Below are 69,711 nucleotides of genomic sequence, written 5' to 3'. Positions count from 1 at the left end.
CCCACTCGGGACTCCCTGGGAGGCCTTCCTTGCACCACAGACCCCTCCGCAGACCACAGACCTTGAGCTGCCCCCAGGGGATGGCTGTGTGGTATCGCCGGGGCACAGGAGCCCTGGGCTGGTGTGGCAGGGCTGGTATAGTGCTCTGTATGGTGCTGTGCTTTGGACTTGGTATGAATATAATGCTGATAACACACCGATGTTTTGGTTGTTGCTGGGTAGTGCTTGTACTAGTCAAGGGCTTGTCTAGCTTCCCATGCTCTGCCGGGTGCACAAGCGGCCGGGAGGGGAGGGGGCACAGCCAAGGGAGCGGATTCAAAGTGGTGACCAAAGGGACATTCCGTATCATGTGACATCATGCCCAGTATATTAACTGGGAGGGGCTGGCCAGGGGAGGGAAGCAGGAATCACGGCTCGGGGACGGGCAGTGTCCGTTGGCGGGTGGTGAGCGGTTGTATCGTTTGTGTTTCTGTTTTTTTCCCTTTTTCCCTTTTCCTCTCTGTTATATTATCATTATTATTGTTATTATCATAATCATTCTTCTTATTGTAATTATTTTATTGTAATTGTTAAACTGTTCTTAACTCAACCCACAAGCTTTGTTATTTGCTCTTGCTCTTCCAATTCTCTCCCGCGTCCCACAGGGTGGGGGCAGTGAGCGAGCGGCTGCGTGTTTAGTTGCCGACTGAGGCTGAACCATGACAGCAGGACAGGCTGCAGGCTCAGGGCTCTTGCAAGGCTAAAAGGCCCACCGAAACCAAGGTCTTCGCCCCTTGGCTATCAACCAAAGTCTTTGTCCCCTTGGCTATGGCAGTTGCCTCTGCCACCAAGGCTCAGGAGGAGAATCTGCACTGTGAGGTTTTCAGGCTCTACTTTCCCAAGGGCTCTGGTCAGGGCTTGGCCTTTCTGCTTCATGAAACTAGCTAAGGGTTTTCTCCCCATCAGGGACGCCTGCATTTTGCATTTTTCAAACCATGACCACAGCCTCCAATTACTTTCTCTAACGAGTCCATGGGGAGGCTTTGTCGGTAACAGCCCTTAGTGGGGCCCATTAATCTTCAAGGTACTTTGGGTTTTGCTTCTGACTTTGACTTCCTGAGAGGTTTGTTCAGTGTCCCGACAGTATCTGAGGTTCATGGACTCAGCCCCAATACACCGGGGGGCTCCTTAAAATACTGATGAGCCATGTCTCATCCTCTAATTTTTTTCAAATCCTCGAGACTTAGGCAGCTAATGGAGAGGTTTTGTAGGGGAAGATTACAAAGAGCATCTAATACAAATTATTTTAAAAGGTATATTTACGACTTTCCAGTTTAGAAATGTATATTCCGTTGATATTGATCCAGAGTGTTTCTTCAAGGGGCTTGGACAGTTAGGAAAAGCAGGCCCTTAAGGTCCAACACTGTACGGACAACCTTGCTCCTCACCTCCCCAGCGCCAGCATTTCTCTCATCAGCTACCTGTGACTTGCGTCGCTTTTCCGTACATCACGCTTCTCCTCTGAAGTTTGCAGCTGTATGCCACAGCTCCTTTGCACCAACTCCCAACCCGTCTTCCTTAGAGAACTGGCTGTATGCAGGCACAGCATCCAGTAAAACATCGTAAAGTTTCATAAACAAGAAAAAACACTCTGCGACCATACGCTAAGTAGAAGCTGCGTCCAATGAGGTTACGTTTCTACGAGGGATAGTCTTATGAGGAACGTTTTAGAGTGATAGGTACAAAAAGGTAGATATAAATATAATTAAAGAGTCATCTAAGGAGACAACTAGACTGTTGGAAGACATGTAATATTTGCTCCCTGAGCCTCACAGCAGCAGCGTAGGTGAGGCGACTCTGAATGAACAAAGAGCAAGGGAAGGAGAAAACTGGAGAATAATGGAAAGAGCCTTTGTGCGGACAGCCTGCTGAAACTCCTTAACACCCACCTAGATTGAGGGGTAATCCCTGCCTTAGTCAATGTGATCTTTTTAGGTGAGTCTTTATCTAGTTTCTAGCAGTTTCATTTTTTCTGCTCCTGATTTACATAAAAACCCTATAAAGCATAAACACTGTTGTTCAGTAATGCACATACTCTGTCCTGTGCTGGTAAAAGTTGGTTTAGGTCTAATCGGTTCCATATTTACCATTTGTGATAACAATTTGATTTCTTCGTGTAGGGCTGTGATCCTCTCTGCGCTTTCATTAGTGGCTTTTTCTAATTCTCTTGACATAATTGCAATAGCTCTTTCTAGTTTTGCAACCCCGTAACCGTGGTATAAAAGCTGTTACAGAGAGGTGGAACTTAGTGCCACGTTCTGCCCGAGGGCTGTAAGACATTTTCCTGCAGGTATCAGTAGTTAGGAGCTACAGAGGCAGAAGAGATACTGGTTCTAACCTGAGCGGAGGGTATTAGTGCACTTAGAATGCACTTTTCAGCTCAGGCTGAGGCCGCGTTTGGTGCCTTAATTTTGTCTTGTTTTACGCCACTGCATTGGAAAACGGGTTGTGTGGCTGTTGCAGAAACTGCTCACTAGCAACGTTTTGGCTCAAGGGTGTATCTGTGAGTGAGAAGCTGTGCAGGCACTTGGAAGCCACCTTGCACAGGAGTGTTCTCTCTGTCTAAATTATACTTTGGAATGTCTTGTGACTATAATTTCTTTTCTACACCAAAGGCTGAGCATCATTTCATCGTTCGTTTCTAACCGTGCTGTTTTTCCTGGTCCTACGTGTTGACCCTGTCAGGGCAGTACTGAAGTTTGATGGCAGAACATTTATGGTGCCTATACGTAAGAACTGTTCTTGGAGAAGTCTCTTTTAAATCTGCTAAATGGTGCTTGATTCTCAGAGATGATAATGGCTTCTTATTCCTTAGTATGATATTTCAGTTTGATAATCTGCCGTCTTGATAGGTTTCAATACGATTCAAGAGTTTGGGATATGACTTTTCTGGAAGAAGACTTGTGAAGTGTTCTCATTCCTTAAACACCAAATTTGAGTGAAGCTTGAGTGAAGATGGCCTACTTGTTCAGAATATGCGAGCTGTCTAATCTTTGACAGTTGATTAACTGTTGCTTTTCGTAATGGGAATCTAGTCATAGAAGCAATAGTAATCTATGCTAAAAGTAAACAGGGTTTTACATATCAGTGGGAAAAAAAGGTGCGATGAACTCTCTTTTTCAGATGCTGGGAAGGCTGTCCTTCTTGGGCAGTGATGCATGAAAAGCGCTCTCGTGCCTGCCCAGTGCTTGCCTGGCATGCAGGGAGAGCTCAAAAGTGGCAGCTCCTGGTGGTGCAGCAAGGCTGGAGCCCCTCCAAGCACAGGCTGTTCTGCACCAGCAAGAAGCCCTGGGGAAACGGAGCCAAGGGAAGAGCAGAGCTGGCTTCTGCTCCAAACTTGCCGTGGGCAAGAGAGGCAGGGAGAGCCAGGGCACGAGGGGCACCTGGGAGGTGCAAGAGCAGCAGGCAAGAAGCAGGGGAAAGGCCCAGAGGAGCCCTGACAAGGGGCTGTGCTCAGTGCTCGAGCGGACAAGAAGCAAGGCCCGGGGGCCACCCTGGAGGCCTGTCCTGGGAGTCGAGAAAGCTTCCTCCCCCGGGCGCGGGGCATGAGGGCCACTTTGGTGGAGCAGGAGCAGCAGGCATGCGGCCCAAAGGAGCCCTGGCAAGGGCCCGTGCTCAGCGCTGCAGAGGAAGGCAAAAACCCGCGGTGACACTCTCTAGCCCACACCGTGAGGGGAAAAAAGCCTCCCTCCCCCCTGCAGCTGCAGGGCCCGAGAGGCCATCTCGGTGGCGCATGCGCAGCAGGCAGTAACCCATCTCAAAGGGACCAGAGGAGCCCTGACAAGTGGACCTGCTCCAGGCTGCAGAGGAAGGCAAAAAACCCCAGGGAGCAGTGCCAGTCTGCCCGGGGGGAAAATTCCTCCCGGAGCCCGGTGCTGGTGATGCATGGGCTCTTCCCAGAGCACGTGGGCAAGACCTGCCTCCTCGTCCCACAGGCTGGTCGTGCCTGCCGGGAGATGCCCAGGCCTATTCTCCCTCCATGGAGTCGTCTCAGGGGCTTGCAAGAAAAGCAGGCCATGGGACGCTGCTGCCTTTTATCCTGTCCCGGGGCGTGGGGACTGCTGCGTTGCCGGGTGGTGGCCCTGCGACATGGGGATGACACGGGGGCCCTCCATGCGCAGCCCCAGCCGCCAGCCCTCTGCCCAGCCTCCTTCGGAGGAAGGCTTTTGGGGTGCTGGCCCTGAGGCAGTACCCGTGTACCCAGGAGGCCCAGGGGTCTGGCCCTGCCCTTTGTGGCCATGCACTGGGCACAGCTGCCTGCTGGGCATCCCTGACGTGTCCTCTACCACTCGGCCCCAAGGACAAACCTCACGCTGTTACTCATAGAATCAGAGAATGTCCTGAGTGGGAAGGGACCCACAAGGATCATCAAATTCAACTCCTGTCCCTGCACAGGACACCCCAAATTCACACCGTGTCTCTGAGGGCCTTGTTCAAGTGCTTCTGGAACATCGCCAGGCTTGGTGCTGTGATGCCTCCCTGGGGAGCCTGTTCCAGGGCTCCACCATCCACTGGGGCAAGACCCGTCTCCTAATATCCAGCCTAACCCTCCCCTATCGTTGGTCACCAGAGAGAAGAGATCAGCGCTTGCCCCTTCTCCTCCCCTTGTGAGGAAGCAGCAGACCGCCATGAGGGCTGCCCTCAGCCTCCTCTTCTCCAGGCTGAACAAACCCAGGGACTTCAGCCACTCCTTGTACGGGTTCCCCTCTAAACCCTTCACCAACTTCGTGGCCCTCTTCTGGACGCTCTCCAGTCGCTTTATATCCTTGATGTCCTGTGGCGCCCAACACTGCCCACAGCACTCGAGGTGAGGCCGCCTTCATACGGTTGGTGACTGCCCAGCTCTCCAGTCTGACCAGATCCCTCTGCAGGGCCTCTCTGCCCTCAAGAGTGTCAACAGCTCCTCCCAATTTTGTGTCCTCAGCAGACTGAGTTAGTAAGTTAGTATTCCTTCCAGTCCTGCATCCAAGTCATTTCCAAAGAGATTAAGAAGTGCCGGGCCCCAAGATGGAGCCCTGCGGAACCCCGCTAGTGACTGGCCGCCAGCCCAATGTAACCCCATTTACTATAACCCTTTGAGCGCAACCCCCCAGCCAATTGCTCACCCACTGCATTACGCGTTTATCCAGCTCTATGCTGGACATTTTGTCCAGGAGGAGACTGTGAGAGACAGTATCGAAAGCTTTACTGAAATCCAAAAAGATGCCATCGACAGGCTTCCCTTGGTCAGCTAGGCGGGTAACCTTGTCATAGAAGGCAATAATATTCTTTGTTGAACGCCAACAGTCGCTCCCATTTGTCGTCAGTCTCCAAGTCTATACTCTCGTGGGACTGCTCCAGGCCTTTGCAGGAGGGCTTTAGCAACGGGCTTGTGGGGCGCGGGGCTGGTTTCCATTTCTCCGGGGCCTGGAGGGTGCTGGGCCGTTTCTGCAACACCTTCTTGGCCGAGTTGGACAGCCATGTGGGCCGGGGCGGAGGCGGGCGGGCCGGACGTCTGTCCGGGCTGGTGGGGGCTGGTGGGGGCGAGGCTCCCGAAGCTGCGGCGAGGCACCTGCGGAGAGAGGAGGCTGCTGAGGCCCCGCCATGGCTGCGGAGCTGGGGGGGTGTGGGGCAGAGCTGCACACCCCATGGGGTGTGGGCACCCGGCTGCACGTGGGAGCTGTGGGCACAGAGAGCTCTGTGCAGAAAATGAGGCTCCCCACACCCCTCAGCTGGGGCTCTGCTCCCATGAGCCCACGGCTCGTCCCCTCTCGGCCCTGACCGTCCTGACCTGCCTGCTCTGCACGTGCCGGGAAGGAGACCTGACCCCGGCAGACCGCGGGGACCAAAGCTGGGCAGGGCACTGCAGGGCCGGGAGAGCCTCCTGTCCTCCTTTCTCAGCGTGCCTGGCAGAGGCCAGCACTCGGCTTCCCTGGCCAGACAAGGCGGCAGTCTCGGCTCTCTGTTCCGTGAGGTGCTCTCCATCCTCTCTTCAGAATATATATCCAAAGAGCTACGTACCCCTGCACCTGCCTGTGCTGAGAACACGCACGCTGGCAGTGCTGGGGTGCAGGCGGGACAGGGTTACTCTCTTTCTCCAAAGCAAGGCTGAGAGCTGGGAAGGTTCCTCACTTGCTGGGACACCTTGGCCAAGGTGAACATCTGGAATTTACAGCATCACCTCACAGGCTGATTTCTGCTGCTAGGTTCTAGGGAGATGACACTATGGCGCTTCTCGCTTTCCATGGCAATGTCATCCCTCGTTGGTTTTCTTCCTGACCTTGCTCTGCCTACGTCTGTTGCTGGGTCTGCGCTTGTCGAGGCAGGGCCACTTTTAACCCACACTTGCAACAGTAAGGACAGGTTTCAGAAAAGAGTGCCCATGAGTTGAGAGGACAGTTAAAACATCTTACAGCAGAAATCTCAGGAGACTTTGGCCAGTAACTAACTCGGCACTCCAGAATACCCTACCTCGAAATGCTGCGTGGCTAATAGCAACCATCTCACACGGAAGTTTGGCAACGCCTCCCCCCTGCCACCAACTCACCGTCTTCTCTTCCTCCACAGACGGATCGCGCAACAGGAAACCATCCCAAGCAGCATGGAGCCCAAGGCCGCCATGCCGCCTTCTGTGTAGTACTTCCAGAAATCTTCTGGATACATAGCATTTGTGTTCCTCTTGCCACCCATGCCTGGAGGAATGACTCTGTGTGTTAGTGTGTCCTGCACACTACTGCTCATCTCACAGGAGGCCTGGCGTTGCCAGGAAATGTTCCTTCTCTCTTTGTTAGCTTCCCTGAAGCACTGAACATCCTGGGGCTGGTCCATAGAGGCATCAAAACCTCAGCTTCCCAAGTCTTCTGGCTAGGAGTGATAGATACCCACCAGGTGCTACCTTGTCCCATTCCGTCAGGATTTCTGTTAGGATTTCTGATGACGGCTGGGAAGATTTGCTTGTCTCAGCTTTATACACTGCTCTTTGAGGACCTTAACGGAAAGTATAAAGTTAAATTTCTCACAAATAAAATCTTGAAAAGGAGTGCTTAGTCTGGGAAGCCGGTCAAGAGTGACTACTCACCCCTGCCATGCCAGGTGAGCTCCAGCACAGGATCCTGGCCAGAAGCTGGAAGAGCCCTCCCTGTACCCACACCTGCAACCAAACACCCACGAGAAGTTGCCATCATACATTGGTACATTCGCTGTCGGAACTGAATAGCAGAACGTTTAAGGGGATCGCATAACGACATGGCACACACGGCCTGTATTGTCACGCCTGCAAGAGATGCCTCGCTCACATCTGGGCTTTGAGCTGGCAGCTCTCAAAGGAAGTAAAAAGCCATGACGTACCCATGCGATCTCCCAGCGCGTCAGCCCGGGAACCCAGCCAGGAAGCTGGATCTCCATCGCCTCCAGCCACGTCTGTAAACACAGAACAGAGACGCTCCCATGAAATATTTCAATGTCCTTCTTCAGAGCTGACCGGCAGTGAATGCAGTTCAAACGTGGGATTGCTCCACGGCACTCGTCTCTCCCTTCCACTCAAGAGCATCATGCCCCGGGCTGTGGGCTGGGTCTGTGTGTCCCACAGGGCTTCACCCAAGGAGAGCACTGCAGAGCTGGAGCAGGAATGCTCCTGTCTTCCTCAGCAGGCATCTCCCAAGGACGAACGTCCCCGAGGCTGAAAGCCAGAACGCGGTTGGGGAGCGGCAGAGCCACGGCCCTGGGCACGACTGTGGCCAGCCTGGAGAAGCGCTCCCTTGGGCTATTGCCTGGCCCCTGAGTTGCCGCTGCCGCTCGATGCCCACCTACCTAATCCCCGCACTTTCCATGGAGCAGTCCCGACGTGCCAGGCTTGCAGGGTCACCAGGAGCAGGATAAGGAGGAGGTGGGCGGGGGCCGCAGCCCCCCGCGCCTGCACCATGCCGCTGCTGCTGCTGCTGCTGCTGCCACGGCTGGCACTGCTGGAGCAGTGCCTGCGGCACAGATTTTCACACCATGGCGTGACACGGCGGGTCTGTGACCTCACAGCACGGCCACACCCCCATGGCCACACCCTGGGACACCTCCCCCCCAAGCACCGCCCCCAGCATGCCCCACCCCCACATGTCACCTCGGGGGGCGGGGCTCCCAGAGCCTGCCCCATCCTGCCCCCCTGGCAGGGCCGTGTGCCACGGCGGCCCCTCACCCCATGGCCCTGGCTGGGCATCGCGGCCGGCTCTCTGCAGCGCTGGGGCGGCGGCACAGCCGGGAGCTGCCCTCTCCAGTGCCAGACCCGCGTTTCCTGGTGCAGGTGGGGGCCGAGGGGCAACGCCGAGGCCAGGCGGTGCCAGCGTGGGGAACGCTGGTCCTGTGCCGTGGGGCTTCTCTTGGGAGCTGCCCTGGTGTGGGAGCGTTGCTGCGGCACGCTGCCCCAGGGACCCACGCGTGGGCTGTGAGGAGCAGCTGTGACGCCCGCTGAGTCCGAGTGCAGCAAAATTCACCAACCCAGGCTCATCCTGATGTGGCTAAGTGGAAAACACTGCTTTTTGGCTTGGAAAGGTTCCTGGCCTAATCACTCCCACAACAGACAGACTTGGCTACGCCTCTTTGTGAGTTGTGGATCTGCTTTGTCAAATGGGTCACAAGACAGAAAAAAAAACCTTTTTCACAAAAAGCCAGCCCAGCTTCACTCAGCAGGGCAGCCTTTTGCCTGCGTACACCGGGGCAGTTCCCTCTCGCGCAGGACAAAACACTTGCGAACGCAGCATCCCTGCCACACAGAGCCGTTGCCAGTAATTACTGAGTCTGCAAACTGTTGCTGTTCCTGCTTCTACAGACGTGTGGAGGGAGCAGAAGTGGAGAAGGGTGGCCCTAACTTTGGAGGCAGTGGTTCCTGTGGGAGTGCACAGGCGCTGGGGTCAGCCGCTGGGCAGACTGGGTGATACGGGGTGCTCAGCACAGGAGGAGGAACTCTGGGAGGAGGTGCTCGTAAAGCCCAGCAAGGCAGCCTGTGAATACAGGGGAAGCCTTTGCTGCCTGGCTCCCGCACCCTTCAGTGGCAGCTGCAGAGCAGAGGTGTGATAAGCCCGGCTTTGTGCTCTGTCCTTGGTGTCCTCCGACATGCTCTGAGAAGATCCTCATGAGTCAGACTCCACATCGGCCTTAATGATCGGATCCATGGCCTTTAGCCAGAACAAGTTTAGCTGTTTTCCAAAGGTGTTCGTCCCCTTTGTTGCAGGCTGCAAAGCTTAACCACTTTCCCTTTACATGACCACACTGTTAACCTTGACCTTGGTTGTACTTCTTCCTAATTTATGGAGCCACCCAGTCCTGTGAAAATATCATTTTCCAAGAAAGCAATGAAGTCAGTACTTTGGTATTTTAAAAAAAACAAGCAGCACGTTTTGTCCTGGTACCTGACAGCAGCTTCAAAAGAAGCTACGGCCGCCTCTAATTGGAGCAACATAGCTAAGTTTGCAATACTTGGAATCCTTGACGAATAAGGTAGTCTGCCTGCTTTCTAAAACTACAAATGGCGTTTTAGAGGGTTCTTATATTTGCTGACTTACCGTGTCAGTTTTGGCAGCCCAGATGGGACGCTGCTTCGGAGTCTCGACGGATCCGTGGGATCGCAGGACCTCCAGCCGGAACCGAGGGATTCTCGGGGAGAACCTCCGAGCCCTGGACTGAAGAGCTCGAAGCAAGACCCTGGGCCAGTTTTAAGGCACTCTTCCAACTTGGTTTGGTTTGGTTGCCTGCCCATAAGACGCAGCAAAAGCTACGCAGGTTTGGCTGTAAAGGTACCTACGGCGTTAGAGTCCCCAGTTTGGTAATCCCAAACAAAAGTTTGGATAACCCCCAGGTTTGGAACGTGGTGCGAGTCCCCAGAGTTTAAGGTGTGGGTCAGGGTCCCACTGAAAGGGGTTGGTCTTGACCGGTCTCTGAATTTTGGTTTGGTTATCAGAAGTACAGATTTGGTGTTGCATGTTTGGATCAGAGAGTTGTTTTGCATAATAATATTCTATTAATACACTATATCCTCTATTATTCTGGTGGGCTGCACCTTGAATATTGTGTTCAGTTTTGGGCCCCTCAGGGCAAGAGGGACATCGAGGTGCTGGAGCGTGTCCAGAGAAGGCAACAAAGCTGGTGAAGGGTCTAGAGAGCAAGTCTTATGAGGAGAGGCCGAGGGAACCGAGGTTGTTTAGCCTGGAGGAGAGGAGGCTGAGGGCAGACCTTATCGCTCTCTGCAACTACCTGAAAGGAGGTTGTAGCGAGGTGGGGGTTGGTCTCTTCTCCCAGGTCACTAGCAACAGAACGAGAGGAAACGGCTTCAAGCTGCATCAGGGGAGGTTTGGGTTGGATATTAGGAAAAATTTCTCTACCGAAGGAGCGCTCAGGCATTGGCACAGGCTGCCCAGAGAGGTGGGGGAGTCACCATCCCTGGAGGTATTTAAAAGACGTGTAGGCGTGGCACTTCAGGGCACGGTTTAGGAGACTTGGTAGTGTTGGGTTGGCGGTTGGACTTGATGATCCTAGAGGTCTTTTCCAACCTGAATGATTCTATGATTCTATATCAATAATACTTTAATTGATTTTTAATTAATCCTTTTTAACAGTGAGTCAGAGGGAAGTGTTTCAAGAATAGCTCCGCTGGTGGAGAAAACTTGCAGCCGGCAGGGAGCTGCATGGCAAGCCCTGCTGAGGCAAGCGGTCAGGAATGAGGGTCAGGTTGTGGTGAAAATGCCTTTTTCAATCGCAGACAAATATAACTGGAAAACAGCCACCGGTAGCTGTAGGGATGATCCTGATCGTGTGGCTAACACTTCTGAAGGTGATGATTAAACCTTAGGACCAGACTGGAAGGATGCTGAAGCCATCCTGCAAGTATTATTTGGTAATACAGAAAGGGAAATGATTCATAAAGTGGCAAGAATGCAGGTTGAGGGTCAGGTGGCATCAGGGTATTGCAAGGACGGGGAGAACAACACTTTCCCTTAGTAGATCCTGACTGGGACCCTAATGATAATGGAGATAAATTGTTATTAAAGCTATATCAGAGGCTGGTTTTGTTTGGTATCAGAAATACTACACCAAAAGCTATAAATTGGTTAAAAGTGATCTGAAATCAAGCAAGGTAGAAAAGAGTCTCTGACTGATTTCCTAAATAAATTGCAAGAAGCTGCGCGAAGTACACGACCCTTGACCCCGAGTCAGAAGAAGGGAGAGGCCAGTTAGCGACTTTGTTTACTGGGCTGTCTGCTGATGATATTCAGAGAGGGTTGTGAAAGACACAGGGAGCAGATGCTAGAAAAATTAGAAGCCAAGATAAAATTTAAAAATGGGGAGGTGGAAGTAATAATACCTGAGTCTAAATTTGTCCAAGCATCACTATTTTTATTGCAGGAAATTGAACAGGTGGAAAAGAAAATCCCAGCTGAAGTCAAAAATGCAGTGATATCCCTTGCCTGGGCAGGAGAGGTACCGGGGAAATCAAAGAGAGCTGAACCTGTAAGGATAGACCTTGAGCCAGGGTTGTCACCAGGAAGAATTAAAGAATATCCTTTAAAACTAGAAGAGAGAATTGGCCTAGTACCAACAATTCAGAAATTTTGGAAATACAAGTTACTGGTAGGATGTGAGTCAATGAATCAGACAGCACAAGACATACACCCAGTGGTTGCAAACCTGCACACATCACTAACTACCCTCGCTAGGGAATAAGGCAGGTTTACAGCTTTAGATTTAAAAGATGCCTTTTTCTGCATACCCCTTGGCTCTGAAAGCCAGGAACTTTGTGCTTCTGAGTGGGGAAATCCTGAAACAGGGCAAAGGACACAATAGGCTTGGACTGTTCTACCGCAAGGTTTGGAGGACAGCCCGACCATTTTTGGAAATCAGCTAGCAAAAGAACGGGAAATCTGGAGGAAAGAAATCGGACAGGGAACTGTACCACAATATGTAGAAGACACCTTAAATTGCAGCAGAGACTCAAGAACAATGTTTTCCTCTGCCAATAAGCCTTTTTAATTTCTTGGGAATTAGTGGATACCGTGTATCAAAAGGAAAGGCACCGATTGTCCAAGAAACAGTCATCTGCCTGGGCTTTGAAATTCTAACAGGGAAGAGGCGACTAGGAAAGGGATGAGAAGAAGCTATTTGCCGCCTCCCCGAGCCACATACACCAAGAGAATTGCGAGCATTTCTTGGCATGGTGGGACGGTGACACCCGTGGATTGTGAGTTATGGACTGGTGGTAAAACCTCCATAGGAATTACTAAAGCACTCCCAAAGAGGGAGCCCTGAATGGAGAAGTGACAGCAGAGCTGTGTTCAGACCATTGAAATGGGCTCTGATGAGAGCACCCGCCCGGGCACCGCCAGACCTGACTTGTCACTTGTGAGCGGCAAGGAGTGGCACGAGCTGAGTGAAGGAGAAAGGTTACTTTCTGGACAGGTTCTAAGTACGCTTTTGGAGTTGTGTATGTGCATAGAGCCGTTTGGAAAGAAAGAGGGCTCTTATCAGCACAAGGAACTGAAATCGAGCATGCAGCGCAAATACAAGGATTACTAGAGAGCATCCAAAACCCGCCGGCAGTTGCAATAATGCATTGCAAAGCCCACCGAACAGGAAAGACCCCACCAGAAACAGGTAATCAACTGGCAGATAAAGCTGCCAAGGAGGCTGCAGAAACAGGCATCGTGGCATTATTACCAGAAAAAGAAATAACTCTACCTGAGACACCACCTAAATATGAGAATAAAGATGCCAATAATAAAGACCTGACAGGCACCGGAACAAACGGACGGGTGGGCTATAACACACACACAGGGCAAGTAGTAATCCTGCCCTTATTAATGAAAGAAATTGCTAGGCATGAACATAATAACGTACATTGGGGAACTGAAATTTGAGTAGAGCATTTCTGGAAAATAGTTATAAGCCAGGCAATGACAGAAATTATGGAAAGATGAGAAATTTGTTGTAAAAATAAGCCAAACACTAATAATAGATTGATTTTCAGAGTGTCATGGTTACGCACTGGAAACTGGAGCAGCAGTTTTCCTGGAGAAACCCCGCTCAGTGATTGTTTTTCCTTGCAGCTCACATACCCGTGCCTCTAGGGTCGAGGTAGGTTTTCCATCCCACTTCTTCATGTCCTCTCTGTGGTCACGCAGGTAAAACCACAGGGTGGCCCGTGGCGTGTATCCTTTCTCCTGAGCAAAGGGACACTTACTCCTAGTGGCTGAGATACCGGTCGCTACTGGTGGGGAGCAGGTCATATCTTCTTTGAGTTGCTGGACCTCTTGGGACAGTCTCTCAACAGCAGCGATGAGCGAGGAAGAGAGATTTGCTTCATACTCCCGGAGTTTACCCATCACCTCCGCCACCGTTGGTGTCTCATCACCTTTCCAGGAGACCACTGCCAATGAGTTCCCATGCGTCGCTGGTGCGCTCCGTACCTTTTATTTGCATGTGCAAAAGGAGATGTGCATCCTTCTATTTGCGTGCCTCTGCATTACCGTCTCAGTTCACTGAGGCCCAATTAGCTATTCTCAGTAACATCCTCTGCTAATACCCGTTACGCATGTTGTGCACACAAGTTTGCCATCAGGAATGCACGAAGGGGACAGAACAAGCAGAACTCGGCAACGTTTGCATGGAAGCAGTGAAGCCAAGGTCAAGCAGCTTTCTAGACAATGAAGACATGAAGAAGGTCTGACACCCAAAACGTGAAGGTGTCGTTTTCTAAAATGACAGAAAAGAAGTGAAACAGTCAAGTTCTAATAGGTTTCCATTCTAGGCACTTCTAACACTGTGTTTTAATGTAGTGGCAATCCTTCAGAAGGGCAATGATTTCAGGCAACTGATTTCAGAAACTGATTTCAGAAAAGGAAACTCACCGAGCACGACCTACGACGGCAAACCAAACTCCAAATGAAGCTTCTTGTCCCTAAATCTCAAGTTTGTCTTACTAACATTCAAAAGAAAACCCTGCTCAAATGCCTAACAAGCCTCTGAACGGTAGAGTCAAAATTCAGCTACTGAACTGTAACAGCTGCCAGAAAACTGAAGCTGACATCAGGTCATCCAATTTGAATGTAAGAGTCTACATCAGGCTTGCAAAATAAACAGGCTGTGGGCTAGGTCACCTTGCTAAGAAATTCAGTTTAGCTGCCACACTGTGCACAAGTGCTCTTTGCTCTAACACACAACCACAAATCTGGTGAAGAATCCGGCAGACGGGAAGACGAGGGCACGGAGAGACTGCTCTCCCCTTCCCACTTAGGAAAGGTACATCTCTCGACATCAAGGTGCTGTGCTGTGAGCTTCGGTTCGGAGCCATTTCATTTGATAACCATCACCACTTCACGGGCTGCATTACAGAAGCACCAAGCCCCCAGACTCAGCACACTGTCGGATGTGTGTCACAGTAGTACGTACCTTGTCACAAGTAGATGGTTTTCTTGACCATGTGTATTCACTTGCCAACTGAAGACTGATACACTGATGTCAGGAGATATTACTGTAAAGGACAAGACGTTGTTTCTTATTGGTAGAAAATACAAGATCTCTGGTGTTTTTAAAACACCACTTCCTAGTTTGGCTTCCTTCTGTTACATCACTCATGAAACACAACACACACTAAGAATAATAAAAAAATTTACACCATAGCTAACATCTCTGTGATAGGTTTCAGTCATAGTGCCCCCTTTTCTAGTTCAAATTGTATCCGTCCTAAGCCAAATCAAATACAAAATTATCAGCTACTCAGGTTTTCCACACAGTAAGAGTGGATCAAGACCTTTAGCTAGATAAATAGTTTAGCAAAAAAATATGCTAGCAACACATACATTGCTACTTTTAGAAAGCATACAAATACTTGTCGAATATACTTGTATCACTCAGCTGGCATTCTTCATTGCCAGATTTGATGCAATTACGAGTTTTACGAATAGCTCCTTTCCACCATAGTCAGAATGAAAGACCACAATTATCACACAAAATGAATAAAAAATCCCCAAACCCAACCCACGGGGAATTGGAATCAAGATGTTAACATAAACCATTGGCAGTGTTATACGCGAGTTCTCTCAAGAAGTGGGGATGGTCTGTCTCTCTGAGGAGGATGCCTTCTCCAGATGTAAGCAAAGTACGTGGCACATCATTCACCCTGACAGAGGAAGGAACAAGAAGACAGTTCATTTGGCAAAATGTTTCTCTGTTCTCTGTTGAATTCTTCATTACTGCTTAGGGACCCTCCCACGCTTTAGGATGTTTCATTGTGAACGTCTGTGCCCTTTTGGTTGTGTCAGCCACTGAAGCTGCCTTTGAGGGTATCAATTCTTGTCATAATTCTGAAGCCGGCTTCATCGCTAACCTCAATCCACATCCAACAGAAGCTCACGTGTGCCTTGCACTTGAATAGTTTCTGAATAAAGGCTAATTAGAAACCATCAGAAAAATGACAGGTATTTCTCCATGCCTCGCACTTCATGAAAAGGAGACAGAAAGGGGCTTTTTTGCTGTTGTTTTTGGAATTTGGTTTTGGGTGGTTATTTTTTGGGGGGGTGGGGAGGGTATCGTTTGTTTGTTTTTAACAAGTTTTTAGAAGGCACGCTCTTCAGAAACATGACACAAGTGGAGAAAATCCAAAGGTGCTCTTATTAGATTTTGACACGCTGTTGATAGAGGATGGCACCACAAAAGAGGGGGAAGTTGCCTCTTCAGGACTAAGTCAAGCTAATAAACAGAAAGAGCCTAGAAAGGTGACGCAAGTGTCTTCTTTGTAACACCAGACCTAAGTTAAGGCCAGTAAGAAGAGAGGGAAGGTGAATCACGCACCCAAACAAAAGGCTATGAAAATTATCACTGCCGCAGGCTCAAAGATATGGTCAGAGCATAACCGAATCTGTAAAGCCAGAGATGCATATCTAATTCTTGCAAGATCATGAAAGACACCGTAGGAGTTTGAACTGTGTATACGGACAAGGAAAGATAAAGTTATTGCCTTGAGACCTTGCAGGTGTAGGAACCTAGTAGCTACAGAGAGGACAGAATGGACAGGCAGATCATAGGCTCATAGAATCATTTAGGTTGGAAAAGACCCTTAAGATCATCGAGCCCAACTGTGAACCTAATACTGCCAAGTCCACCATTAAACCACGTCCCAAAGTACCACGTCTCATGTCATTTAAATACCTCCAGGGAAACCACGTAAGCTCCTACCAGCTCCTGCTCTCATCTTGTCAGAGACTCAGGGGTGAAATATCCCTCCGCTCCTTCACCAAGCGCAGCCAACAGCAAAACGGCACGGCGGACGTGGAATGCAGATGCGCAATGCGTTTAGGATCACAAATTACTACAGCATCAGCCAACTACTTTGAGACCTGCAGAGACTCCAGCAGGATTGTGTTGAGCCTCCGAGACCACCATTTTCTAAGTACACATTTACTGAAATACTGTCTTTCCAAATACAGCAGCCAGTCAAATCGTCTCCCCTACAATGCAGAAATTGATAACACCTCTTTCTCCCCAACTTTCCTAAACTTTCAGAGCTCTAAAATGAACTGGCATGAGACAATACATTCTCATACGACCTGATATGTTCCATTTAACTCACTGGTGCGTTAATGGTAAGAGTCTGAGGAGTGCCTAGGGGGAGACCCTACCGCTGAGTCACGAGGTTCAGACAGGACCCCCTTGCTTTCTGAACTCCTGCTCAGAGAGGAGTCTAGGTGCGGCTAAGTCCAGTCTTAGTCTCAGACTTGGTCAACGGTTTATTTTCTAAGGGTTGTAGAAGTGACCGCTCATCAGAGTATTTGTTGTTAGTAACCTGTTTGCCAGATGCCCCAGCCGGTGGCGTTCAATGAGAACGATCATGGCTAGATTAATGAGCAGTACAATTTATTAAAGCAACAGATACACAGGTTCTTTGGGTTACCGGTGATAGGATTGCTGGTTACAAGACACACACAAATACTAAGAAGATGAGTAACGCTGCTAGGCTACAAACGGCTTAAGCAGGTATGAAGCATTGGAGATTTAAAGTGAAGCTATAGAGAGGTTTCTAAGTTTTCCCGGGGAAACAGATGGCATACCCAGATGTTTTGGTCTTACCCAAAGGCGACCCAGTGCGGGGGTGGGGGAGGAGGCTCAGCCCGTCAACTGGTCCCAGAAGTCAGAGTGGTACGCGATGGTATCTTCCCCAACACCCTCTTCCTCTTCACACATTTTATACTATTTTTTACCTTTCAGGTGGAGCTGAGTGACTCTAGTCATGCATACCTTTATCATGACTGGTGTAGAATTTCCTCACTTTACTTTTAAAAGGATAGACTAGAAGAAATTCAAAGTGCATGCCCAGCGAGGGGTGGTTGCACCTTAGAGGCGAGTAACTTTGGGGATGGAGGTGTGTTTTGGTATTATACCGAATGACCAAAGTTCACCAAAAGGACAGCATTTTGTCAAAAGTCTGATGGACTGTTGGCCCAGGGTGGCAAATATGCAGCGTGCCAGCTCCAGGGTACCTCCAGTTCCCATTTATCACTGAGCCTGGCCACGATGGCCCCGCACCGCTCCACCCTCCGGACAACTCCTCTTACAGTCAGTACGCCAAGTTCTCCTGGCATTGCCGACATCTATGGTTACAAGGGAACTGCCATGGAATGGATTCCTCACATAGCAGCTGCACTTCACCCTGGCAGCTTCTTCAGTGCTGCACCATTTCTAAAAACATTGGTTTAATTTCTAAGTCACCTCCAGCAATTATTCCACATGGATCTATGGAACATTCCAGGCATAAGGCTCCCCTTTTTGTCTGTATGGTCCTAAGGGCTGAATGGTCCACGTCCACCCATCCTATTAATTTGAAGGCTCTATTGGCATTTCCAGTTCCCAGCCCCTACAGAGTGAGTAAGCTTGTCAACAGCTTTGCTCTCCAAGCACAGGCAGGGCTCTCCCTTCAGACTAGCGACAAACCCTTCTTGGTGCAAGGGCGGTACCCTTCCTTTCTTCAGTGAAAACTCATCACGTAGATGCCTGTCCTTGTACCACTGAGAATTCAACACGACAGACACCCGGGACAGCTGGTTTCAGGTAGCGGGTGGGCTTTGAGTGCATAGCCAACAGTGGGGCTTGTTTGCCCCTGCTGCTGTAGTTTGCCCTGTGGCAATGGCCAGATTATGGGCTGAATATGTATAATCCCTATTCCACCACAGGCTTATAAGCAAGGCTACCGTATTAAAACCTATGCTTCCCACGCACCATTAACAGGAGAAGCAAAGAGACACCGAGAGCAACAATAACCATCCCTTGGATATAGAGGACAGCCCTGAACTCAGAAGGGTTTCCTGGCTCTGGAAACCCAGAAGGCACTGAAAGATCTAGAGCAAGAAGTCGTGGAAGCTCCCGCGTTAGCCCTGCCAGGCTACAACAATCAGTTTCTATCAGATTTCCCTGAACAGGAGGGACAGCCGGTTGGCCCCAAAAGGTCAGCAAGGCGCAGCATGTTCCTCAGGAGAACTAGACCTCGTAACTCAGGGCCTGATTTCATGGACTGAGGCTGTTGCAGCAGCAGCTGTGGTGGTGGAGAAAGCAAGAAATAGTGTCCTGGGGCACCTCCTAAGGCTAAGGGTTCATTCCTTACTTCCTTGTCCTCCCCTCCAGAGTTCAAGCAAGTGCGGGTGTGCCACTGTGGGGAATTACGTTGGGTTATGGCAATAACCGTACATGGTCATTGCCTTCTTTGGCGGAACCTTCCATAAATGCAACAAGATACACTCAAACCGCTACCTCTCCCCCAGGCTGTCTTGCCCTGTCTCTCTGCCGACAGGAGGGAGCAGTGGGTGGTGTCAGCCTGGGGGGGTGACAGGAGGGAGAGCGGGCGGTGAGAGGCGTGGGGGTGAGAGGACATGGGGCGGTGATGGGCCCAGGGCTGTTGGGAGAGCCAGCGCGGGCCCAGGGGCTGATGGGAGGTGACGCTGGGTGGCGAAGGCCCAGGGGGTGGCGGGAGGGACAGCGCAGACCTCGGGGTGTGACAGGACACCGGGCAGCGACAGACCTGGGGGGTGACAGGACAGCAGGCTGCTGGAACCCCCTCCCCTAAGGGCCACTCGGCATTAGGGCAACGAGGGCGGGGCTGCCACACCCACATGATGCAGGTCTTTCTTCATAATGTGCTGAGCATATAAGAGGACCATGACACCGCGTGCTGCAGTAGGCGCCATCCCAGAGCAGGCACCGCCTGGCCCCGACCATGTCCTGTGTCCACTACAAGTTCTTCTCCAGGCTGAACTATGATACGGTCACCTTCAGCGGCCTCCACATCACCCTGCGCGACCTCAAGCGCCAGATCATGGGCCGCGAGAAGCTGAAGGCGACCAGGAGCGACCTGCAGATCTCCAACGCCCAGACCAAAGAAGGTGCGTGGGGGCGGCGGGCGCGGGGCCTCGGGGACCAGTGCGGAGCTGCACCCCGGCGGGGAGCTGCATTGCAGGGGGGAGCAGCACCCCAGTAGGGAGTTGCACCCCAGCGGGGACCTGCACCACTGTGGAAAGCGACAACCCGCAGGGGCCCTGCACCACCTGCCCCGGCGCCCCCAGGGGCCCTGGCACCACCTGCCAGACGGTGGGCTGGCCCCGCTGGTAGGTGACGGTGTGGAGCCGGGCAGGCTCACCGGACACCGGCAGCCCTGGGGCAGAGGGCAGCACACAGGCACTGACCGGTGGCGGCATGGCCGTGGTGGTGAAGCGCATGTCGGACACCTCCGATGCCGTCGGCAGCTGCAGAGGGAACCTCTCTGTTGGGGGAAGCAAAGAGGGGTGGTGGGGTGAGCTACTGGTGGGCAGAGCCCCTTGGGGGGTTACCCGGAGGGCAGGAGCACCACGAGGAGCAGGAGCTGCTGCTGTACCTGCCATGGCAGCGGGTCAGTGTGGGGTTTGTCTGGGGCAAAGAGTGTTCTGGGGTTCTGTCCCCATGGCGATCATTCCACCAGCACCTGCCTCAGCCAGCCCTGCCAGGGTTTCATTTCTCATGCCACAGCAACTGCCCGTCTCAATGACTTCCCATCCTGCTGATGGTTTCCTGTCCTCAATGCTCATTTCTCATCCCGGTGAGGGTTTCCCATCCCCACGATGGATTCCCATCCCCACGGTGATTTCTCAGACCTGTTATGGTTTCCTATCCCAACGGTTTCCCATGCCCACAATTTCCCTTCCCAAGCATTGTTTTTGCAGGGAGCTGAATCTCCTGCCCAAGGGGAAGGGATGCAGCCAGTATGGGTGGCCCTGCGATGCCAGCGTGTGAGCTGCCCCATCCTGCCCCAGTGGGGGGGGATGGGGCACTTTTGGGGGGTGTTTTTGTGCTTCCCGTCTCTGGAATCCTTACACGTGCACACAGAGTACTGTTCTTTTATAACCTTGCCCGTGCAGGAGCCCTGACTAAATGTTGACCTGATCTTGGAAAGAACAAAGTGGAGCTTGAGTGAAGATGGCCGACTTGCTCAGATTTTTCTGAGCACTCTAACCTTTTACAGTTCCGGGACTGTAACTTTCCATAATGGAGATCTAGTAACAGAAGCAATGCTAACCTAAGCGAAAAGAAAACAGGATTTTAAATATCAGTGGAATATCTGCCCATGGAGTCATGTTCTGCAAAGGCAGAAGTCCCTTCAAAAAGCCTGTGCCTCCTTTTAATTTGATCTGCATTTGTTGAGTGTGTTGAGACGATAAAAGTCGGTGTTACCTATAAAAGGTTGCTTTTCTCTCTGTAAAGGGATTCTCTGAAGTGCTGTGTAATGACATACTGATATACGTTCTTACAAACTGACTACTGCTTTTTTCTGTACTGATGTTGTTTTCAGAATACACAGATGATGACGCCCTGATTCCGAGGAACTCCTCGGTAATTGTCAGAAGGATCCCTGCTGGAGGAGTTAAAGCTACCAGCAGAACCTCTGTTACGTGAGTATCCGTAAAGCGGTGTAGTCTTTGCTAGGGGGTTCAGTGAGGTCACTGGTTTAATGGATATTAGTTTACCAGTGGCGTTCCAACTGCATCTCCCTTGTTAAAGCGGCTGTTAGTTTTTGTTGTCCTGGGGTAGGTTTCAATGGACCTGTCCCAAAGCAGACTGACCTTTTTAGGCCTGCTGGGACATGGGCTTCAGGCTCCAACAACGGTAACTTCTAAGATGATTCTGTTGGGTTTGTTCTTGGGCTTGATTGTTCTGAGACCCGAGCTGTAGATGCTGTTTCCTCCAGGTGGAGAGATGCCTTATGCTATGGGCTTGCTTGTATTGCTTTCAGAGTAAAGACAGATACGCACCGTAGTGTACGCTTAGAATTTGTTCCCATCCCAGAGGAGCCCGATTGTCAGTGTTTGGCTATTTCCTGCATTTGCGGGAGGAGGCAGGATATGGCAGGTACTCTGAGGCCCCAGATCTGGGGTGTATTGGTTGAGATTACAGCTACTCAAACGTGATCCTGCCTACAGGATTGTTGTGGTCATTTTGGGATTTGGGTTTTTTTTTAGTTGCACTGAATGTGAGAATTTGAGAATGAGAACAGTTTATGTGTATGAATAGATGGCCACATTCACTAGATTATCCGAACAATGTCCTGATGGGCAGGTTTTATAACCTGTTTCACTGCTTGATGTGGGGCACAAGTGCTCTATTTTAAGCTCTGATCACCTTCCTTTCTTTCTCCTTCCAGAAGTCGAACGGAGCCAGTGAGCGGAACACCAAAAGCAGTATGTAAAAGCACAGGGTCACACCTTTTTCTGCACACTGCACTGAATTCTGAACAACGTAGCCTTGTATGAAATTTTCCAAACACTAGCTTCATATAATTTCTTCCAGTAAAACATAGCCTATGCTGCAAAGACAATGGATTTGATTCAGCATAGTAAGAACTGCGTAATGCCATCATTTGCACAGTTCTCATGGGACTATTGGTATTTGTGCCCAGTCACGCATTGTATTTCATCCTGAATATGCGAGGCTATTTCCTGAATGGCTTTGTGTTGTACAGATAAGGTACGATTGGTTATAGGCGATGTAGGTTCAAGGTTTGCACAACTGGACATGGTGCCGTGCTCTCCATCTGTCTGTCTACAGCTAGTAACGTGTCTGTTGGCGTAGCTGCTTGTGCGCTTTGTGTTTCTTGCAATGAAAATGCTCCGGAGTGTATTTTTGCCATTTTCACCTTGTATCACTTAGCTTCGGTTTTTGCTTGCTTTGCCCAACGGTTTTTGAAAACGTTCATAAAAAACACCGAGAAACCATTGTTGTTAAACTTGGTACTGTTTCTGGCTTTGACGTGGGGGTTCAAACAAAAACTAAAACTGACATACGCCCTACGTTCTGAGGACAGTTCTGGGCAGCTAAACGAGTCCTTTCCGTGCCTTTGAATACCTGGGTATTTGTTCCTGGAACTGTTTAATTGCAGTGATATTGTTTGGGCTCCTCCAAGTACATGAATGTCTTTAACAGATTGCCCTGAATGTAAATATCGTTGCTACACAAAGTGGTATTCTAAAGTTCTGCATTTGCTCTTCCCGCTTTCTCTGATGCAGCAGCTTCATCTAATAGCTTGTCTGCAAATGAAAATACCTGAAACCCAGTGTACAAATTTTGGCGCAAGGTTAGAGCCTGGGGCCTTTGTGGGGCATTTTTCATCAGGTTGGAAAACACTGTCCTTCTGCTGCTGAAATATAAATAAGTAACAGAAGGAAATGCTTGACTGGTAATAGCCTGGATTTTGATTTAGTCTTCTGTTCAGTTGCTTTAGTTCTCTTTAGTTTCTGATTAGTCTTCCGTTTGAAATGGCAGTTCATACATTGACTGTCGATTTTGGATTTTGGATTATTTGGGGGTTGGGGGTTGTCGAGTCATGTCCCCGCCCCTCCCCAGTTCTTCTGCAGTATTGCCTTAGGGTGGCAAACAAGTTTCATGGAGATGTTGGTTCTAACTGACTGGTTGGAGGGACTGGCAGGAAATACTTCAGTAGAAATATAAAGGAAACAAAAAAAGACCCAGGGCTGGAGGGCCGTGGAAGGTGGCCGTTGGGCAAACGTGCTGAACAGTACATCAGTTACCCTTCCTGACCCATTTGACAAGGTTCCCTCTCTGAGATACTCTGGAGCAACAAGCTGATCTCAAGCGGGTCTGGTTAGTCTAGTTTCTTCTCATTAACCGCACGGGCACTCTTAAGCTGGCGTAGCTTTGGACTTTGCCTTGAGCAAATGCAAATGACACGAGGTCGGAAATGCCTCTTGCAGTCACACTCGGAGCGCATCGTGCAGACTTTCAGACTACGGTAGAGGTTAACTATTGCTATGTTTGGACTGTACAACTTGAATATGTGTTTAATTTTTTGTGAACAGATGGATGACTCCTCTGCATCTGCTTCTCTGTCCCAGCTTATTCAGGTATATCTATATTCTTACCAAATACTTCAAAAAAAAAAAAAAAAAGTGTTTGCTTCATATTTTTAAATCTTGCACTGTGATCCAGAGCTGTATAACTGTTGTAATGCGAACAATGCTTTACTTTAATTCTTAATAATGTCAAGTATTTATGTTAACCTTAAAATGTGTGTATGCTTTGATCCTCTCCTGTAAAGAGCAGTTGCCACTTTGGGGAGATAGAAGGGAGGGGAGAACCTTACCAGCACCAACGTCACGTTGCACTAGTGCTCATCTTCAAGACACAAAGGAGAAGCACTTCAGAGGCTGTTTGCCCTTTTTCATACATTCCGTTAGTTCTGCTTTGGGGAGGAGCGCTATTTTTACAGAAGCATGTCACTGGCTGTAAGGGACGGACATTCCAGGGGGTGTGGAGCAGCCAAATTAGAGGCGTGCCTGGAACACGGACAATTGCAGGGCTATTTCTGAATTTCTAGTCCTCAGAGCTGCAGATCCATTCTTTGACCGCTGCACAATTTCATCAGCTGTCGCATAGATACAGTGGGCAACACAATCTGATTTCCTTGAACGCAGACTGTGTACGCTGTGATTATGTCCCTAACCATGTCTAGGAACACACCCATGCCTGTGTGTGGCATGCTGGCGGAGGTGACCTTCTGGAACTCCTGCCACGCCGCGTTTTGCTGTGGAGCTGCTGGCGGTTTTTGCCCGGGAATGTGTAACTTTGGCTGGGAAAGCACTAGTCATTGCGCCTTGTGAGAAGGCGTAGTGCTAGCCAATTCAGTGCCTGGGCTTTAAAGTTACAAAGCTCAGAGAAGGCAGGGCCTAAGGCAGAGGAGCTCGTTCTTTCTTCTGTAAAGAAAGGCTGGAGTTCATTCCCAAGACAGAGAAACCTCTCCCCACTAGCCACTTCTTCCCTCTCTCACCACAGACATGAAATTGTGGACACGTGGCAAAAATATTGGAAAAAATAATTCATTTGGAAGGTAGCCACCAGAAGAAACTGGTCTGCATTAGTGCTGTCCCTAAACGTGTCCTTGGTTCTGTAAACTTAGGTGAAGTTTTACTCTAAAATGTGAGAAGCCGTCCAAGAGGTGCACACATTGAAGCTTTTGAGAACATTGAAGTATTTCAGAACAATACAGGAACAACACCTCAGAGCAGCTCAAAACTGTGACTTACTCTACCCTCTTTAGCGCAGACTGGCTCAGCAGGGAGTCAATGTGTTGTAAAAAGTCCTCTGGTTTATTACTGCTATGTACGAAATGCCATATTTGAACTTTCGCCTATCCCTAGAAATGTTTTGTGGGTTTTGGATGTGTCTTGTACATCTCTTGGGTTCAAGCAAATCAGTCAAGTGTCTGTGAAGTTTTCTGTCACGGTTAATGGAAATGATTTCATAGGTGTCGATCTGCATTATGTTACAGTTGAGGAAAAACTGTGTATAGGAAACAACCATTTAATAAAATGCTGAAAGTAGTTGGTTGCTCTTGCGAAGGAATGCACCTAAAAGCAAAGACAGGAGTGGCTGATCTGAAGGCTTGGTGCTGGACGGTCCAAAGAATGTACAGTCCCTCCCTTAGACCCTGCTGGTATCTGCACTAGTGTGTAATTAAAACGTTTGAACAAATAGTACTTCAAAAACCAAGAAATCAGCTGGTTTCCTTCATATGAAGATCTAGTTCTGCGTAAGGCTTGTATTACAATTTGCATGGTAAAAGGACACGGCCAGCTGGAGAAACCTGCAGGTTTTGCTTACCGTAGTTAGCTCACTTAACACGAAGAAGTTAGCAGGGGCTCTAAAGTGTTTCTAACGTGTGTGTCGACTAACGGCCTGTTACACAGACTGCCAGTCTGGCTGAAGCCAGCGCTTCCGAAGAAGACAAAATAAAAGCGATGATGATACAGTCTTGCCGTGCATATGATCCAATCAAGTAAGTGTTGATAACGCCAGATCTGTTCCCCAACGATTACGGAGGAATGCTAGAGATGGTTGCTTTAACAAGAGAGACACATGCACCCCTTTTTCTTTTTCTCCCAAAAACCTTCTAGTTACATGAAGAACAGCCTGGGTCTACCTCCGCCATCATATACTTGCTTTCGTTGTGGAAAACCTGGCCACTATATAAAGAACTGCCCAACAAACGGGGTAAGGCTGGGGGGGACTTCTGGTGTTACTTTGGTTTTGTTTTTTACCTTGGCAGTGAGGTAACAGACACATGAACACGCATATTAAGACGTGTTTCTCTTGGGGTGAAATAGAGAGGTTACATGGCAAAGTTGCAAAGCCCTTCAAAATTCAAGGGACACCTGCAATTATCAAGGCAAAATTTTCTTTTTTCCAGGCCACCACAACAAACATAGCCAGAGATCTTTCTCTGTCAACTTTCATGCATATTTTTCTGTATTTCAATATGACTGGAAATTTATTTTGGGTTTTAACCCTTCCTAAAGACACTTCACAGCTTTTAGTATTTCGTACAAAACCAGGATGTTTCTGCTGGCCCCATCTATTGGATATCTGCCTGGTGTAATGACACAAGCCTCTGGCTGAGCGTCCCTGCCATTTAACAACAGTCACGGAGATGTCGTTTTAAGTGTGGGTCTTGAGATACGCCTGCATTTCTTTTCCTACCAGGACAAGACTTTTGAGCCTGTTCCCAGAATTAGGAGGAGCACGGGCATTCCAAGGAGTTTCATGGTGGAGGTGAAAGATCCCAACACAAAGGGTGCTATGCTGACCAGCACGGGAAAATATGCCATACCAATTATTAATGCGTAAGTATGGGACTAACGGGACTGACCCAGGAGCGAAGGAGAGGAACCGTGCGTCAATGCCTGGGCGGCAATGCAGCCGAGTGGGCCAGCACCTCTAGTTACGGGGGAGGAAGCACTGGCATTGCATCTTAACCTTAACACCCGTGATACTTTCTAATCCCAAGGCCCTAAAATAGGACGCTCCTCCTGTTCATGCCCCTGGAAGCTGCTTAAACTTGTGGCGTGCTAAGAATCAGTATTTCTGCAAAAGGTTTCCGAGGTGTTTGCAGTGGAGTCGTTCTCTTTGAAAGCACATTTTGCTTCTGTCCGATGCTGCAAAGGCTCCTTGCAAAAGTTAACAAGTTGCTGTGGGAGTGAGGTTTCCTCCCCCTCTGACTTTTATCACCTCCCCTGTGTGAAAGAGGCTGCAGTTCTCCTGTTGCTACAAACTAAGAAAATACTACTGTGTGCTGCCAAGAGCGGCTGCTCTAAAATGCACTCGGTGGCACTTCTGGTGTTCTGCCATGGACCTCCTTTTGTAGAAGCTCTAACATAGACTTCTTCCATTTCCAAAACTTAATTACTCGGAGACTGACTTGATCCTCAGCCTGCCATTTACTTTTACCCTCTGGCAACAGAGGAGAGGTGGGATTCATTTCACACGATTTCTAGCTGTCAAAAAATTATTTGCCTAGTCTGAGCTGATTTCTCCATTGACCCAATGAATGGGAGAGGTCTGCAGCAGGAAAATTGTTCCCCCTCCCTCTTCTCATCCTGTGGCTGTAGAAAAGGACTTTCAACTAGCGGCCTACGTTTTAGAAGGCTAATGTGGAGTGAGAAGAATTCCACCTGTTCTCTTCCCCTGAGAAAAGCCAAAGCTTGGAAAAGTTCTCCTTGACCCACCTTTAACTTTTTGCTCTCTCCTTCCCCACCCCGCTCCAGGGAAGCTTATGCCAGAGGAAAGAAGGAAAAGCCTCCCTTTCTACCAGAAGAGCCGGCCTCCTCCTCCCCCTCCGATGAGCCTATTCCAGATGAGCTCCTGTGTCCCCTTTGTAAAGATATAATGACCGACGCAGCTGTTATTCCCTGCTGTGGAAACAGTTATTGTGACGAATGTAAGTGTGACCCCATGGCTGTTAATTCAAAACATCACCTCTGATCCTCTGAAAGCAGAAACAGGAGATCAGGAAATTACTGTCTCACCGGTTCTATGTAGTACTTAAGCCCAGCCTGAATAGGAAAGGACTCTTCTCCTATAAAGGGCAAAAGAAAGGCCGAAAGCTTTTTCCTCCTTTTTATGTATCTCGTTAAATCCCCTTCGCACGTGGAAGGACGAGTATGAGAAGAGGGCGTAACTGCGCCGGTGATGACACTATTAGATAGCGAATGCATTTCGTTTGTCCACAGCCCTTTCCCTCCTACAAAATTACAGAGCCAACGCTGGTGACTTCCTGTGGTCTGCAGCAATCGGGTACTTGGGCATTTAATGCACATTCTCCTCCACGGGAGAGTTGGCTGAAACCTTCAGAACTCACACCTGCTAACGGGTTTTTGAGGTCTCTTTTGTTCACTAGCCCTGAGGTTGGTGACTTCTCACTGTACTAGAGAGTGGAAAAAAGGTGAGTCAAGACATCAAGACACCGCCTACTCCACACCTCCAGATGTTACAGGAGTGAAACATCAGAGCTGTACCGTTATTGGCTGCACACTAGAAAATTATTAGGCTACTGAACTTGAGCTTCATGTTCCCAATTCAAGATCATCTTCACCCATTAATCATATACATGGTTTTCTAACTGATGAGAACCCCAAAAATGTCCTTAGTTTGGCTAAAATCTATTTTGATGCCTCTAATTGCACACAGGTATTAGAACAGCGTTACTGGATTCTGAGGATCATACCTGCCCAACGTGTCATCAGAGCGATGTTTCTCCTGATGCTTTAGCTGCCAACAAGATCCTACGCCAGGTAACGTGATGGCTTTTCCGTGAACTGCTTGTAAGAGAAGTCTATTCCCGAAAAGCTGAAAGGGAAGAAAACATGAATCGACAGCTCCTGAAGCAGGGCTAAATTGGACAAGGCTACAGTTATTTACTCCTCCAGTGCATGATCCCTTGTTACAGAAGCTTACAACTCCTTAGAGACAGTCTGGCAAATTCAGGTCACAGTTTTAACATGATTGCCTCCCTTTCAAATTCGGTGTTGACACTGAAGTGCTTTAAATACAGACACCCTGAGTTACCAGTCATTAATGCCGGTGCTTAATGCGCTGTGTTCCTACCCCTGCCTGCTGATTTATTTTAGGATTGATAGCATTTACAGGAACAGGCGAGTGATGTTCCTCTGTGGAGCCTTTTGTTTGTGTGCCTCCTGAAGTTTCCTATCCCCTTTTTGTCCGTGTTTTTCTGCCTCTAGGCTGTGAACAACTTCGAAAATGGAACTGGCTACCCTCGGCAGCAGCAGCCGCAGCAGCCGCCACCGCCACCACCTCCACCACCACTCCTGACTGTCGGGCCTCCCGCCGCGCTGGTGACGGCCGCTAACCTTTCTAAACCTTCCTCTCAGCCAATCGGCGGGTTGTTGGAGGAGAAGGTTAGTTTGATTTCAGCATAGGCACTGATCCTTGTCTTTTAGCAGAGCTTCGTTTCCAACTCTTTCCAACCGTTTTTTGCCAAGGGCCGTCAGGTTCTGCTACTAAGACAAGCAGCACTGCCGAGTCGTCTGGGCCCCCAAGGACAATCAATACCCACAACGGGTAAGTAACGCTAACTTTAGAATTCCTTTAAAAGTCTTATCTTCAGATAAACTGAATGGGATTTTTTTCTTTTTCCCTCCCCACTGCAACAGGTCATCCAGTGAGAGCCACTACAATTCGCTCAGCAGGTGGCGGATCAGGCTGCGAACTGTAAGTGTCCCACAGAAATTCAATGCATTACTACCGGTAACTGTACTACTACTACTGGTTAAAGGAGGCCGTAACACGTAACTCCTGCAATAGCTGATTTGCAATGAATAAGTACGCACAGGTAGTTGTGGAGAACACTAGCGGTAATTAATTTTGAAATGGCTTACTTTGAATTGCCTTTAACAAAGGGATCTGTGCTTGCACTAAGATTATTTAAAATAAAACATCAGCACAGGACTGACAAGGGGACTGCCAAAAACCAACACTTTCTGGGGAAACCGTAATGACATACGAAAATTAAATATAATTATAGGATCAAGTGGAAAGCCAGGCTAGAAACTTGGAAGCAGAAACTTTACATGCTAACAAGTTCTTCAATTTGCAGTAGCATCATTACATAAACACATGGAGAGAGGATAAAAAAAACCCAAACCAAACCAAACAAAGCAAACCAAATTTGAGAGGAAAAAAGTTGGGGAGTGTGACCCGTTTTTCTTTCTTTTTCTGTGTGGTTTTTTTTCAGGTCCAAGTCTCCCTGCAGTGCTTCATCTTACTGTAGAAGTTCGTATACCTACACCAAGTCAAGATCCGGTTCTTCCCCCACTCACTCCTACTCTCGATCATTCAATCGTTCCCAGTCTCGTTCCTCCCCGCGATCGCCGCCGTATCCAAGAAGAGGCAAAGGGAAGAGTCGTAACTATCGCTCCAGGTCAAGGTCACGCGGCTCTCACCATTCAAGGCTAAGGTCACCCCCGCACAGAAGATACCATTCACGGTCAAGGTCTCCGGTGTTTAGGGGCCAGTCTCCAACTAAACGGACTCTACCTCAAGGGGAAGGAGAAAGGGAGTGTTTTAACAGGTCCAGAGAGGTTCCACCATATGATAGGAAAGCTTACGAGGGCAGATCCCGTGACTGGAGGGATCCATTTGAAAAGGAAAGATACAGAGAACGGCGAGGGAACTCTAGCCACCGGAGTGAGAAGTTTTACAAGGGCTATGCTGTTGCCTGTCAACCTCCACCTCCACAAAACAGAGAGGACTTTTCTCCAGGTAGGTTCGGTCCACCTGGCACCAGACGAGAGAATTTGCCATGTGCTCAGGGACGTAGGCAGGATTATCCTGCTGGGCAGAGGCACAGAAACCATCATACAGCTGGAAATTACCCTGAAAAACCATGTGGAAGGGAGAGCCGTGGCATCAAAGATCCTGAAACATCAAAAAAGAAAGAGGTGGAAAAACCACTGGGAGACAAGAAAGGCAATAAAGATAAAAAGCACCGGAATGAAGGATTTCCAAATGCTGAGTTGTTGGAAGGTGCGAGAAAACCAAGAGAGGCAGCTGCAGCAGAAGGTGTTACAGCGGAGTCTGTCTTCAGGCTCCCAAGCAGAGACGATGCCACCCCTGTGAGAAATGAGCCTATGGAAACAGAGTCTAGTGCTTTCAGACTGGGGTCTGAAAAGGAGGAAGAAGAGAAGGATAAGCCAAAAGCAAAGACTGACAAGGCCAAGCGGAAAGTAGAAGTGGCTCTTCCTCCTAAGACGGACAATACAGTAAAACCAGCTGAAGGTTCCAACGAGAAGGTGGACACGGGTCGTGACAAATCTCCTCGACTGGAACCTCCTGCGAAAAAGGCAAAGGAGGACTAGCCAAAGTCAGGCAGTGTTAAAACACCTTCCTCTTGAAAGGATGAGGGTGTTTTGATGCTGTCCTGCAGCGAGTAGTTGCTAGTTGGGGAGGATAGAAGGGGAGTGCCTTATCAGCCAAGTTAGAGCCATTTCTGGAATACGGGCAATTGCATGGCTATTGTTCTCTTTGTTTACTCGCACCTGTATAAACACAAATCGCATGTTCATCAATAAAGTTAACATTCTTTTAGCCTCGTGTGTTCCCTGGCATGTCTGTGTTACATTTCTAACTAGCGTCTCACCATGAGCTAACAGAGATGTCTCAAAAATGATTAGGAAAAATGTGGGGATTGATAAGTCAGATTTCCTTTAAAAGGCAAGCCTAAACTTTGCCCCAAGAGAATTGACGGAAGCAGGAGATCATTCCCAAGAAATAGGGCACATTGATCACATCTCCCTTTCAGGCTGCTGCACTGACCCAGAGGGTAAAATTCCTACACCTCCCCAGCAAGAATCACAGTGACAGAGGGATCCTGGTGGGATGGGGGTATTTGTGACATTAGAAGGAGTATTAAACCACTCCCATTTTTAATCTCTTCAGGACTATACGATGTCAAACCACCATCTGTAATCACTAGTCATAAATCTCTGCACACTAGTATCTTCAAAGTGGGATGCATATTGTGTGTTTAAAAGACACAAGTTTTTTTACTTTTCAATTCAAGTTTAAAACCTGCAAGCTTACCCCATGCTTCATCTTCCCTCTGGTTGCAAGGTAGGTCATCCAAACAAAGGCCCACCAGAAGTAGATGACCAACATCTGTAGCCACTGCCTTTATTGTATTTCCTACAGTTATTGACCTGAGTTCACTTCAACTGCAATGGTGCATTCTAATATTCCAGCGTACCAATTGCCATTTCCTATGTAGAAGCCATTAACTCAAAGAAAACATAGAAAATCAGTTATATGCAAGAAACTTCCTGGACTTACGTACAAAAGACAAAACTCAGTCTTGTCCTCCCACTGCTCACAGCCCATCAGCAGTGGGACAGGCTTTTAGAAAGTGTTGAAGGGAGATAGTAGCTTAGTAAAAGTAAAAGTAAAAGTCACCAGTCCTCATTTAGAATCAAAATAGCAACCAGGGAGAGCAAAAAAGTTTTAAATGCACACCAGCACTTCCGTGAATGCGAACACAAATTTTAAAAGCCACCCAAAACAACAGCAGCCTGTTTGACAAAAAACTAACTCCTGCTGAGGAGAAGCGCACGCTGCTCTGGAACACGCAAAGCCGTCTGCGTGCAGCTTTATTACAAGGTCTTTAGCAAGACAGACCTTTCAGCACCTGCAACCCCTCCCAGGACAACCCCGACTGCGAGGGCAGAGGTACAGGCACATGGGGACGCCTGTACTAAAGCTCTACAACAAAAGAACACAGGCTGTCCTTCAGCCTCCGTGCAAAATGCAACACAGGGACAACAGGGAGCTTTACAGCAACAACAAAGTTTTACACAACAATAAAACAGAGAAAGGAGCATCACAAGGTATCCCTTTTTTCCTACATTGTTTTTTTCCCCCCAGAGGTGGGGAAAATACCCAAACCCCTAAGCCCCAAAGTTTTCTCCTCTCCCATATCAAGCACTTGCTGTGACTGCGCTGCCTGGCAGTCTACTACAGAATTTACCTTTCCTCTTGGCTACAAGAGCTCTCATCTTAGAAGTGCCCACAGTAACCTAGACAACTTTATATTGTTTCCGACTGCCTGGAAATCAAATTAAATTTCCAACCTTCTCTGCTACTCAAAGTGCTACCAAAAGTGTTTTGATTATTCAAATTCTTGCTGCTCCAAGTCTGGATGACCCTTACGAGGAAAGCAGAAATACTGCCCATACCGTGCTGCAGAATTAGCCACAGTTCAAGTGTTGCTCAAACTTCCTTTTAAGATTTACTTTTTGTTGTACAACTGGCTCCAAATCAACCTTTTCCATTTTTGCATACCATCTTCCAAAAAGGTTTCCTGGTTTTCATGCTTCAGTTTTCCCTGTAGAAGCTCCTGAAACCGCCTATTTTCCCACGACGCTCGGCACTGGCTTTGCATATTCTCCTAGACCACTGCCCACTCATTCTGGGAATGAACACAGGAAACCTGTCTCAGCTCACTGAATCGGAATGCTACCCTTCTGCCTCATACAAACCAGGAAGGTCCGTGAAAATACCGTTCCAGAGTTCTGAAACATGCAACCATCCATTATAAACCAATTTAATACCATTAATGTTTTCAATTCAGATTTGCTTTTACAAGAATCCATTACAAATGATACTCCATTAACAGTTTCAGTTTCCTGCTGCGTGTCACATGCATATCCAGAGGGCAATCAGAGATGCTTCCACCAAAAATACCCCCACAAACCAAGAAGAACAACACAATCCCGGCCCCCCAATTCTTTCTAAGCCTGAATTTGGCATTTTTAATCTCATTCCTTTACTCTCTGAATGACTACGCATCTACTTGTACACTAAAAGGCAGTCAGACAGCCATGATAAATACCCTGTATTAATCCACCAACGGCTTGACACCTTGCACCAGAGTTCCTCTAAGTCAGTCCTAACCTGTTGTGCTGGTTTTGGCTGAGAAGGGGTTAATTCTCCTCACTGTGGGGGTCGCCTACCTTTCCAGCTTCCCGCGCTCTGCCACGTGTGTGGGGGGGGGGGCTGGGAGGGTCGGGGCCGTGGTGGGGGCGGCTGACCCCGACTGGCCAATGGCAGGTTCATTCCATACCACGTGACACCATGACCAGTATATTGAGGGGGGGCCGTGGCAGCGCGGGAGCAGCGCGGTGTCGGGTCGGCGGGCGGCTGCAGCACGTGCGGTTCATTTCGGCGGTTCGTTCCCCCTCTCCCCTCCCTTCCCCCCTCCCCCGGGGCTTTGTGCCTCTCGTTGTTCTCCTTTACATTGCATTTCTGTTGTTGTTTCTTTGAATTTTAGTTATTAAACTGTTCTTATCCCGCCCCACGAGCGTTACCCCTCTGATTCTCTCCCCCATCTACCGGTGGGGGAGGGAGCGAGCGACTGTGTGGGGTTGAGCTGCCGGCTAAACCACGACACCTGTACAACTTAGTTGCCCACAGACAACAGACCCACATGGAAAATAGTCCAGAAATTAAGGTGCTCATTAAAGCCTTAAAACAGGAGTGACAAAAACTGCAGAGTGGAGTTAAGATTCGATCTGCATTTTACTTTTAAAAAGAATCAGTGTGAAAATCAGAGAAACACTCAGGCAGATTAAAAACCTATATTAGGTAATGTATAAATGTGGAAGGAGGAGTTACAGAATAAATTCAAAACATATGGGCAGTGGCCAAGTGCCAGATTTATCTACCTGAGTTTGCTTACCCTTACTCCCACTCACCACTTGGAAGTTAACAGCCCAACGAGCAATACCTGTGCCCTGTCTGTGCTGCTCTAACTCATCTCAGAACAGCAAAATGATAGGAAGCAACATGAAAGCAACAGACCAAGCATGCTTGTACTCAAGAGCACTCATCAGGGCAGAGTTAATTACCTTGTTCAAATAGCACTGCTTTCTTCACGGAGTCTCAGAAGGAAGATATTAAATGTAGTATCTGATGCACACCATAGATTTCATTACCCTTTACATGAAAAACAGACAAGACCAACACGCATCAGCATTTGACACTAGAGCCGCTTTACCCAGCTACCTCCTAGGGTTATTCTCCAACACGACTATTCTTGCATTCAGGAGTTGCAGTCCCTGTCTAACGTGGCTAAGCTAGCAAAAGTTCCTCAAGTCCGTTCTGTCTGAAATTACGCTCTTTTTTACACTTGCTTGGCGTACCTGGACAGAGGGGCGCAGGCGCTGAGTGTCTCAGTGCAGAGCACACACGCAGCCTTCCTGACAGAGGCAGACCCTAGTTAAGACAACGTTCCCGGCGCACCCACAGCAGCATACGGCAGCAGCGTATGGCCTTTCAGGGAAGGTGTGCCTTGAATGATTTGTTAACCAAATCACCATCAGACCCCTTCTTTCCCAGAGCAGCCCCCCATGCACTGTGGATGACCACATGCTGTAGCCAGTGGATGTCAAAGAAAGCGTACCCCCCTTGATCAACAAGGCTGGCAACGGGCAACAACAGGCGAGGAGAAGGCTGAGGTACTCAACCACTTTGTTGCCTCAGTCTTCACTGGCAACCTCTCTTCCCACACCTCTAGAGTGCATGCACCGCAAGACAGGGACTGGGCAAGCAAAGTCCCTCCCACTGGAAGAGAAGCTCGAGTTCGCGACCACCTGAAGAACCTGAACACCCATAAGTCTGAGGGACCTGGCCAGATGCATCCCAGAGGCCTGAGGAACTGGCTGCTGTAGCTGCCAAGCTACTCTCCATGATAGCTGAAAAGTCAAGGCAGTCAGGTGAAGCCCCTGGCGGCTGGAAGAAGGGAACGGATCTGAGGGGCGTTCTATGTGCGCCTGCATCACTGGGTGTACGCTGTGAGTGTGCGTGTGGGCAGACGGGTGGGTGCACACTCCGTGCGTGCATGCGGTGTGTGGGGGTGGGTGCACTCCGCAGGCAGGCGTGCTGTAGGGCATGCATGCACTGCCTCTGTGTGTGCGTTTTGTGTGTGTGTGCCCGCTCTGTGCGTGTGCGCGCGCGTATGCCCGCTGGCCAGATGTGCGTATTGTAGAATCATAGAATAGTTTGGGTTGGAAGGGACCTTTAATGGTCATCTAGTCCAACCCCCCTGCAGCGAGCACGGGCATCTTCAACTAGACCAGGTTGCTCAGAGCCCCGTCCAGCCTGACCTTGAATGTTTCCAGGCATGGGGCATCTACCACCTCTCTGGGCAACCTCTGCCAGTGTTCCACCACCCTCGTCGTACAACATTTCTTCCTTAGATCTGGTCTAAATCTACCCTCGTTTAGTTTAAAACCATTAGCCCCAGCACATCAGAAATATGGAATGGAGCACCTGCTACATCTCTTTGTCCATGGGGATTCACTCAGTCCAAGCCTACTGGTGAAGCCATTACTCACAGCAGTCCTTCCACGCCATAGCCATCACTCCTCTTGGGAACAGACAGGAAAGCTCTGCATGACAAAGGCTGTCAGGACATGCTCCAGAAACAGAAGACCAGTGCAATAAGATCCTCATCACCTAATCGCATACAAATAATTCTAGCTCCATGAAATTATTCTTGAAAATGAAACACACAGAACAGCATCCACCACCAAAGCTCTTTCAGTGGTAGCTTTAATTGCTGCAGAGCTGCAGGCTGACAACCTGACCATCACTGTCACAGGACCCCAAAAGAAATGATAACTGGCAAACAGTAACTCTACCCATAGCCCATATCTATCTAGCCTGGAAAGGCAGATCCCGCTTTTCGGAAATAACTTGGAAAGAAACCAAGTTATTTCGAAGGCCAGCTCAGCCCAACTCATTTTGCTGGGGTAAAGCTGTGCAGCTCAGAGGAAAAAAAGCTGACTTGGGTGCTGGAAAGCACACGAACGTCAGAGTTCAGAGCTAAAAAGGGCAAAAGCCTTGATAGGGCTCCTTTTCACTGTCCTCATACCTGTGTGCATGCTGTGACTTCCTCGTTTCCCTGAAGTCCTCCCAGACTAACCGGGAAGTGGCTTCTGTCCAGGCCATGTGCCATGAAGAGATACCTTTTTGACCACGAAGCAGGTAGCAAACAATTGCATCTGCAGAAGCAAAGGGGTAGCTGCGCCTTGGCTTTGGAGATGCCCGAAGCTGCCCTGAGCCCCAGGAGCCCCTGGTGCCCCAGCATTTGCTTGGCCCTGAAGCCCCGCGGGGCCTGCCAGCGCTGGGGAGCCCTGGGGACAGACGCAAAGGACAGTAGTCAGGCCACGTGGGGAGAGCGATGGGGGTCCTATCCTTCCTTCTGGACACAGGAGGATGCCCTGGGCCACGCCAGGACAGGGCGTCTCTCCCCGCCACGCTCAGGGGAAGGCGAGGCCTGAGGAAGGCCCTGGGCGCTGGGCTCAGCACGGGCACTGGGAGCCGGGGCAGGGCCCTGTCTCCTGCCAGGTGCCGGCCTGGCCGATGCCAGCAGCTCCCGTCACGCGGCTCCTCCCGCCCAGGGCTGTGGCTGGAGCACAGACCGACCCGCATCTTGGGAAAGACTTGCTGATGCAGAGCACACCCAGGGCAGCTCCCCTCGCGGCAGGGCAGCTCCCCGACGCTCCTGCCCCCTGCCCTCCCTCCCTGGCAGGCCCAGCCCCCACGAGCGGCCCGAGGGATGCAGAGCTGCGCACACCGCGATACCGCTGAGAGAGCAGCGCCCGGTGCCATGGCCCTTCCCGAAGGCCGTCTCTGCACAGCCCAGTGTCCCGGGGGGCTGAGGAGCGAGCTGCGGGGGCAGCGGGCGCAGGGCAGCCCTGTGAGGAGAGGCCCCGGCTGCCTGTGCCCGCCCGGCAACAGCCACACCATTGGCCACGGCTGAGCCAATCAGCGGGGCCGGAGGCGGCCAGTCAGTCCCAGCCGGGCTGGGGCGGGGCCGGAGGGGGCAGAGGCCGAGAGGCCTGAGGAGAAATGGGTGAGGGGGTCCGGGGGCAGCCGGGCTGAGGGGGGTGCCGGGGGAGCTGCAGGAGCAGGGATCTGCGGGTGCGGGTGGGTCTGTGGGGAGGGACCTGGAGACCTTGCCCACGGGCCCTGCCGTGGCCCAGGCCACCAGCCCTGGGCCTGAGCGCTCAGCCCCAGGGACGGCCCCACAGCCAGGGGCAGAGCGGTTCCTGCTGCTGCCCCGAGGGTCGCCAGCCCCAGCCCGCACAGCTGGAGGTCAGTGTTTCATGCCCGCAGGGCAGGGGAAGTTTGAGCAGCCTCCTTGCCAAAAGGTGGCCCCAGGCTTTGGAGCAGGCATGCTCTGGTGGGGACAGGCCAGGTGCCTTGGCTGTGCCCAGGCCTTCAGGTGGGTCTCATGCTCAGGGACAAGCTCCTCTCTGTTGACAGCCTTTCAGACATGGGGATTTCCAGACATGGAAGTTGTTCCTCCCTCCTGCTGAGAGCACGCACCGGGGCTTTGTTGTCAGAGAAGCAAGCGGGGAGCGCTCCTGGTTGGATGCAGCTCCCTCGGCAGATGCTTGAGCTCATCTCTCGGCCCCAAGGTCTGATACGTGCCTTTCCCCCTGCCCAAGCTCTGCCGCCGGCTTTTGGGAAATGGGGGGACGGAGGGTGGATGGTTTTCGCACAGCTGGCAACTTCCAGTCAACCTGTCAGGGAGGTTTTGTTCCTGGTTCTTGAAATAACAAGTTGTTTGGGTTTTTCTTTTTAATATATTACTTCCAAGGAAACTTCTCCAAGGAAAGCGCAGTGTTTAGCTCTGATTGCTCCTTGTGTGGACTGCATCTGTCCTCAGCCAGGCACACAATAGCTTTCAGGCGAGGAATGGCACTATTCCAGGGTGAAGTGAACAATCGGGATCTCAAGCCTGTTTTGTTTAAGGCAACCAGGTGAGAATGTGTGGTTAGAGCTGTCTGTCTTCCTTCCCCTTTTGACTGCAGTGCTCCCCGCTAGTTCTGTGTAACAGTCACTTCTACCCCTCAGCTCCATCAGGTTTGAATTTCTGTAAATTGATGCTGCGCTTTGCACCTGTTTCTACTTGACTCTTCACAGAGTTGAAAATTCCCTCTTCAGATCTGTCTACTTTCTTCTCCCCCTGTCCTGCCCGCAGAACTGTGTTTGGCTGCAGGGGCTGCAGAGTCTGTGTTTCCTTCCCGTGGTGAGGAAAATATGGACATGAAAAAGAAGTGGATAGTGATTCTGAAAAGACTCCTTTCTTTGTGTTTGTTCTCACATGCAATTGCCTCTTGTGGGTTGTTAAGTGATGTGAGTTACTCTGAGTCTTGGCAATCCCTTGTTGGCAACCCTGTGCTCAGGAGGTGCATCAGAAACTCTGTTTGGGCATTGCTTATGTCAGAGAAGTAACCGTAGCCCTTTCTGAAAAATAGCTCATGGGTGAGTCAGTTCCTCGGCCGTAACAGAAGGGTTTCTGTTTGCATCTGCAAGAAGTCAGGAGCAAACCCTGCTGAGGGAAGCCCTGAGAAGACAGGGAAGAGGAGAGAGAAGAACAGTTTTGGAGCGTTAGGCTGCTTCACCCCCGATGGTGTCACACCTCCTGGCACATTGACTCTGGGTAAGGGCGCTCTCGGGGTGTTTTCTGAGCTTTCCCGTGCTCACCACCAGAGAGCCGCCGGCCCTGGGGGAAGGGTGGCACCCCCTTCTGTGTGCACCCCAGGATCTTGTCACGCCACATAACCTCCTGCGCAAACAGAAGTGGCCAATAGTCGCCTTCTTTGGGGAGGCTGCTGTGGGCACGAGGAAGATGCTGGGAGCAGGCTTCCTTCAGGTCATCCTGGGGGCAGGTAGGGAGCAGAATGGGAGTGAAGTGCTGCCGCTGCCATATGTGTGCAGGCCTAGGGTGGCTGCAGTGGAGGAAATGGTGTTGTTTCAGCAAGGGGCACTTTCTCTTGTCTTACCCTCAGAGGACGACTGCCAGAGTCTGGAAAGCTGGAGGGGAAGGAGAGGGCAAGAGTGCGAGAAATGAGATGTCAGCTAGAGCAGGTTGTGGGAGCGAGGGTACCCGTTGCCTCATGGTCTCCAAAGAGAGTCGCTGCTCAGTACTGAGGCGTCCTGGATCCTGCTGCAGAGACTGAACTGGCGTCAATCACATTTCCCAGTGTCGATACTCAACATTTCCTCCACCAGCCTCATATATATATATATATATTCCTGTTGTGCTGCCTTCCAGCATGTATCTGTGCAGCCCTGCTCACCCTGAGCCTCACATCCCACAGGGTACAGCGGGATGGAGCTGTGAGGAGCACACTCAGGTGTACAAGGGTTTGGCAGTGCAGGTGTTAGCGGATAGTCTAGGCCAAGCCAAAATAAGCCTTCTGGAAACCCAGGGGGCTGGGAAGTTTGCCATGTTAACGGCGAGAGGCCTGCAGAAGGCAGTGGAAGCCCAGTGAGGTTGTTAATGCTTAAACCTCACAAGGTTTTCTTTGTGCTGTGCTTCCCTGCAGAAGAGCAGCAAACCTCATCCCACCTACCTCTGGGGCAAGCCTTGATGCTTTTGTGATCGCTCTGCTGTTCTCTGTATTGGTTGCCAGAGCAAAGTTCCCTTGAGAGACAAGGATCAGGAGGAGGTGGTCATCTTGTTGATTTCCTTGAAACGGGGGAATTTTACAAGCAGTGGAGATCTGGCTGAAGGTCAAAACTGGTGTCTGGAGATGAGGAGAGGGCAATGCAGAGAGAGCAGAACAGGTGAGAGGAGCACAGTGTGCTGGGAGAGCATGTCTGTTTTCTCATTACTGGGAGATGCTAGAGTAGATCGAGAATCTGGTTCCCTGAGACCATATAGCAGCGTGTAGCAGAGTGGCCAGGAGGAGACTGCTGGGGAAGAGCTTGAGAAGCCAGGGGATGCGCAATGCTGCAGTCAGCGCAATGGCAGGAGAGGGGGTCAGAAGACCTTGCGTTTTAAAACCTAAGCCAGACCAGAAGGCTTGTCATGGTACCTGTGTTGTCTTTAACTGCAGTTTCCACACCTGTGAGAGCGCAGGCATTTGGCTGCCAGTTTGTAGTACTGACTGGTTTGCAGCTTAAACCTACTTTGTAAGCACGGAAGAGAAGTGGGCATGGACAGGCAGAGGCTTCAGGCACCGGCAAAGGAGGGATGGGGCAGTCTGTAATATTTCTTTCAGGATCAAAAGCTGAAGGACGTTTCCATTCAAAGAGCCGAGCCTGTTGGGAGCTCCAGTCTCCAAAGTTCCAAAACCTGTGTATCGAACAGTGACCAGCCCTGATGTTTCTTTCTGCTACTCTCTGGCAGTTTCTGTGGGCTTTCTCTATGGCTGGTGGTTAACCTCTGCTAGGTGTACAAGCGCAGTTCCATCAAACCACTCGCAAACCTGCCACTTGCCCACCTGCTGCTGGGGGGCCAAGCCGAAGGGATGAGGCCTCGTGCCCATACCAAGCCTGAAGCAAAGGGAAAGCACTGAGAAGGTCACCCAGTCAGCCCTGAGCCAGAGTGCAGACATCCAAGCTGCGCTGAGAGGGAAGAGCCTGGAAAGCAATTCATGGGCGGGGGGCGATGGAAGCAGGTACAGTGTATGCGGCAGCTGGGATTAAGTGACACCCTTGTTACCCCACGTGGGTGCCAGAGGGCTGTTCCTGCTCTCTCCTCCCCAGTGCCTTAACTTAGTCTTTTGTCTGTATGCAGGGCCTTGATAACGCTACTCTGTGGGCACCCTGTATGTGATTGGCAGGTTTTCTGCATATTTGTGACCGATCTTTCTTGTTTCTTTTAAACAGGAGAATCTTGATATGTGCTGCCCAGGAACTAAAGAAATGCAAAGAACTGACGAAGAGAGAGGTGCCAGTCAAGGAGGGAGTGGAGGGTAGTTCTGGTTTTAAGCATTCTTGACTGCGTTCTAGCCAAAAGCCTTGGCTTAAACAACTGAAATGAGCTCAACTACTGGGTATTCTTCATCCCGGCGCAGTTCTGTATTGCTACGGACTTTACCAGCCATAGCCATGGACTCCGGGCCTGTCCTGTAGTGAGCTCAAAGCAGGTATTACAAAAACAAAAGTGTGCTTTTCCAAAATGCTTACAGGATTGAAAACGACAGACGGCTGTGGGCAGGTGGGAGTACACAGGAGTGGGCAGTGTCACTCGGGATGAGGAACAGTGGTGTGCGTACAGCCGTAGCGTGACAGTTTTCATGGCCTTAGGCAGCACAGCAAGGGTTTTCAGGCAGCAAGGCCAGCTGCCAGGCGTGTGTGAACACCTCCTCGCGAGCACGGAGGTGGGCAGGGGAGAAGCCAGTGCTGTTCCTGTTGGTGCGTAGCAGGTGACCGTCGGTGGAAGCTGCTCTCAGGGCCTGTAATCAGGTAATCTGTGGCAGAGCCAGAACTTGGAGTGAAGGAGCTGGGGTTGTTTACGCTGGAGAAGAGGAGGCTGAGGGGAGACCTTATTGCTCTCTACAACTACCTGAAAGGAGCTTGTAGTGAGGTGGGGGTTGGACTCTTCTACCTAGTAACAAGCAATAGGACAAGAGGAAATGGCCTCAAGCTGCACCAGGGGAAGTTTAGGTTGGACATTAGAAAAAACTTCTTCACCAAAAGGGTTGTCAAACATTGGAACAGGCTGCCCAGGGAAGTGGCTGAGTCTCCATCCCTGGAGGTATTCAAAACAAAGGTAGACGTGGTGCTTGATGACATGGTTTAGTGGTGGACTTGGCAGTGATAGGTTAGCGGTTGGCCTCGGTCCAAAGGGTCTTTTCCAACCTTAACAATTCTATGGTTCTATGATTCTCCCTTACCACCAGTGCTGTCAATCAGTTCAGGGAATAATGCTTTGGAGGGGGTTCAGATCGGTGGTAATTACAGAATAATTACATGATTATTATTGTGGTAGTCTGAAGTTACGAGAAGAAGCAAGACTTGGGGAGGAGAGGGTAATTTTAATTAGCTGTAAGATTTTTGACAATGCAGCTTTTGTGGGTCAGTGATGACCATCACGGTGGCTGAGACTCTCTTATGGAAATTCTTCTGTTGTGGAGCTGAATCCCCAATCACCCTCTAACAGTCTTAGCTGGACTGCTGGATCTGGCAGCGTGTGGTTTCTTTTCTTAAAACTGAAGATAGTGTAGTTACAGGGAGAGCCTGCTTGGAGGTTTTAGTAGTTTGGGGCAGGGGCCAGTTGGGGGCTGGGGCCTTCGTGGGAGGGGGCTGTTTCTGCCCTGTGCCCTTGGCCTGGCGCTCACAGCTGGGAACGGGCTTTCCAAAATCCTGCTAGAAAAGAGCCAGATGTGGGAGCTGTGGCTGAGCTGGGGACAGGGAGGACCCCTGGAGCAGCCGCAGGACCTGTGGCAAACCTGCCTTCATATCGGGTCTTCCCAGCTGGACGTTGCCCAGGAATAAGTCTGAGTCTTGCTCTTCTCCTTCAGGAAGCATGGTACGCACCATGCACACCCAGAGCTGTGCCTGTGCCAGGAGAAGACTTCAAGCTCAGCCGGGGCTGAGGGTGGCAGTTCCCACCAGCTGTCCAGCTCGGGAAGATGCAGGTAAGATGCCACAGAGGGGACACCAACTGGTTGTCACTTCTCTTGCAGGAACAGGATTTAACAGCAGAAGGGAGGCAGGATTGTGGAGTAGGTGATAGGGCAGGACAAGGCAAGTGCTTTGTGCAGCTGCTTGCGCCATCACTGAAAGCAGTTTTTGCATCTTTTCAGAGAAGAGGCAGTTAGCTGCTAGATTATAGGACTGACTGCAGAGTTTTGCTTCTTTTCTCTGTGTCCTGCTCTCGGTCCCTGCCTCTCCCTTTCCCTCTCTCCTTCCTTTTTCCTCTCACCTTTTACCCTCTGTCCCGCTCCTTCGCCCTGCCTGTGTTGGTCCCTTCCTCCTGCCCTTCCTCCTGCCCTCCTCTGCTCTCTCTGTCCCTCGTCCCGCTGCTCACCACCATGGTCCTGGCTGCCCCCTGCCCCTTCCCCTCCAGCCCCTTCTCCCTGTCCCTATGCCTGCTCCTTTCCAGGGGTTTCCTTTCTCCACTCCCTGCCCAGCTCCTCCCTCGTTCTCCTCGTCCCTCTGTCCATCTGCGATCCCTCTCTGGCCCCCCCACTGCCCCGTCCCACCCCTCTCCGCTGCTCTGTCCCTCTCTCCTCCTCCTCCTCCTCCTCCTCCTCCCCCCTGCTCCACGGGGGCTCCAGGATCTGGGCAGCCCCACAGAGGCGACCATGGGGCCTGGCAGTGGGGCAGAGCGGGGCTGGGGGACGGTGACCCCGCAGGTTCAGACAGCAGGGCAGGAGCACTGCAGAGCATGCCAGGGGCTGTAGTCCTGGGGCTGGGGGCTGCCAGGTGGCCGTGTCAGTCTCAGGAATGGCAGGGATCAAATGAAATGAAATGCCACGGACGGTTGTGTCAGGGACGCTGACATGCCCCGAGTGCTGCAGGGGATTTCTGATTTGCAGCAGCAAATCTCACCACTAAAGGAGACCAGTCCTCCCCCGATGGCATCCCTGCAGGCTCTCCGTCAGCCTGTCACTGGCTTGATGGGGCCCTGGCTGGTGGGACCCATAGGGCACGTTATGAAAATTCCCTTCCCTAACTAGTGAATCAACCAGTCTTTATTGTAGGAAAGTCTATTAGCTTTGTAGATGTCAATATGATGAGTTCACATGATACGCTGTACTGTGATGAGGGAGTGGAGTTTCCCTGGATGCTTTGCTATTCTTGACGCTGAAGTAAATCAAGGGAGCCCAGTATTAAAAAACACAACAAACAACAAACAAACCAAAAACAACCAACTAAACAGCCTGGCCCTGGGAAGAAGGGCTTTGCATCTGGGCAGCTTAGAGCTGTCCATGAAGGATAAGGATACCCCAGGTCACCCAAGATAATGCCAGCGTCCTAGCCCCTCTGACACATCTTTGAAACCCTCCCAGCATTGTCTGGCAGCACAGATCAGTAAGTCGAGGAAGACTGACTGCAGGGACATCGGGGTTGCTCTGCAAAGTTTGACTATGATTAGTAATCGGTAGCGTGGGTGCTAGTGACTGGTCACGTCACCTTGCACCTGACCAGCTGAAGGGTGTAAGAACCCTGTGTAAAGGCCCATTTGGGGTGCCCCTGCATTGGGTTAAAGGTAAGAGTCTGAGGAGTGGCTAGGGGGAGATCCTACCGTTGGGTCACGTGGTTCCGACAGGACCCCCTTGCTTTCTAAACTCCTTCTCCGAGAGGAATCTAGGTTTGGCTAAATCCAGGCTTAGTCTCCAACTTGGTCAATGGTTTATTTTCCAAGGGTTGTAGAAGTAACCGCTCATCAGAGTATTTGTTGTTAGTAACTGATTTGGCAGATGCCCAATGTCGTGTTCTAGGGCCAGTCACATTCAATGAGAACGATCACGGCTAGATTAATGAATAGTGCAGTTTATTAAAGCAACAGATACACAGGTTCTAGGCCCATAGTGGCAACCAAACTTTTAACATTAGCTTTAGCCTGATTATGCCTTCCTGCAGCCTATCAAGTTAATCTATCTGTGAATTGCCTCAGAGTCTGCTGATCCCAATAGACTCCATCCAGGAAGAAATCTACAGCGTGATGGCTTATTGGAGTAGGTCCTATGTAAGGTCTTCTGGAAAATCTCCCTTCCACATTCAGCAGATGTGGTATATAGCAAGGCTTAGAAAGAATCTGTGGAGGAATACCCACTGCCTTTAGGCCTAGGAAAAGATCTATGGAACGTTCCAGGCATAAGGCTCCCCTTTTTGTCTGTATGGTCCTAAGGGCTGAATGGTCCACGTCCACCCATCCTATTAATTTGAAGGCTCTATTGGCATTTCCAGTTCCCAGCCCCTACAGAGTGAGTAAGCTTGTCAACAGCTTTGCTCTCCAAGCACAGGCAGGGCTCTCCCTTCAGACTAGCGACAAACCCTTCTTGGTGCAAGGGCGGTATCCTTCCTTTCTTCAGTGAAAACTCATCACGTAGATGCCTGTCCTTGTACCACTGAGAATTCAACACGACAGACACCCGGGAGAGCTGGTTTCAGGTAGCGGGTGGGCTTTGAGTGCATAGCCAACAGTGGGGCTTGTTTGCCTCTGCTGCTGTAGTTTGCCCCGTGGCGATGGCCAAATTATGGGCTGAATATGTATAATCCCTATTCCACCACAGGCTTATAAGCAAGGCTACCGTATTAAAACCTACGCTTCCCACGCACCAGTAACAGAAGAAGCAAAGAGACACCGAGAGCAACAATAACCATCCCTTGGATATAGAGGACAGCCCTGAACTCAGAAGGGTTTCCTGGCTCTGGAAACCCAGAAGGCACTGAAAGATCTAGAGCAAGAAGTCGCGGAAGCTCCCGCGTTAGCCCTGCCAGGCTACAACAATCAGTTTCTATCAGATTTCCCTGAACAGGAGGGACAGCCGGTTGGCCCCAAAAGGTCAGCAAGGCGCAGCATGTTCCTCAGGAGAACTAGACCTCGTAACTCAGGGCCCGATTTCATGGACTGAGGCTGTTGCAGCAGCAGCTGTGGTGGTGGAGAAAGCAAGAAATAGTGTCCTGGGGCACCTCCTAAGGCTAAGGGTTCATTCCTTACTTCCTTGTCCTCCTCTCCAGAGTTCAAGCAAGTGCGGATGTGCCACTGTGGGGAATTACGTTGGGTTATGGCAATAACCGTAAATGGTCCTTGCCTTCTTTGGCGGAACCTTCCATAAATGCAACAAGATACACTCAAACCGCTGCCTCTCCCCCAGGCTGTCTTGCCCTGGCTCTCTGCCGACAGGAGGGAGCAGTGGGTGGTGTCAGCCTGGGGGGGTGGCAGGAGGGAGAGCGGGCGGTGAGAGGCGTGGGGGTGAGAGGACATGGGGCGGTGATGGGCCCAGGGCTGTTGGGAGAGCCAGCGCGGGCCCCGGGGCTGATGGGAGGTGACGCTGGGTGGCGAAGGCCCAGGGGGTGGCGGGAGGGACAGCGCAGACCTCGGGGTGTGACAGGACACCGGGCAGCGACAGACCTGGTGGGTGACAGGACAGCAGGCTGCTGGAACCCCCTCCCCTAAGGGCCACTCGGCATTAGGGCAACGAGGGCGGGGCTGCCACACCCACATGATGCAGGTCTTTCTTCATAATGTGCTGAGCATATAAGAGGACCATGACACCGCGTGCTGCAGTAGGCGCCATCCCAGAGCAGGCACCGCCTGGCCCCGACCATGTCCTGTGTCCACTACAAGTTCTTCTCCAGGCTGAACTATGATACGGTCACCTTCAGCGGCCTCCACATCACCCTGCGCGACCTCAAGCGCCAGATCATGGGCCGCGAGAAGCTGAAGGCGACCAGGAGCGACCTGCAGATCTCCAACGCCCAGACCAAAGAAGGTGCGTGGGGGCGGCGGGCGCGGGGCCTCGGGGACCAGTGCGGAGCTGCACCCCGGCGGGGAGCTGCATTGCAGGGGGGAGCAGCACCCCAGTAGGGAGTTGCACCCCAGCGGGGACCTGCACCACTGTGGAAAGCGACAACCCGCAGGGGCCCTGCACCACCTGCCCCGGCGCCCCCAGGGGCCCTGGCACCACCTGCCAGACGGTGGGCTGGCCCCGCTGGTAGGTGACGGTGTGGAGCCGGGCAGGCTCACCGGACACCGGCAGCCCTGGGGCAGAGGGCAGCACACAGGCACTGACCGGTGGCGGCATGGCCGTGGTGGTGAAGCGCATGTCGGACACCTCCGATGCCGTCGGCAGCTGCAGAGGGAACCTCTCTGTTGGGGGAAGCAAAGAGGGGTGGTGGGGTGAGCTACTGGTGGGCAGAGCCCCTTGGGGGGTTACCCGGAGGGCAGGAGCACCACGAGGAGCAGGAGCTGCTGCTGTACCTGCCATGGCGGCGGGTCAGTGTGGGGTTTGTCTGGGGCAAAGAGTGTTCTGGGGTTCTGTCCCCATGGCGATCATTCCACCAGCACCTGCCTCAGCCAGCCCTGCCAGGGTTTCATTTCTCATGCCACAGCAACTGCCCGTCTCAATGACGTCCCATCCTGCTGATGGTTTCCTGTCCGCAATGCTCATTTCTCATCCCGGTGAGGGTTTCCCATCCCCACGATGGATTCCCATCCCCACGGTGATTTCTCAGACCCGTGATGGTTTCCTATCCCAACGGTTTCCCATGCCCACATTTCCCTTCCCAAGCATTGTTTTTGCAGGGAGCTGAATTTCCTGCCCAAGGGGAAGGGATGCAGCCAGTACGGGTGGCCCTGCGATGCCAGTGTGTGAGCTGCCTCATCCTGCCCCAGTGGGGGGGGATGGGGCACTTTTGGGGGGTGTTTTTGTGCTTCCCGTCTCTGGAATCCTTACACGTGCACACAGAGTACTGTTCTTTTATAACCTTGCCCGTGCAGGAGCCCTGACTAAATGTTGACCTGATCTTGGAAAGAACAAAGTGGAGCTTGAGTGAAGATGGCCGACTTGCTCAGATTTTTCTGAGCACTCTAACCTTTTACAGTTCCGGGACTGTAACTTTCCATAATGGAGATCTAGTAACAGAAGCAATGCTAACCTAAGCAAAAAGAAAACAGGATTTTAAATATCAGTGGAATATCTGCCCATGGAGTCATGTTCTGCAAAGGCAGAAGTCCCTTCAAAAAGCCTGTGCCTCCTTTTAATTTGATCTGCATTTGTTGAGTGTGTTGAGACGATAAAAGTCGGTGTTACCTATAAAAGGTTGCTTTTCTCTCTGTAAAGGGATTCTCTGAAGTGCTGTGTAATGACATACTGATATACGTTCTTACAAACTGACTACTGCTTTTTTCTGTACTGATGTTGTTTTCAGAATACACAGATGATGACGCCCTGATTCCGAGGAACTCCTCGGTAATTGTCAGAAGGATCCCTGCTGGAGGAGTTAAAGCTACCAGCAGAACCTCTGTTACGTGAGTATCCGTAAAGCGGTGTAGTCTTTGCTAGGGGGTTCAGTGAGGTCACTGGTTTAATGGATATTAGTTTACCAGTGGCGTTCCAACTGCATCTCCCTTGTTAAAGCGGCTGTTAGTTTTTGTTGTCCTGGGGTAGGTTTCAATGGACCTGTCCCAAAGCAGACTGACCTTTTTAGGCCTGCTGGGACATGGGCTTCAGGCTCCAACAACGGTAACTTCTAAGATGATTCTGTTGGGTTTGTTCTTGGGCTTGATTGTTCTGAGACCCGAGCTGTAGATGCTGTTTCCTCCAGGTGGAGAGATGCCTTATGCTATGGGCTTGCTTGTATTGCTTTCAGAGTAAAGACAGATACGCACCGTAGTGTACGCTTAGAATTAGTTCCCATCCCAGAGGAGCCCGATTGTCAGTGTTTGGCTATTTCCTGCATTTGCGGGAGGAGGCAGGATATGGCAGGTACTCTGAGGCCCCAGATCTGGGGTGTATTGGTTGAGATTACAGCTACTCAAACGTGATCCTGCCTACAGGATTGTTGTGGTCATTTTGGGATTTTGGGGTTTTTTTTTAGTTGCACTGAATGTGAGAATTTGAGAATGAGAGCAGTTTATGTGTATGAATAGATGGCCACATTCACTAGATTATCCGAACAATGTCCTGATGGGCAGGTTTTATAACCTGTTTCACTGCTTGATGTGGGGCACAAGTGCTCTATTTTAAGCTCTGATCACCTTCCTTTCTTTCTCCTTCCAGAAGTCGAACGGAGCCAGTGAGCGGAACACCAAAAGCAGTATGTAAAAGCACAGGGTCACACCTTTTTCTGCACACTGCACTGAATTCTGAACAATGTAGCCTTGTATGAAATGTTCCAAACAGTAGTTTCATATAATTTCTTCCAGTAAAACATAGCCTATGCTGCAAAGACAATGGATTTGATTCAGCATAGTAAGAACTGCATAATGCCATCATTTGCACAGTTCTAATGGGACTATTGGTATTTGTGCCCAGTCACGCATTGTATTTCATCCTGAATATGCGAGGCTATTTCCTGAATGGCTTTGTGTTGTACAGATAAGGTACGATTGGTTATAGGCGATGTAGGTTCAAGGTTTGCACAACTGGACGTGGTGCCGTGCTCTCCATCTGTCTGTCTACAGCTAGTAACGTGTCTGTTGGCGTAGCTGCTTGTGCGCTTTGTGTTTCTTGCAATGAAAATGCTCCGGAGTGTATTTTTGCCATTTTCACCTTGTATCACTTAGCTTCTGTTTTTGCTTGCTTTGCCCAACGGTTTTTGAAAACGTTCATAAAAAACACCGAGAAACCATTGTTGTTAAACTTGGTACTGTTTCTGGCTTTGACGTGGGGGTTCAAACAAAAACTAAAACTGACATACGCCCTACGTTCTGAGGACAGTTCTGGGCAGCTAAACGAGTCCTTTCCGTGCCTTTGAATACCTGGGTATTTGTTCCTGGAACTGTTTATTTGCAGTGATATTGTTTGGGCTCCTCCAAGTACTTGAATGTCTTTAATAGATTGCCCTGAATGTAAATATCGTTGCTACACAAAGTGGTATTCTAAAGTTCTGCATTTGCTCTTCCCGCTTTCTCTGATGCAGCAGCTTCATCTAATAGCTTGTCTGCAAATGAAAATACCTGAAACCCAGTGTACAAATTTTGGCGCAAGGTTAGAGCCTGGGGCCTTTGTGGGGCATTTTTCATCAGGTTGGAAAACACTGTCCTTCTGCTGCTGAAATATAAATAAGTAACAGAAGGAAATGCTTGACTGGTAATAGCCTGGATTTTGATTTAGTCTTCTGTTCAGTTGCTTTAGTTCTCTTTAGTTTCTGATTAGTCTTCCGTTTGAAATGGCAGTTCATACATTGACTGTCGATTCTGGATTTTGGATTGTTTGGGGGTTGTTGGTTGTCGAGTCGTGTCCCCGCCCCTCCCCAGTTCTTCTGCAGTATTGCCTTAGGGTGGCAAACAAGTTTCATGGAGATGTTGGTTCTAACTGACTGGTTGGAGGGACTGGCAGGAAATACTTCAGTAGAAATATAAAGGAAACAAAAAAAGACCCAGGGCTGGAGGGCCGTGGAAGGTGGCCGTTGGGCAAACGTGCTGAACAGCACATCAGTTACCCTTCCTGACCCATTTGACAAGGTTCCCTCTCTGAGATACTCTGGAGCAACAAGCTGATCTCAAGCGGGTCTGGTTAGTCTAGTTTCTTCTCATTAACCGCACGGGCACTCTTAAGCTGGCGTAGCTTTGGACTTTGCCTTGAGCAAATGCAAATGACACGAGGTCGGAAATGCCTCTTGCAGTCACACTCGGAGCGCATCGTGCAGACTTTCAGACTACGGTAGAGGTTAACTATTGCTATGTTTGGACTGTACAACTTGAATATGTGTTTAATTTTTTGTGAACAGATGGATGACCCCTCTGCATCTGCTTCCCTGTCCCAGCTTATTCAGGTATATCTATATTCTTACCAAATACTTCAAAAAAAAAAGAAAAAAAAGTGTTTGCTTCATATTTTTAAATCTTGCACTGTGATCCAGAGCTGTATAACTGTTGTAATGCGAACAATGCTTTACTTTAATTCTTAATAATGTCAAGTATTTATGTTAACCTTAAAATGTGTGTATGCTTTGATCCTCTCCTGTAAAGAGCAGTTGCCACTTTGGGGAGATAGAAGGGGAGAACCTTACCAGCACCAACGTCACGTTGCACTAGTGCTCATCTTCAAGACACAAAGGAGAAGCACTTCAGAGGCTGTTTGCCCTTTTTCATACATTCCGTTAGTTCTGCTTTGGGGAGGAGCGCTATTTTTACAGAAGCATGTCACTGGCTGTAAGGGACGGACATTCCAGGGGGTGTGGAGCAGCCAAATTAGAGGCGTGCCTGGAACACGGACAATTGCAGGGCTGTTTCTGAATTTCTAGTCCTCAGAGCTGCAGATCCATTCTTTGACCGCTGCACAATTTCATCAGCTGTCGTATAGATACAGTGGGCAACACAATCTGATTTCCTTGAACGCAGACTGTGTACGCTGTGATTATGTCCCTAACCGTGTCTAGGAACACACCCACGCCTGTGTGTGGCATGCTGGCGGAGGTGACCTTCTGGAACTCCTGCCACGCCGCGTTTTGCTGTGGAGCTGCTGGCGGTTTTTGCCCGGGAATGTGTAACTTTGGCTGGGAAAGCACTAGTCATTGCGCCTTGTGAGAAGGCGTAGTGCTAGCCAATTCAGGGCCTGGGCTTTAAAGTTACAAAGCTCAGAGAAGGCAGGGCCTAAGGCAGAGGAGCTTGTTCTTTCTTCTGTAAAGAAAGGCTGGAGTTCATTCCCAAGACAGAGAAACCTCTCCCCACTAGCCACTTCTTCCCTCTCTCACCACAGACATGAAATTGTGCACACGTGGCAAAAATATTGGAAAAAATAATTCATTTGGAAGGTAGCCACGAGAAGAAACTGGTCTGCATTAGTGCTGTCCCTAAACGTGTCCTTGGTTCTGTAAACTTAGGTGAAGTTTTACTCTAAAATGTGAGAAGCCGTCCAAGAGGTGCACACATTGAAGCTTTTGAGAACATTGAAGTATTTCAGAACAATACAGGAACAACACCTCAGAGCAGCTCAAAACTGTGACTTACTCTACCCTCTTTAGCGCAGACTGGCTCAGCAGGGAGTCAATGTGTTGTAAAAAGTCCTCTGGTTTATTACTGCTATGTACGAAATGCCATATTTGAACTTTCGCCTATCCCTAGAAATGTTTTGTGGGTTTTGGATGTGTCTTGTACATCTCTTGGGTTCAAGCAAATCAGTCAAGTGTCTGTGAAGTTTTCTGTCACGGTTAATGGAAATGATTTCATAGGTGTCGATCTGCATTATGTTACAGTTGAGGAAAAACTGTGTATAGGAAACAACCATTTAATAAAATGCTGAAAGTAGTTGGTTGCTCTTGCGAAGGAATGCACCTAAAAGCAAAGACACGAGTGGCTGATCTGAAGGCTTGGTGCTGGACGGTCCAAAGAATGTACAGTCCCTCCCTTAGACCCTGCTGGTATCTGCACTAGTGTGTAATTAAAACGTTTGAACAAATAGTACTTCAAAAACCAAGAAATCAGCTGGTTTCCTTCATATGAAGATCTAGTTCTGCGTAAGGCTTGTATTACAATTTGCATGGTAAAAGGACACGGCCAGCTGGAGAAACCTGCAGGTTTTGCTTACCGTAGTTAGCTCACTTAACACGAAGAAGTTAGCAGGGGCTCTAAAGTGTTTCTAACGTGTGTGTCGACTAACGGCCTGTTACACAGACTGCCAGTCTGGCTGAAGCCAGCGCTTCCGAAGAAGACAAAATAAAAGCGATGATGATACAGTCTTGCCGTGCATATGATCCAATCAAGTAAGTGTTGATAACGCCAGATCTGTTCCCCAACGATTACGGAGGAATGCTAGAGATGGTTGCTTTAACAAGAGAGACACATGCACCCCTTTTTCTTTTTCTCCCAAAAACCTTCTAGTTACATGAAGAACAGCCTGGGTCTACCTCCGCCATCATATACTTGCTTTCGTTGTGGAAAACCTGGCCACTATATAAAGAACTGCCCAACAAACGGGGTAAGGTTGGGGGGGGACTTCTGGTGTTACTTCGGTTTTGTTTTTTACCTTGGCAGTGAGGTAACAGACACATGAACACGCATATTAAGACGTGTTTCTCTTGGGGTGAAATAGAGAGGTTACATGGCAAAGTTGCAAAGCCCTTCAAAATTCAAGGGACACCTGCAATTATCAAGGCAAAATTTTCTTTTTTCCAGGCCACCACAACAAACATAGCCAGAGATCTTTCTCTGTCAACTTTCATGCATATTTTTCTGTATTTCAATATGACTGGAAATTTATTTTGGGTTTGAACCCTTTCTAAAGACACTTCACAGTTTTTAGTATTTCATACAAAACCAGGATGTTTCTGCTGGCCCCGTCTATTGGATATCTGCCTGGTGTAATGACACAAGCCTCTGGCTGAGCGTCCCTGCCATTTAACAACAGTCACGGAGATGTCGTTTTAAGTGTGGGTCTTGAGATACGCCTGCATTTCTTTTCCTACCAGGACAAGACTTTTGAGCCTGTTCCCAGAATTAGGAGGAGCACAGGCATTCCAAGGAGTTTCATGGTGGAGGTGAAAGATCCCAACACAAAGGGTGCTATGCTGACCAGCACGGGAAAATATGCCATACCAATTATTAATGCGTAAGTATGGGACTAACGGGACTGACCCAGGAGCGAAGGAGAGGAACCGTGCGTCAATGCCTGGGCGGCAATGCAGCCGAGTGGGCCAGCACCTCTAGTTACGGGGGAGGAAGCACTGGCATTGCATCTTAACCTTAACACCCGTGATACTTTCTAATCCCAAGGCCCTAAAATAGGACGCTCCTCCTGTTCATGCCCCTGGAAGCTGCTTAAACTTGTGGCGTGCTAAGAATCAGTATTTCTGCAAAAGGTTTCCGAGGTGTTTGCAGTGGAGTCGTTCTCTTTGAAAGCGCGTTTTGCTTCTGTCTGATGCTGCAAAGGCTCCTTGCAAAAGTTAACAAGTTGCTGTGGGAGTGAGGTTTCCTCCCCCTCTGACTTTTATCACCTCCCCTGTGTGAAAGAGGCTGCAGTTCTCCTGTTGCTATAAACTAAGAAAATACTACTGTGTGCTGACAAGAGCGGCTGCTCTAAAATGCACTCGGTGGCACTTCTGGTGTTCTGCCATGGACCTCCTTTTGTAGAAGCTCTAACATAGACTTCTTCCATTTCCAAAACTTCATTACTCGGAGACTGACTTGATCCTCAGCCTGCCATTTACTTTTACCCTCTGGCAACAGAGGAGAGGTGGGATTCATTTCACACGATTTCTAGCTGTCAAAAAATTATTTGCCTAGTCTGAGCTGATTTCTCCATTGACCCAATGAATGGGAGAGGTCTGCAGCAGGAAAATTGTTCCCCCTCCCTCTTCTCATCCTGTGGCTGTAGAAAAGGACTTTCAACTAGCGGCCTACGTTTTAGAAGGCTAATGTGGAGTGAGAAGAATTCCACCTGTTCTCTTCCCCTGAGAAAAGCCAAAGCTTGGAAAAGTTCTCCTTGACCCACCTTTAACTTTTTGCTCTCTCCTTCCCCACCCCCCTCCAGGGAAGCTTATGCCAGAGGAAAGAAGGAAAAGCCTCCCTTTCTACCGGAAGAGCCGGCCTCCTCCTCCCCCTCCGATGAGCCTATTCCAGATGAGCTCCTGTGTCCCCTTTGTAAAGATATAATGACCGACGCAGCTGTTATTCCCTGCTGTGGAAACAGTTATTGTGACGAATGTAAGTGTGACCCCATGGCTGTTAATTCAAAACATCACCTCTGATCCTCTGAAAGCAGAAACAGGAGATCAGGAAATTACTGTGTCACCGGTTCTATGTAGTACTTAAGCCCAGCCTGAATAGGAAAGGACTCTTCTCCTATAAAGGGCAAAAGAAAGGCCAAAAGCTTTTTCCTCCTTTTTATGTATCTCGTTAAATCCCCTTCGCACGTGGAAGGACGAGTATGAGAAGAGGGCGTAACTGCACAGGCGATGACACTATTAGATAGCGAATGCATTTCGTTTGTCCACAGCCCTTTCCCTCCTACAAAATTACAGAGCCAACGCTGGTGACTTCCTGTGGTCTGCAGCAATCGGGTACTTGGGCATTTAATGCACATTCTCCTCCACGGGAGAGTTGGCTGAAACCTTCAGAACTCAAACCCGCTAACGGGGTTTTGAGGTCTCTTTTATTCACTAGCCCTGAGGTTGGTGACTTCTCACTGTACTAGAGAGTGGAAAAAAGGTGAGTCAAGACATCAAGACACCGCCTACTCCACACCTCCAGATGTTACAGGAGTGAAACATCAGGGCTGTACCGTTATTGGCTGCATACTAGAAAATTATTAGGCTACTGAACTTGAGCTTCATGTTCCCAATTCAAGATCATCTTCACCCATTAATCATATACATGGTTTTCTAACTGATGAGAACCCCAAAAACGTCCTTAGTTTGGCTAAAATCTATTTTGATGCCTCTAATTGCACACAGGTATTAGAACAGCGTTACTGGATTCTGAGGATCATACCTGCCCAACGTGTCATAAGAGCGATGTTTCTCCTGATGCTTTAGCTGCCAACAAGATCCTACGCCAGGTAACGTGATGGCTTTTCCGTGAACTGCTTGTAAGAGAAGTCTATTCCTGAAAAGCTGAAAGGGAAGAAAACATGAATCGGCAGCTCCTGAAGCAGGGCTAAATTGGACAAGGCTACATTTATTTACTCCTCCAGTGCATGATCCCTTGTTACAGAAGCTTACAACTCCTTAGAGACAGTCTGGCAAATTCAGGTCACAGTTTTAACGTGATTGCCTCCCTTTCAAATTCGGTGTTGACACTGAAGTGCTTTAAATACAGACACCCTGAGTTACCAGTCATTAATGCCGGCGCTTAATGCGATGTGTTCCTACCCCTGCCTGCTGATTTATTTTAGGATTGATAGCATTTACAGGAATAGGCGAGTGATGTTCCTCTGTGGAGCCTTTTGTTTGTGTGCCTCCTGAAGTTTCCTATCCCCTTTTTGTCCGTGTTTTTCTGCCTCTAGGCTGTGAACAACTTCCAAAATGGAACTGGCTACCCTCGGCAGCAGCAGCCGCAGCAGCCGCCACCGCCACCACCTCCACCACCACTCCTGACTGTCGGGCCTCCCGCCGCGCTGGTGACGGCCGCTAACCTTTCTAAACCTTCCTCTCAGCCAATCGGCGGGTTGTTGGAGGAGAAGGTTAGTTTGATTTCAGCATAGGCACTGATCCTTGTCTTTTAGCAGAGCTTCGTTTCCAACTCTTTCCAACCGTTTTTTGCCAAGGGCCGTCAGGTTCCGCTACTAAGACAAGCAGCACTGCCGAGTCGTCTGGGCCCCCGAGGACAATCAATACCCACAACGGGTAAGTAACGCTAACTTTAGAATTCCTTTAAAAGTCTTATCTTCAGATAAACTGAATGGGATTTTTTTCTTTTTCCCTCCCCACTGCAACAGGTCATCCAGTGAGAGCCACTACAATTCGCTCAGCAGGTGGCGGATCAGGCTGCGAACTGTAAGTGTCCCACAGAAATTCAATGCATTACTACCGGTAACTGTACTACTACTCCTGGTTAAAGGAGGCCGTAACACGTAACTCCTGCAACAGCTGATTTGCAATGAATAAGTACGCACAGGTAGTTGTGGGGAACACAAGCGGTAATTGATTTTGAAATGGCTTACTTTGAATTGCCTTTAACAAAGGGATCTGTGCTTGCACTAAGATTATTTAAAATAAAACATCAGCACAGGACTGACAAGGGGACTGCCAAAAACCAACACTTTCTGGGGAAACCGTAATGACATACGAAAATTAAATATAATTATAGGATCAAGTGGAAAGCCAGGCTAGAAACTTGGAAGCAGAAACTTTACATGCTAACAAGTTCTTCAATTTGCAGTAGCATCATTACATAAACACATGGAGAGAGGATAAAAAAAAAAACAAACCAAACCAAACAAAGCAAACCAAATTTGAGAGGAAAAAAGTTGGGGAGTGTGACCCTTTTTTCTTTCTTTTTCTGTGTGGTTTTTTTTCAGGTCCAAGTCTCCCTGCAGTGCTTCATCTTACTGTAGAAGTTCGTATACCTACACCAAGTCAAGATCCAGTTCTTCCCCCACTCACTCCTACTCTCGATCATTCAATCGTTCCCAGTCTCGTTCCTCCCCGCGATCGCCGCCGTATCCAAGAAGAGGCAAAGGGAAGAGTCGTAACTATCGCTCCAGGTCAAGGTCACGCGGCTCTCACCATTCAAGGCTAAGGTCACCCCCGCACAGAAGATACCATTCACGGTCAAGGTCTCCGGTGTTTAGGGGCCAGTCTCCAACTAAACAGACTCTACCTCAAGGGGAAGGAGAAAGGGAGTGTTTTAACAGGTCCAGAGAGGTTCCACCATATGATAGGAAAGCTTACGAGGGCAGATCCCGTGACTGGAGGGATCCATTTGGAAAGGAAAGATACAGAGAACGGCGAGGGAACTCTAGGCACCGGAGTGAGAAGTTTTACAAGGGCTATGCTGTTGGCTGTCAACCTCCACCTCCACAAAACCGAGAGGACTTTTCTCCAGGTAGGTTTGGTCCACCTGGCACCAGACGAGAGAATTTGCCATGTGCTCAGGGACGTAGGCAGGATTATCCTGGTGGGCAGAGGCACAGAAACCATCATACAGCTGGAAATTGCCCTGAAAAACCATGTGGAAGGGAGAGCCGTGGCATCAAAGATCCTGAAACATCAAAAAAGAAAGAGGTGGAAAAACCACTGGGAGACAAGAAAGGCAATAAAGATAAAAAGCACCGGAATGAAGGATTTCCAAATGCTGAGTTGTTGGAAGGTGCGAGAAAACCAAGAGAGGCAGCTGCAGCAGAAGGTGTTACAGCGGAGTCTGTCTTCAGGCTCCCAAGCAGAGACGATGCCACCCCTGTGAGAAATGAGCCTATGGAAACAGAGTCTAGTGCTTTCAGACTGGGGTCTGAAAAGGAGGAAGAAGAGAAGGATAAGCCAAAAGCAAAGACTGACAAGGCCAAGCGGAAAGTAGAAGTGGCTCTTCCTCCTAAGACGGACAATACAGTAAAACCAGCTGAAGGTTCCAACGAGAAGGTGGACACGGGTCGTGACAAATCTCCTCGACTGGAACCTCCTGCGAAAAAGGCAAAGGAGGACTAGCCAAAGTCAGGCAGTGTTAAAACACCTTCCTCTTGAAAGGATGAGGGTGTTTTGATGCTGTCCTGCAGCGAGTAGTTGCTAGTTGGGAGGATAGAAGGGGAGTGCCTTATCAGCCAAGTTAGAGCCATTTCTGGAATACAGGCAATTGCATGGCTATTGTTCTCTTTGTTTACTCGCACCTGTATAAACACAAATCGCATGTTCATCAATAAAGTTAACACTCTTTTAGCCTCGTGTGTTCCCTGGCATGTCTGTGTTACATTTCTAACTAGCGTCTCACCATGAGCTCACAGAGATGTCTCAAAAATGATTAGAAAATAAGAAAAATAATACTCCTGGAGTAGGAGGGGAGACTCAGTGTTAGTTAGAACTAATTAAAGTCAATGAAAGACAAAGCACAGCCATTCCCTTCTTGTTTGCTCTGACTGTACCTGCTTTGGGTTGTGGGTAGGCATAGGCAGGGTGGAAGCCTTGCATCTCTCTTGACGAGTCCCCTCTCTCTCCTTCTCCCCGTGAAAGCAGAATGCACATTAACTATGCACACTAACAGGCGTGTAAAGAAAAGCTAGGGCCCTGGGGCCATTGCCACTGCCTAATTCTCTTACTATCCCGTTATTTACCGATTTATGTTCTGGAATTACTAAATTTGGTACTAGAGCAAACCTTACACAACTCATACTCTTTGGGGGGGAAAAGATACACTCACCTTCCCGTTGTGACACTAATGGGTATAGCTTTCCCTCTGCCAGCTGGAAGCGTGCTGACTTCCCACAGTGCTTTACTGGCTCAGGACTCGACAGCTGCAAAGTATTAGATGAGACCTGGTTTTACATGAACAGAGGAGAAAACAGTTCAGTGGCACACAGGAAAGACAGAAAGGAAGGGAGAAAAAGAAGGGAAAAACGGAGGAGTTAGTTAAATCCGTTACCTTTAGATCTCTCTGGCAGAAGGCCCTACTCCAGAGAGGCAATCCCATCCAAGAAACACTTTGCAGGCATTTAGAAGTCAGCAGGATACAAGCAAATACAGAATTTCTTTCTCAGATTAGGCTCATGGGTTCTCTTCTATGTTTGCACTGGGCACAGCTGACGTTCTGTCGCGCCGCGTGTTTTATGTGTGCTTGGTGTGACTAAGTGAACAAGACACAGCTGTTGCTCACAGACAGGAACTGTGGTGGTCAAGGTTAAACAAAATTCTCCCAGAGAGCCAGGGCAATATTGCCCATTTGGTTAGAGATGGAAGGGGGCCATTCGTCCTCACAGGCGCTGCTTGTTTCACTTGCCTGAGGGAGAAAAATGAAGTAAGACCTTACGTCTGGAGATCAAATCTCACCTTCTAAATAGATGTTGGTGTGCCAGCACCAGCACTGAGTGAGGAACTACCACCGCGCTTTAGGGAATTGCTTTTGCAGCCAGACTTTTCTGAGCTGCTTCCAAGTGCAGCCTTCAGAGTTCACCAATGCAAGAATTAATCGTTATTTCTCACAGTTGATATTTTTTGCTATGGCATGACATGGTAGTATTTGACACCGAAGCCTTGAAAAGCCCTAAGATTAGGTACAAGACCACCAGTGTTTCCGTGGCATCTGCCCCATCACAAAAGTCATCCTTATGACCATGACCTTTCAGAAGCAAAAATTACCAGCTCAGCCTTTCTCTTTCTACTTAATCGCTTTCTTTTCAACTAGGTCACCTGAACAGCTTACTTTTCAATTGTCAAGAAGATTCATTACAAAAAATCCCCAAATCCAGAACATCCATTTTACTGCAAGCTACTTAAAACATGGTGAGTGATACTTGAATATAGAATCACGGAACTGTTAAGGTTGGAAAAAACCTCTAGGATCATCAAGTCCAACCATCAACCCAACACTACCAAGTCTCCTAAACCATGCCCTGAAGTGCCACTCCTACACGTCTTTTAAAAACCTCCAGGGATTGTGACTCCCCCACCTCTCTGGGCAGCCTGTGCCAATGCCTGAGCACTCCTTTGGTAGAGGAATTTTTCCTAATATCCAACCCAAGCCTCCCCTGATGCAGCTTGAAGCCATTACCTCTCATCCCATCGCTTCTTCCCTGGGAGCAGAGACCAACCCCCCCCTCACTCCACCCCCTCTCAGGGGGCTGCAGAGAGCGAGAAGGGCTCCCCTCAGCCCCCCTCTTCTCCAGGCTAAACCCACCAGCTCCCTCAGCCGCCCCCCAGCACACTTGTGCTCCAGACCCTGCCCCAGCCCCGCTGCCCTTCTCTGGACACGCTCCAGCCCCTCCAGGCCCTTCTTGTCCCGAGGGGCCCAAACCTGAGCCCAGCATTCGAGGTGGGGCCTCCCCAGGGCCGAGCACAGGGGCCCCATCCCTGCCCGGCTCCTGCTGGCCACACCAGGGCTGACACAAGCCCGGGGGCTGGTGGCCTCCTTGGCCACCCGGGCACTGCTGGCTCATGCCCAGCCGGCTGTCAGCCAGCACCCCCAGGGCCTTCTCCGCCGGGCACTTCCCAGCCCCTCTGCCCCAGGCCTGGGGCGCTGCCTGGAGTTGGGGTGACCCAAGGGCAGGACCCGGCACTTGGCCTTGTTAAACCTCACACAACTGGCCTCGGCCCATCGATCCAGCCTGCCCAGGTCCCTCTGCAGAGCCTTCCTGCCCTTGAGCAGACCTACACCCCCACCCAACTTGCTGTCGCCTGCAAACTTACTGAGGGGGCACTCGAGCCCCTCAGCCGCATCACCGACAAAGCCACTAAACAGGAGGGGCCCCAAAACTGAGCCCTGGCAACCCTGACCGCAACCGGCCGCCAACTGGGTTTAGCTCCGGTCACCACCACTCTTTGGGCTCCGCCGACAGCCACTTTTTTACCCAGGAAAACGCTGCTCCCTTCCAAGCACAGCCACGGTGATTACGCTGTGAGCCCGCACGTGCGCACCCAGAGCTCGCCCAACTCCACTTCTGCGCCCAAGATGCGGCTAGAAACGACCCCCCTCCCTTCTCCCACCCGCACCCGCAGCCGCCCCGTTTCTGATGCAGCCCACGACGCGCCCCACGCACGGGCGGAGGCGTCTCTCCTTCCCCGCCGCAGGCACGGGCGGAATCCCGGCTGCTGCATGCGCTGCCCCGGCTGGGAGAGGGCTCCCGGGGGACAGCGACCGCCTCGGGAGCGGCTCTTCCCCGCTGCCGAGGGCAGGGTCACCCGCGGCGCGGTGCCGCGTTCCCAGCCCCGCTCCGCAGGCGGCTCCGGCGGTCTCCGCCCGCCCCGCTGCCGCTCTCCGAGAGGGGGGGGCTCGCGGCCCTGAGCCCTCACCCCATCCCCCGCCGCCGCCGCCCCCCGTCCCGCCGCCCCAGCGCGGAGCACATGTGCGCGGCCGCGCAGCCCTACCTGCCGGCTGCCCGCCGCTCCTCTCCGCCGCCGCCCCGCCGCCCCCCGCCGCCAGCCCCGGGCCCCAGGCGGAGCCCCAGGCCGCCCGCACGCCTCCGGCACGGCACGAGCGGCAGCAGCAGCGGGAGCCGCCGCCGCGGCGCGGAGCGGCCCCGATGGCCCCGCCGGGCCGGGCCGGGCCGGGCCGGGCCCCTCCGCGGCGCTCCTGCGGCTGCTCGGCGCGGGGCGGCCCCCATGGCCCCGCCGGGCCCGGCCGCCCGCCCCGGCCCGCCCCGCCGCCGCCGCCCGCTCCGCTCCGCGCCCGGCCCCGGGGCTGCGCGGGGGGGCTGGGGCAGGGGGGCAGGGCTCCGCCGGGAGGGGGAAGGGGGCGGCTGGTGCCGCTCAGGGGGGGCCGCGGCCCCCGCCAAGTGCCGGGGTGAAGCAGGCGCCCTCTCCCATCCCCAGGAGAGCAAAGCTGCCTCAGAACCCCCCGGCCGCGCTCCCACGGCGGCTCCGGGGGGCATCGAGCGTCGCGAAAGACACCCGGGCGGTTCCTTTTCCTGGCCCTGGAAGCGCGTGTTCTGCAAGGAGGCGGCGGGAGCGGGCTGAAGGGCTCCGTGGGGCGGGGGCAGCACAGGAGCTGCAGGCAAAGCTCTGCCTCAGCCTCAGGACTCACAGGGCTCATGGGCAGCACCCCCTGCCCCGGCAGGGCTGCCACAGCGTACCCCGAGGCAAAGCCGCCAGCCTGCAGCCTGCTTCGAGTACCCAGCTGTCCTGGGTAGACACTGGGGGTCCTCACAGCCCCTGGGGGCGTTGGCATGGCCAAAACCACTCTCTCCCGTCACTGCCTCTCCAAAGCCCTGCCTGGCAGGGAGGCTGCTAACCTCTCTCTCTCTGAAAGTGCAGCCTGGTGATAGTCTTAAAATAAGATAAATGCAGGCTGCTGCCAGCAAAGTTGGCCGCAGGCATGAATGCTTTGAGCAGACCCTTCTGCCTCTCTATGGGGAGATGGGGACAGGACAGGCTGTGAAATGCCTGTCCGAAGGCCCTTGGGGCCGAGGCCCCTCGCGACTCCCACTGGGGGACATTGCTGGAGGAGAGCATGCCAGGAGACGGGCTGTGGTGGCACGAGCCGCTTCCCTTCCCCCCTGCAGTCTCTCCTGCGTGCTGGTACAAGCCACTCGCCTGCACATCTGAGCTGTCGTATTTAGCAAAGCAGGCAGCCAAGCACAGGAGCGACTCTTAGCTGATGCGGTGCTGGGCTGAGTGAGGGTCTTGCAAAAATGATAGTGGGGACTGGAACCCCCATACATCCCCCTCAGTGCATCCGCACACAACTTGCTCCCTTAGCAGGCAGAAAGCGACTCCTGGCTCAATACTGAGCTGGAGCAAAGCGATGAAGCAGGAAAAGCTTCAGTGGGAGTTTTCATACTCGGGGCAAGTTTGATCAGAGATGTGGTCACGTGAGCCTCTGAGTAGGATCCGTTTAGGAGCACACAATAAATATTGCCAACTGTTTCCTGCAGCACCAGGCCTTGTTAGCTGACTTGTGAGCCAGGCTGAGCGTTGCAGCGCCGCAGTGCTGTAACGAGCTGCTCCTCCTGCCCAAGGGACCGTTACGAGCTCACCTGAGGCTGAAGTGAAACATGGGTTCAGAGATCAGTGCCAGGGTGCCTGGGCAGCAGCCCAAGCTGCCACCCCTTTGCACCCAAGGGTTAAGTGGCATCGGTGGGTGCAGACGCTGGGGTACATTTTCCAGAGCTCATGTCGCTATCCATTTATACCAACAAGGTGCACAAAGGTCTGTGAATCCAGGCAGGTTTATTGCGTTTCAAGCTGGGAATAAAACTCCTCAACTCCGGGAGTATTAAAGCGCTGGCATTGCTTTATTCGGCACCGGGTGCGCGGGGGAGAATTCCTCCTGGCGTGCACACCTACCATAATTCCTTTTTCACATTTATACATGAAAGTTAACACACCACGCCTACCTAATACATAACCACTGACCTGGCTGGGCATCCCCTTCTTCCATTGGTCAATATAGTCTCTGCTTAAGTTTAAAGGTACAATGTGATTTTCATTCACTGCGCGTGCTCAGGAGGAGTGGCGGGGTAGTCCTTTCATCCCCCAATTGAGTTGGTGGTCGCAGTCTCCCCCTGCCAGGATTACCTTTCCCCCAGTGACAGTGCTTCAGCAATTGCCCAGTTTTTCAGGGCGGCTGGGTCCTGAGACCATGGAAGCAGGCCAGAAGACCTTGCCAAATTCTTTGCTGAAGCTTCTGGGAGCTGCTTCTTCCTTTACTATCCTTATGGGCAAATGAGGTAGAGCAGGATAAGACTGTCTTGATCACGATAGTTCAAAAGACCTCGCAGGGCAGCCAGATGGAAGGTGTTGAATGAGGCTGTCGCTGCGGGCGACGGTGAATGAGGCCGTCGCTGCTGTTGTGCCCGTCACGCCACAGCAACTGCCCATCTCAATGATTTCCCATCTTGCTCCTGATTTCCTGTCCTCAGTGCTGATTTCTCATGCCGGTGAGGGTTTCCCATCCCCACGATGGATTCCCATCCCCACGGTGATTTCTCATCCCGATGATGGCTTTCCATGCCAGCAATGATTCCTCAGCCCCGTGATGGCTTCCCAGTGTCATGGTTTTAGCTGGGATAGAGTTAACTTTCTTCACTGCAGCTGGCCCAGTGCTGTGCTTTGGACTTGGTATGAAAACAATGTTGGTAACACACCGATGTTTTGGTTGTTGCTGGGTAGTGCTTGTACTAGTCAAGGGCTTGTCTAGCTTCCCATGCTCTGCCGGGTGCACAAGCGGCCGGGAGGGGAGGGGGCACAGCCAAGGGAGCGGATTCAAAGTGGTGACCAAAGGGACATTCCGTATCATGTGACATCATGCCCAGTATGTTAACTGGGAGGGGCTGGCCAGGGGATGGAAGCAGGAATCGCAGCTCGGGGACAGGCAGCGTCGGTTGGCGGGTGGTGAGCGGTTGTATCGTTTGTGTTTCTGGTTTTTTCCCTTTTTCCCTTTTCCTCTCTGTTATATTATCATTATTATTATTATTAGCATAATCATTCTTCTTATTCTAATTATTTTATTGTAATTGTTAAACTGTTCTTACCTCAACCCACAAGCTTTGTTATTTGCTCTTGCTCTTCCGATTCTCTCCTGCATCCCACAGGGTGGGGGCAGTGAGCGAGCGGCTGCGTGTTTAGTTGCCGACTGAGGCTGAACCATGACAGCAGGACAGGCTGCAGGCTCAGGGCTCTTGCAAGGCTAAAAGGCCCACTGAAACCAAGGTCTTCGCCCCTTGGCTATCAACCAAAGTCTTTGTCCCCTTGGCTATGGCAGTTGCCTCTGCCACCAAGGCTCAGGAGGAGAATCTGCACTGTGAGGTTTTCAGGCTCTACTTTCCCAAGGGCTCTGGTCAGGGCTTGGCCTTTCTGCTTCATGAAACTAGCTAAGGGTTTTCTCCCCATCAGGGACGCCTGCATTTTGCATTTTTCAAACCATAACCACAGCCTCTAATTACTTTCTCTAACGAGTCCATGGGGAGGCTTTGTCGGTAACAGCCCTTAGTGGGGCCCATTAATGAATGCTTCAAGGTACTTTGGGTTTTGCTTCTGACTTTGACTTCCTGAGAGGTTTGTTCAGTGTCCCGACAGTATCTGAGGTTCATGGACTCAGCCCCAATACACCGGGGGGCTCCTTAAAATACTGATGAGCCATGTCTCATCCTATAACTTTTTTCAAATCCTCAAGACTTAGGCAGCTAATGGAGAGGTTTTGTAGGGGAAGAAGATTACAAAGAGCATCTAATACAAATTATTTTAAAAGGTATATTTATGACTTTTCAGTTTAGAAATGTATATTCCGCTGATATTGATCCAGAGTGTTTCTTCAAGGGGCTTGGACAGTTAGGAAAAGCAGGCCCTTAAGGTCCAACACTGTACGGACAACCTTGCTCCTCACCTCCCCAGCGCCAGCATTTCTCTCGTCAGCTACCTGTGACTTGCGTCGCTTTTCCGTACATCACGCTTCTCCTCTGAAGTTTGCAGCTGTATGCCACAGCTCCTTTGCACCAACTCCCAACCCGTCTTCCTTAGAGAACTGGCTGTATGCAGGCACAGCATCCAGTAAAACATCGTAAAGTTTCATAAACAAGAAAAAACACTCTGCGACCATACGCTAAGTAGAAGCTGCGTCCAATGAGGTTACGTTTCTACGAGGGATAGTCTTATGAGGAACGTTTTAGAGTGATAGGTACAAAAAGGTAGATATAAATATAATTAAAGAGTCATCTAAGGAGACAACTAGACTGTTGGAAGACATGCAATATTTGCTCCCTGAACCTCACAGCAGCAGCGTAGGTGAGGCGACTCTGAATGAACAAAGAGCAAGGGAAGGAGAAAACTGGAGAATAATGGAAAGAGCCTTTGTGCGGACAGCCTGCTGAAACTCCTTAACACCCACCTAGATTGAGGGGTAATCCCTGCCTTAGTCAATGTGATCTTTTTAGGTGAGTCTTTATCTAGTTTCTAGCAGTTTCATTTTTTCTGCTCTTGATTTACATAAAAACCCTATAAAGCATAAACACTGTTGTTCAGTAATGCACATACTCTGGCCTGTGCTGGTAAAAGTTGGTTTAGGTCTAATCGGTTCCATATTTACCATTTGTGATAACAATTTGATTTCTTCGTGTAGGGCTGTGATCCTCTCTGCGCTTTCATTAGTGGCTTTTTCTAATTCTCTTGACATATTTGCAATAGCTCTTTCTAGTTTTGCAACCCCGTAACCGTGGTATAAAAGCTGTTACAGAGAGGTGGAACTTAGTGCCACGTTCTGCCCGAGGGCTGTAAGACTTTTTCCTGCAGGTATCAGTAGTTAGGAGCTACAGAGGCAGAAGAGATACTGGTTCTAACCTGAGCGGAGGGTATTAGTGCACTTAGAATGCACTTTTCAGCTCAGGCTGAGGCCGCGTTTGGTGCCTTAATTTTGTCTTGTTTTACGCCACTGCATTGGAAAACGGGTTGTGTGGCTGTTGCAGAAACTGCTCACTAGCAACGTTTTGGCTCAAGGGTGTATCTGTGAGTGAGAAGCTGTGCAGGCACTTGGAAGCCACCTTGCACAGGAGTGTTCTCTCTGTCTAAATTATACTTTGGAATGTCTTGTGACTATAATTTCTTTTCTACACCAAAGGCTGAGCATCATTTCATTGTTCGTTTCTAACCGTGCTGTTTTTCCTGGTCCTACGTGTTGACCCTGTCAGGGCAGTACTGAAGTTTGATGGCAGAACATTTATGGTGCCTATACGTAAGAACTGTTCTTGGAGAAGTCTCTTTTAAATCTGCTAAATGGTGCTTGATTCTCAGAGATGATAATGGTTTCTAATTCCTTAGTATGATATTTCAGTTTGATAATCTGCCGTCTTGATAGGTTTCAATACGATTCAAGAGTTTGGGATATGACTTTTCTGGAAGAAGACTTGTGAAGTGTTCTCATTCCTTAAACACCAAATTTGAGTGAAGCTTGAGTGAAGATGGCCTACTTGTTCAGAATATGCGAGCTGTCTAATCTTTGACAGTTCATTAACTGTTGCTTTTCGTAATGGGAATCTAGTAATAGAAGCAATAGTAATCTATGCTAAAAGTAAACAGGGTTTTACATATCAGTGGGAAAAAAAGGTGCGATGAACTCTCTTTTTCAGATGCTGGGAAGGCTGTCCTTCTTGGGCAGTGATGCATGAAAAGCGCTCTCGTGCCTGCCCAGTGCTTGCCTGGCATGCAGGGAGAGCTCAAAAGTGGCAGCTCCTGGTGGTGCAGCAAGGCTGGAGCCCCTCCAAGCACAGGCTGTTCTGCACCAGCAAGAAGCCCTGGGGAAACGGAGCCAAGGGAAGAGCAGAGCTGGCTTCTGCTCCAAACTTGCCGTGGGCAAGAGAGGCAGGGAGAGCCAGGGCACGAGGGGCACCTGGGAGGTGCAAGAGCAGCAGGCAAGAAGCAGGGGAAAGGCCCAGAGGAGCCCTGACAAGGGGCTGTGCTCAGTGCTCGAGCGGACAAGAAGCAAGGCCCGGGGGCCACCCTGGAGGCCTGTCCTGGGAGTCGAGAAAGCTTCCTCCCCCGGGCGCGGGGCATGAGGGCCACTTTGGTGGAGCAGGAGCAGCAGGCATGCGGCCCAAAGGAGCCCTGGCAAGGGCCCGTGCTCAGCGCTGCAGAGGAAGGCAAAAACCCGCGGTGACACTCTCTAGCCCACACCGTGAGGGGAAAAAAGCCTTCCTCCCCCCTGCAGCTGCAGGGCCCGAGAGGCCATCTCGGTGGCGCATGCGCAGCAGGCAGTAACCCATCTCAAAGGGACCAGAGGAGCCCTGACAAGTGGACCTGCTCCAGGCTGCAGAGGAAGGCAAAAAACCCCAGGGAGCAGTGCCAGTCTGCCCTGGGGGAAAATTCCTCCCGGAGCCCGGTGCTGGTGATGCATGGGCTGTTCCCAGAGCACGTGGGCAAGACCTGCCTCCTCGTCCCACAGGCTGGTCGTGCCTGCCGGGAGACGCCCAGGCCTATTCTCCCTCCATGGAGTCGTCTCAGGGGCTTGCAAGGAAAGCAGGCCATGGGACGCTGCTGCCCTTTATCCTGTCCCGGGGCGTGGGGACTGCTGCGTTGCCGGGTGGTGGCCCTGCGACATGGGGATGACACGGGGGCCCTCCATGCGCAGCCCCAGCCGCCAGCCCTCTGCCCAGCCTCCTTCGGAGGAAGGCTTTTGGGGTGCTGGCCCTGAGGCAGTACCCGTGTACCCAGGAGGCCCAGGGCTCTGTCCCTGCCCTTCGTGGCCATGCACTGGGCACAGCTGCCTGCTGGGCATCCCTGACGTGTCCTCTACTACTCGGCCCCAAGGACAAACCTCACGCTGTTACTCATAGAATCAGAGAATGTCCTGAGTGGGAAGGGACCCACAAGGATCATCAAGTTCAACTCCTGTCCCTGCACAGGACACCCCAAATTCACACCGTGTCTCTGAGGGCCTTGTTCAAGTGCTTCTGGAACATCGCCAGGCTTGGTGCTGTGATGCCTCCCTGGGGAGCCTGTTCCAGGGCTCCACCATCCACTGGGGCAAGACCCGTCTCCTAATGTCCAGCCTAACCCTCCCCTGGCACATCTTCCTGCCATTCCCTTGGATCCTATCGTTGGTCACCAGAGAGAAGAGATCAGCGCTTGCCCCTCCTCCTCCCCTTGTGAGGAAGCAGCAGACCGCCATGAGGGCTGCCCTCAGCCTCCTCTTCTCCAGGCTGAACAAACCAAGGGACTTCAGCCACTCCTTGTACCGGTTCCCCTCTAAACCCTTCACCAACTTTGTGGCCCTCTTCTGGACGCTCTCCAGTCGCTTTATACCCTTGATGTCCTGTGGCGCCCAACACTGCCCACAGCACTCGAGGTGAGGCCGCCTTCATACGGTTGGTGACTGCCCAGCTCTCCAGTCTGTCCAGATCCCTCTGCAGGGCCTCTCTGCCCTCAAGAGTGTCAACAGCTCCTCCCAATTTTGTGTCCTCAGCAGACTGAGTTAGTAAGTTAGTATTCCTTCCAGTCCTGCATCCAAGTCATTTCCAAAGAGATTAAGAAGTGCCGGGCCCCAAGATGGAGCCCTGCGGAACCCCGCTAGTGACTGGCCACCAGCCAATATAACCCCATTTACTATAACCCTTTGAGCGCAACCCCCCAGCCAATTGCTCACCCACTGCATTACGCGTTTATCCAGCTCTATGCTGGACATTTTGTCCAGGAGGAGACTGTGAGAGACAGTATCGAAAGCTTTACTGAAATCCAAAAAGATGCCATCGACAGGCTTCCCTTGGTCAGCTAGGCGGGTAACCTTGTCATAGAAGGCAATAATATTCTTTGTTGAACGCCAACAGTCGCTCCCATTTGTCGTCAGTCTCCAAGTCTATACTCTCGTGGGACTGCTCCAGGCCTTTGCAGGAGGGCTTTAGCAACGGGCTTGTGGGGCGCGGGGCTGGTTGCCATTTCTCCGGGGCCTGGAGGGTGCTGGGCCGTTCCTGCAACACCTTCTTGGCCGAGTTGGACAGCCATGTGGGCCGGGGCGGAGGCGGGCGGGCCGGGCGTCTGTCCGGGCTGGTGGGGGCTGGTGGGGGCGAGGCTCCCGAAGCTGCGGCGAGGCACCTGCGGAGAGAGGAGGCTGCTGAGGCCCCGCCATGGCTGCGGAGCTGGGGGGGTGCGGGGCAGAGCTGCACACCCCATGGGGTGTGGGCACCCGGCTGCACGTGGGAGCTGTGGGCACAGAGAGCTCTGTGCAGAAAATGAGGCTCCCCACACCCCTCAGCTGGGGCTCTGCTCCCATGAGCCCATGGCTCGTCCCCTCTCGGCCCTGACCGTCCTGACCTGCCTGCTCTGCACGTGCCGGGAAGGAGACCTGACCCCGGCAGACCGCGG

At 50.7% G+C, this 69,711-nt stretch overlaps 3 protein-coding genes across 3 annotated transcripts; all 3 read left to right on the top strand.

Moving 5' to 3' along the window:
* The first annotated feature begins 19,232 nt into the window (after positions 1–19,232).
* LOC135311309 (E3 ubiquitin-protein ligase RBBP6-like) lies at positions 19,233–30,731 on the top strand. Its single transcript, XM_064440432.1, has 11 exons — positions 19,233–19,421; positions 20,861–20,960; positions 21,710–21,746; positions 23,382–23,426; positions 25,269–25,357; positions 25,476–25,572; positions 26,062–26,201; positions 27,123–27,295; positions 28,045–28,148; positions 28,596–28,772; positions 29,607–30,731. Exons 1-11 carry the CDS (start codon positions 19,256–19,258, stop codon positions 30,729–30,731), a joined length of 2,253 nt encoding a protein of 750 aa, XP_064296502.1. The 5' UTR covers positions 19,233–19,255.
* Positions 30,732–46,450: 15,719 nt separating this feature from the next.
* LOC135311308 (E3 ubiquitin-protein ligase RBBP6-like) lies at positions 46,451–56,234 on the top strand. Its single transcript, XM_064440431.1, has 11 exons — positions 46,451–46,616; positions 48,055–48,154; positions 48,906–48,942; positions 50,578–50,622; positions 52,463–52,551; positions 52,670–52,766; positions 53,257–53,396; positions 54,318–54,490; positions 55,240–55,343; positions 55,791–55,967; positions 56,223–56,234. The coding sequence occupies exons 1-11, from the start codon at positions 46,451–46,453 to the stop codon at positions 56,232–56,234; spliced, it is 1,140 nt and encodes a 379-aa protein (XP_064296501.1).
* Positions 56,235–56,302: 68 nt separating this feature from the next.
* On the top strand, positions 56,303–57,927 carry LOC135311307 (E3 ubiquitin-protein ligase RBBP6-like). Its single transcript, XM_064440430.1, has 2 exons — positions 56,303–56,316; positions 56,805–57,927. Exons 1-2 carry the CDS (start codon positions 56,303–56,305, stop codon positions 57,925–57,927), a joined length of 1,137 nt encoding a protein of 378 aa, XP_064296500.1.
* The last annotated feature ends 11,784 nt before the right edge of the window (positions 57,928–69,711 follow it).

The sequence above is a fragment of the Phalacrocorax carbo genome, unplaced genomic scaffold (assembly GCF_963921805.1).
Source record: "Phalacrocorax carbo unplaced genomic scaffold, bPhaCar2.1 SCAFFOLD_36, whole genome shotgun sequence".
Lineage (NCBI taxonomy): Eukaryota > Metazoa > Chordata > Aves > Suliformes > Phalacrocoracidae > Phalacrocorax > Phalacrocorax carbo.
Note: the sequence above shows the minus strand (reverse complement) of the source record. Positions and strands in the feature narration are given on the sequence as shown.

Excerpts from the sequence above, each read along its gene's own strand:
- LOC135311308 (XM_064440431.1), top strand. The coding sequence starts at position 46,451 with ATGTCCTGTGTCCACTACAAGTTCTTCTCCAGGCTGAACTATGATACG. Across the intron at positions 48,155-48,905 it reads ACCAGCAGAACCTCTGTTAC|AAGTCGAACGGAGCCAGTGA; the intron begins GTGAGTATCCGT and ends TTCTCCTTCCAG. Across the intron at positions 52,552-52,669 it reads CGTGCATATGATCCAATCAA|TTACATGAAGAACAGCCTGG; the intron begins GTAAGTGTTGAT and ends AAAACCTTCTAG.
- LOC135311309 (XM_064440432.1), top strand. The coding sequence starts at position 19,256 with ATGTCCTGTGTCCACTACAAGTTCTTCTCCAGGCTGAACTATGATACG. Across the intron at positions 25,358-25,475 it reads CGTGCATATGATCCAATCAA|TTACATGAAGAACAGCCTGG; the intron begins GTAAGTGTTGAT and ends AAAACCTTCTAG. Across the intron at positions 28,149-28,595 it reads CCAACAAGATCCTACGCCAG|GCTGTGAACAACTTCGAAAA; the intron begins GTAACGTGATGG and ends TTCTGCCTCTAG.